This window comes from Giraffa tippelskirchi, chromosome 5, assembly GCF_054371585.1.
Source record: "Giraffa tippelskirchi isolate mGirTip1 chromosome 5, T2T-mGirTip1v1.2.pri, whole genome shotgun sequence".
NCBI classification, from domain to species: Eukaryota; Metazoa; Chordata; class Mammalia; order Artiodactyla; family Giraffidae; genus Giraffa; species Giraffa tippelskirchi.
In genome coordinates, this window is record NC_137279.1 from 12,719,524 (window position 1) to 12,791,612 (window position 72,089).

Below are 72,089 nucleotides of genomic sequence, written 5' to 3' on the forward strand. Positions count from 1 at the left end.
TTCAGCTTCAGCATCAGTCCTTCCAATGAATATTCAAGACTGATTTCCTTTAGGATTGTTTTCCTTTAGGATTGACTGGTTTGATTTCCTTGCAGTCCAAGGGACTCTCAGGAGTCTTCTCCAACACCACAGTTCAAAAACATCAATTAATTGGCTCTTAGCTTTCTTTATGGTCCAACTCTCACATCCATACATGACTACTGGAAAAACCATAGCTTTGACTAGAGACCTTTATGTCTCTGCTTTTTAATATGCTGTCTAGGTTGGCCATAGCTTTTCTTCCAAGGAGCAAGCGTCTTTTAATTTCATGGCAGCAGTCACCATCTGTAGTGATTTTGGAACCCAAGGAAATAAAGTCTGTCACTGTTTCCACTATTTCCCCATCTATCTGCCATGAAGTGATGGGACTGGATGCCATGATCTTTGTTTTTGGAACGTTGAGTTTTAACCCAGCTTTTTCATTCTCCTCTTTCACTTTCATCAAAAGACTTTTCAGTTACTCTTCACTTTCTGCCATAAGGGTGGTGTCATCTGCATGTTTGTGGTTATGGATATTTCTCCTGGCAATCTTGATTCCAGCTTGCGCTTCATCCAGCCTGGCATTTTGAGTGATGTAATCTGCACATAAGTTAAATAAGCAGGGTGACAATATACAGACTTAGTGTACTCCTTTCCCAATTTGGAACCAGTCTGTTGTTCCATGTCCAGTTCTAACTGTTGCTTCCTGACCTGCATACAGATTCCTCAGGAGGGAGGTAAAGTGGTCTGGTATTCCCATCTTTTTAAGAATTTTCCAGTTTGTTGTGATCCACACAGTCAAAGGCTTTGGCACAGTCAATGAAGCAGAAGTAGATGTTTTTCTGGAACTCTCTTGCTTTTTTGATGATCCAACATTTGTTGACAATTTGATCTCTGGTCCCTCTGCCTTTTCTAAAACCAGCTTGAACAGCTGGAAGTTCACGGTTCACGTATTGCTGAAACCTGGCTTGGAGAATTTTGAGCATTACTTTGCTAGCATGTGAGATGAGTGAAATTGTGCAGTAGTTTGAACATTCTTTGGCATTGCGTTTCTTTGGGATTGGAGTGAAAACTGACCTTTTCCAATCCTGTGGCCACTGCTGAGTTTTCCAATTTTGCTAGCATATTGAGTGCAGCACTTTCACAGCGTCATCTTTCAGGATTTGAAATAGCTCAACTGGAATTCCATCACCTCCACTCGCTTTGTTTGTAGTGATGTTTCCTAAGGCCCACTTGACTTCACATTCCAGGATATCTAGCTCTAGATGAGTGATCACACCACTGTGGTTATCTGGGTCATGAAGATCTTTTTTGTAGAGTTCTACTGTGTATTCTTGCCACTTCTTCTTAATAGCTTCTGCTTCTGTTAGGTCCATACTGGGTACCAATGAACAGTAATAGCTCAGGGTCCTCAGGAAACTGCCTCTGAGCGAGAGACTTTCAAAGGAAGCTTACCAAAATATGCTCTAAGGACAACGTCCTTAGAGTGGTTCCAAGGAAGTAGTATTGGGCAGAAGAGAGTCACTGAACTTCAGGGATCTCAGTAGTGTGGTTCACCACCTCACCTCCCAGAAGCTGAGGAAATGAGTCCCTCAGCCCTGCAGAGGGATCCAGGCAGGGCCCTACTTCCACAGAGAGCAGGAGTGTTTCCGAACAGCCTTGGCTCAGGGCAGAGATGAACAAATGCTGAAGTTATTTTCCAAATATGTAAATTTTGTTATTCCAGTCTTTTGAATGGTCTCAGGTTTGCATTTTATGCACTGCTATATCCCCCATACACACCTAGACACACACCTAAAACAATTCCTTAGATTCAACAGATGGCCAGATTATAGTATTGAATCAATGAATGAATAAACAAAGCAATGAAATTTTGATTTCCTTAAAATATAAATAATTCTTGCAACCGATTGGCTAACATCCATCAGTATTTTTAATGTATACGTCCTTTGGCTTTATGATTGCATATTTAGAATTTTTTTCTGCAGTTACAGTCACATTGATGAATAAAATGTATGTGATATAAAATTATATCTTGCACCATTATTTAAAATATTAAAACTGCCATGGCCCGTGCTTAGTTTTTTCCAACTCTTTGTGACCCTTTGGACTGTAGCCTGCCAGGCTCCTCTGTCCATGGGGTTTTCCAGGCAAGAATACTGGAGCAGGTTGCCATTTCCTTCTTCAGGGGATCTTCCCGACCCAGGAACTGAACCCACTTCTCCTGTATCTCCTCCATTACAGGCGGATTCTTTACCTACTGAGCCATCGGGGAAGCCCATTTAAAGACTGGAAACAATATAAAGTCTATAAATATGGAACTGACTGAGAATGAATGACAGATCGATACAATTGAACACCATGCTGTTTAAAAGGAGGCGATAGAATGCACTGAAAAGAAATTGCCTCCAAGGCATGTTTTGCAGTGAGAAAAGTGTGATGCTAAACTGGGTATAGGGAACTCCCTTGTGGTCCAGAGGTGAAGAATCCACCTTGCAATGCCAGGAGTGCGGGTTTGATCCTTGGTCAGGGAACTAAGACTCACGTCCCATGGGACAGCTAAGTCTGTGCTCTGCAACTGCTGAGCCCACAGTCCAGAGCCCGAGTGTCACAACTAGAGAGCCTGCCTGCAATATCTGACAAAGCCAAAAAAATAAATAGTAAACAGTGGGTATACAGTTCTTACGTTTGATAAAAATGAAAAATATCCATACATAAAAATAAAAGTCAAGGCTCTGCTAAATATAAAAAAAAGAAAATGTCTTTTTTTTTTAAGATTTGTTTCTTTATTTTTGGCTGTGCTGAGTCTTCGTTGCTGTACCTGGGCTTTCTCGAGTTGCAACAAGCAGGCACTACTCTGTTGCAGTGCGCAGGCTTCATTGCACTGGCTTGCCCTGCTGCAGAGTACAGGCTCTAGGGTGCGCTGGCCTCAGCAGTAGCAGCTGGTGGGCTTAGTAGCTGTGGCTCATGGAATCCTCCTGGACTAGGGATCAAACCAGCATTGCCTGCATTGCAAGACATATTTGTAACCACTGGGCCAGTAGAGAAGCCCTATTTGTCATGTTTTTAACATCATCTGTTAAAAGGGTTTGAGTTTGAGTAAACTCCGGGAGTTGAAGATGGACAGGGAGGCCTGGCGTGCTGCAGTCCCAGCGGTCGCAAAGAGTCAGACACGACTGAGCACTGAACTGAACTGAACTGATTAAAATGGTTTCTGACATTCCTCCTTCCAAATCCCATTTGTTTTTTAAAGATTTTTTTTTTTAATGTGGACCATTCTTTTTAAAAAAAATTTTGGCCATGCCCACTGGCATGTGGGATCTTAGTTCCTCAACCAAGGATCCAAGCCACACCCCATATATAGGAAGATGAAATCTTAACCACCAGCCCACCAAGGAAGTCCCTTTTCTTTTTTTCTTGTTTTTGAGGAGTAAAAAGGAGTAGCTTTATTGCTTTGCCAGTAGGATTTGATGAGGAATTTTATAACAATATTTCCCAAGGGTGGGATTGCTGATAAGATGAGGGTGTGTGCAGGGTGTCAGGTGGTCAGGTCTCCCAACCTTGATGACTTTCTCTGATCTCTTTAATTTTGCCTCAGGTGGATTCTGGACTGCTCCTCCATTGATTAGCAATTGTTCAAAGCTGCGCTTAAGAACTCGGGAAAGTCATTAAGGCTGGAGTCTTGCCTACAAGAAATAAGGGGGAAAAAAATCTTCTGTGCCCCAACTTGGTTTCACTTTCCCCTTTCTTGGATCCTCCTTACTATCAGAGTAGTTATATCATACTTACTTAAAGTCTACATTTGTAATAATCCTCACTGGTTTTAGGCATTCTTGAAATTTAGCTCTCTTCTAAATTCCAGCTTTCTCGGTCTAGGTCTAAGTCGTGTTTGGCTCTTTTGGAGCCCCATGGACTGTAGCCCACCAGGCTTCTCTGTCCATAGGATTTCCCAGGCAAGAATACTGGAGTGGGTGGCCATTTCCTTTTCCAGGGAATTTTCCCAGCTCAGGGATGGAACCTGAGTCTCCTGCTTGGCAGGCAGATTCTTTACCACTGAGCCACCAGTGAAACCCAATTTCAACTTTACAAATTAATAAATAGACATCTTGGGTTTCACATTACAGATAAGCTGCAGAATTTTTCTTAATTTATATATATTTTCAAATGCTATTCGAAAAATATTTTTAATTTGACTATTTACTTCTATAGAGACAGCATCATAGGCAGTTTTAAAGCTGAAATAAACTTTAGAAAGCATCTTAGGTATGAGGAAACTTGGGTCCATGGAGATTAAAAGCATCACGGAAGATTCAGCACTACTTAGTAGCAGAGACTGCAGAATACACACATCTGATGGCGGCCAAGTGTTGTCCCTTAGTAAAAACAATCTTTTATTGTTAGATTTTATCTGTCATGATTTTCAGATCATGTGAGACAGCTAAAAATAAATTGTGACTTGGTGAGAAGACAAATATAAACCATCTAGTATAAGTTTATTTTCAAAGATAGTACAACCAAAGTAATCATTTATCATGTAGTTTACACATAGGCTAACTAGGGTGATTTTTCCAGTGCGGACCTGCATCATATAAACCTCTTGAAACCAAGAAAACTTTTCTAGTAGGACTTTATTAAATAAATCCTTAGTTAAATTTCCTCAACTTCCTTTCAACTTCCTTTCTTAAAAGAATTTATATTTCTGTTTAAATAGGATGTTTGAAAAATATATCTTTAAAGACGTCTCTAAACAGATCTGCCAGGACTCAAGGTCTATTTTACAGTCAACAAGTATCACAGTTTGATCACACTGGAGAAGAGCGCACACACTGGCATCAGATTGCCCTGGTTCAAACCCCAGTTCTGCCACTTAATATTGTGTGGGACCTTGTACTGTCTCTGCACCCCAGGGCCCTCATCTATAAAGGATACATGATAACAACACGAATCTCTACGAATGGTTTTGCCTCTTGGAACTTAAATGAGTTTTACTATAAAGAAGCTTGGGCTTCCAGGTGGCAAAGTGGTAGAGAATCTGCCTGCCAGTACAGGAGACATGGGTTTGATCCCTGGGTTGGGAAAATCCCCTGGAGAAGGAAATGGCAACCCACTCCAATACTCTTGCCTGGAAAATCCCATGGACAGAGGAGCCTGGTGGGCTATAATCCATGCGGCTGAAGAAGAGTTGGACACAACTTAGTGACTAAACAACAGCAACATAAAGAAGCTTATAATAGAATCAGATTATGTGTGTGTGCTCAGTCACTCAGCAGTGTCCAACTGTTTGTGTCACTATGGACTGTAGCCTTCCAGGCTCCTCTGTCCATGGGATTTTCCAGGCAAGAATATTGAAGTGGGTTTCCATTTCCTTCTCCAGGAGATCTTCCCAGTTCAGTGAGTCTCCCGAGTCTCCTGCATCAGCAGGTGGATTACCCCTGAGCCAGCTGGGGAGCCCAATAAGTTAAATTGAAAACCTACGTAAAAGTTAACTGTTACCATGCAGAGATGTAGCCGTGCTCTTGAAATTCTGCAGTAATAGGAGACATCTCTTGTGGTCGATGTTTTTCCCCCTTCCGTTTTCCTTCTTTCTTAAATAAAGATGTATTGAGCACCTACTTGGTTCAATAAACTTACCACACTTGGAACAAATGTGTTTCTGTGTGAAGATAACTAAATTTTGTAGTCTTCCTCATCTCAACATATTTGTTTTTTTTTTTTTTAATTGGAAGATAATTGCTTTACAATGTTGTGTTAGTTTCTGCTGTACAACCTGAATCAGCTATACGTATACATATATCCCCTCCCTCTTGGACCTCTCTCCCACCACTGCCCCATCCCATCCCTCTAGGTCATCACAGAGCACCAGTCTGAGCTCCCTGTGTTACACAGCAGCTTCTCACTAGCTATCTACTTTACGCATAGAGCGACTAACACACACACACACACACACACACACGTGTATATATGTCAATGCTACTCTCTCAGTTTTCCAACATATGTGTATTCTTTACTTCTACTGAATGCCCTTAGTAGGTCATGGACTGGATTAATCTTTCTAGCACCCATGATAAAATTGCTCAGCACCATCTTGATTTCTTTTCTCACCCACCTTTGTAGCTTTATGAAATGGCATGCTTGGATTGGATGCTTAGTTCCTAAATAAGTAATTTAAAAAAAAAAGTGACCACTACATTTCTCACTCTTCAATCTTTAATCGTTTTTGAACTTATTACTCGAACTAATTTCTAAAGCACAGAAATTAAAATATTAATATTTTTAAAGAAATCAGAAAAATTCATATGCATTGTGTTTTGTTTTGTTTTCACGTGGTCTTACCCCAAAGTTGATTTACTTTGAAGATAACATTTTTAAGCTTCTGGCACCAGCTTTCTCTGAGGTCTTAGATGCCCCAGTCTTGTAGAACTTGGTTGTTGTGTACTCAAAAACCAGTTAAGATTAGTCTCTGCATGAGAAATGACATTCTTACCACTAGTTAAGAAAAGAAACTTGATATTTACCTGTATTTTATATTACCAATAGTGAGCGTTATACACACTTGGGTGTATAATACAGGGAGAGATTTCCTTTGGGAAGCTTGATGTGATCTTCAAATCAATATGATATGAATTTTCTCAAATCCCTGGGAGGCCCTAAATCAAAGTAAAGAAGCTACTTTTTAGAGCAGTTGAACCCACCACACAGTCCCATGAAGGCAGAAAGATACTGAACATTCAAGAATGTTAGAACACATGTGTAGACTGCCTCACTCAGAACTTGTATACAGAGCAACTAAAATAGATTTTATCTATAGTAAGTATTAATAACGTTAAAATACACATATATATGAAAACATCTAAGATTTACAGTGTTGGCTTTGTTGCCATTGCTGACCAGAGTTCTTGGCCTCCTTAATTAGTAAAAATTGATAAAAGGTCAGACAAGAAGTTTCCAGCCTGTCTCATTACAGCTCATGCACCACAACTAAGACCCCATGCGGCTAAATAAATATTAATATATATATATATATACACACACACATATATTGGTAACAGCTGTTGGTGAAGATTAAATTACACTCTATATTTTGCCTCACCTCAAATATTCAATAGGTGCTATAATGGAAAGAATAAAACCCCAAGCATTATGAAAGCACTGAAATCTTTTTTTTTTTCAACTTATTTTGAATTGTTGGAACACAAACATTTGATACTGAATGTTTTCAGGAATTCCCTGGTGGTACAGTGGTTTAAGACTGTGTTTCCACTGCAAGGGGCACAGGTTCAATCCCTGGTCAGGGAATTAGGATCCCACATGTCAGGCAGCAGAGCCAGAAAACAAACAAACAAACAAACAAAATTATTGGCCTAGAGAAGAGTGAGTACTCTTTGGTGGCAATGTTTAAAGTATTATAGTTTTCTCTTAAACGGTACTAAAGAATGAGTGACCATCTTAGCTTTTTTCAACTTCTTGCTACATATCTTACTGTAAAGCTCAAAAATGTTGTATTAAAACCACCACATATGGTGTGTTTCAATGGTTCACTTATTCATAACACAATTCACCAAAGAAAAAAAGGTATGTTATGTTCTGCATTAACAGACCCTCTTTGACCAACATATACTTTTCAATCACTGAACCTGTTCAACGCCTTCATGTAACTTAATTCAATTTGTGAATACACGCATTTCTTCCTTACTAGTTTATCTTCTGCCTTCCCCTCCATAATATAAGCAAGGCCCTTATTTTTGGTCATCAGTGATCACTGTTAATACCTATAATGCCAACAGATTACTGAGTGAACATGGCTCCAAGGAAGCAGAAGAATGAAAGTCAGGCACAATATGTCAGTTGCCAAATATATAGTGAATAATTACTATGAGCCAGAGATTTTTAGTTACTCTCATCGGCATGTTTACTCATTAAAGCAGGCCGTTGATTTGCTTGCTTCAAAACCATGCTCTGAATTTGATTTAATTATAAAGCTTTGTATCTCCGACCCACAGAAGGCATCTAGTATTTTGTGAAAATACATTCAGCAATAAAAAAGAACACATTTCATTTCTGTAAAATAGATGATTTATCTTAAGTTATTTAGGATTGCATGCTACGTGCTAAGTCGCTTCAGTCGTGTCTGACTCTTTGAGACCCTACGGACTGTAGCCTGCCAAGCTCTGCTGTCCATGGAATTCTCCAGGCAAGAATACTGGAATGGGTTGCCATGCCCTCCTGCAGGTCAAAGATAACATTTGGAAACAAACAAGAAATAGCCTAGTGAATAACATATCCATTAAATCACTTCAAATTTTTGTTTTGTTTTTCTAACTTCTTTTTTAATAAAAAATTGGTAAGGAAGTTGGGGGTGGATACCTTCTTTAAATAGACTTTTTTTTTCCATTTGCTTATAAAATAAATTACATGTACCACTTATAAGAGAAAGCAGCTGATTTAGTTAAATGCCAAGTGAGTAAGGTTTTACTTAAATGCCAAGTGAGTAAGATTTTACTTAAATGCCAAGTGAAGAATGTAAATTTAAAAACAGTATTTGCAACTATTCAAATAATGCCAAAATGGAATCAATTTAAACCACAAAAAGGAGATGTGTTTTGGAGTTGAATGTCATATCAGTACTGTGATCATCTTTGTGGCAGATGAACATCTTAACAGCCAGCAGTCTAAGGTTTGACCTGAGAGTAGTTCAAAGTATAAAATTAGAAAGATGAAAATGAAAATGCAAAGACATGAAATATCTCAATGGCAGAGCAAAGCAATGATCAGATTTCATTTGAAGAAATGGATTTCAGGAAGCTTGAATGTCCTAGATTTAGATGTCTTCTGCTAGTTCAAAGGAGTTTACATGTCTTATTTATCCTCATTACCAACTATGAGTAGATGAAGAAACTAACAAAGATAAGACCTGCCCAAGGTTTTAAGATCAATCTTAAATGCTCAAATGTTTAAATGCTTAAATCTCAAATTAAATGCTCCTTTCATTACACTACTTTGGAAATATTGATGGCATTTGACATAAAGAAGTTTTAAATATTTTAGACCACATAAAATTAGGCTATGTAAATGAGAAATACATAATAAACAGATATTTATTTTATTAAAATACATACATCTTATTATAAAAATAATGAGCATTTGTTTAGAAAATATAGAAATAAAGATTAGCAAGGCATTTCTTTGGTGGTCTTTCTCTGGTGGCTCAGATGGTAAAGAATCTGCCTATAATGCAGGAGACCTGGGTTCTATCCATGGGTCAGGAAGATCCCCTTGAGAAGGGAATGGCTACCCACTCCATTATTCTTACCTGGAGAATTCCATGGACAGAAGAACCTGGGAGGCTATAGGATGCGGTAGCCAAGAGTAGGATATGACAGCGACTAACACTTTCTTTACTTTCCCTGGTGGTCCAGTGGCTAAGACTCTGAGTTCGCAATACAGGGGCCCAAGTTCCATCCCAGGTCAGAGAACTAGATTCCAGCTGACTCAGCTAAGAGTTCACATGTTGTAACTAAAGATCCTGTGTGCCACAACTAAGACCTGGTGTAGCCAAATTAATCAATTAATTTTTTAAAAATTCTAGCAAAAAGATGAAAATTAAGATTACCTTTAGTCCCATAGCTAAGACATAGTCATTTTAAATATATATTATTTAGTGTCTACTAACTACCAGATCCCAAGATCTCTCAAATCTAATTTCCCAAGATCTCCTTAACTGCCTTTCTACCAGACAGAGTAGCCTCCTTGCTATTCTTTGAAATTTCTAACAGTGACTATTCCCATTCCATTATATTTATACATGCAAAGATGTAAATAGATGAACAGTTATTGGCATATAGTAATAATTCAATATGCAAACACTATTAATGGTGTTTAATTATTTTATTGCTAAATTATTGATTTTTTTGAGCAAATGATCTTTTGATTTTATTTCCAATTCTTTGCTTCTTAGGGCATAAGAATTTTTTCTTATGATTATTATGCAATTCTTTATTGAATTAATTCATCGTAGCTTTTTCCTATTTACCTATTGATATATTTCATTTTTAAAATTCATTTGCAAGTGTTATTTAGTAAACACTGTAGTTATTTGCCAAATAAATTTCCTTAATATAATTTTTCTTTTTCATTTGATTTATTGTGGGCACTTTAAAAAATGAATAAGTATTTTAAATGATTTCATCTAGTCCACATTTCTTATATAGTCCACAGTTTTTAAATAGAAGCTCTTCACCATTATAAATTCCATATTCCTATTTATTTGTTGAAGAAATATTTTGAGCACAGACCATATGTTAGGTACGTGTACTAGGTACTGTACGAGGTATTAAAGATACAGCAGTGAACAGAAGAGAAAAGAATTGTCTCACTGATGAGCATACTAGAGAGAGGAAAGGAGATAATAAGCAAGCAAGTAAGTTTTTAAAATTAGATTATAAAAAGTACAATGAAAAAAAAAAACCAAGAATATATAATCAAGAGAGTAACTGGAGGAAACAATATCTGAGCTGATTGCTAAGAATATGAAAAACCCAATCATACGGAGGAAAACCACTCTGGGTAAAGGTAACATCAAGTACAAAGGCCTTTGGGCAGCAAAAAGTTAGATGTGATTATGATACACATAGCCCTGTGTGACTGGATCATAGTGAGGAAGAAAGAGTTGCCTGAGAAAGTTGGAGAGGTGGGTAGGGCCTTGTAGGCCATTTTAAAGAGTTTAAACTTTATTTCGAAAGCAACAAGAAGCTATTAGACTTGACACATGAATCAAAACATCCCTTTTAAGAGTATTTAAGTTTATGGATCACAACAAACTGTGGAAAATTCTGAAAGAGATGTGAATACCAGACCACCTGACCTGCCTCTTGAGAAACCTGTATGCAGGTCAGGAAACAACACTTAGAACTGGACCTGGAACAACAGATTGGTCCCAAATAGGAAAAGGAGTACGTCAAGGCTGTATATTGTCACCCTGCTTATTTAACTTATATGCAGAGTACATCATGAGAAACGCTGGGCTGGAAGAAGCACAAGCTGGAATCAAGATTACCGGGAGAAATGTCAACAACCTCAGATATGCAGATGACACCACCCTTATGGCAGAAAGTGAAGAAGAACTAAAGAGCCTCTTGATGAAAGTGAAAGAGGAGAGTGAAAAAGTTGGCTTAAAGCTCAACCTTCAGAAAACTAAGATCATGGCATCCAGTCCCATCACTTCATGGCAAATAGATGGGGAAACAGTGGAAACAGTGAGAGACTTTATTTTTTGGGGCTCCAAAATCACTGCAGATGGTGACTGCAGCCATGAAATTAAAAGATACTTACTCCTTGGAAGGAAGGTTATGACCAACCTGCTGCTACAGCTAAGTCACGTCAGTCGTGTCCGACTCTGTGCGACCCCATAGGCGGCAGCCCACCAGGCTCCCCTGTCCCTGGGATTCTCCAGGCAAGAACACTGGAGTGGGTTGCCATTTCCTTCTCCAATGCATGAAAGTGAAGAGTGAAAGTGAAGTCGCTCAGTCGTGTTCAACTCCTAGAGACCCCACGGACTGCAGCCTACCAGGCTCTTCCGTCCATGGGATTTTCCGGGCAAGAGAACTGGATCGGGTTGCCATTGCCTTCTGCAATGACCAACCTAGACAGCACATTAAAAAGCAGAGACATTACTTTGTCAACAAAGGTCCATCTAGTCAAGACTATGGTTTTTCCAGTAGTCATGGATGGATGTGAGAGTTGGACTATAAAGAAAGCTGAGCACCAAAGAATTGATGCTTTTGAAGTGTGGTGTTGGAGAAGACTCTCGAGAGTCCCTTGTACTGCAAGGAGATAAAACCAGTCCATCCTAAAGGAGTTCAGTCCTGGGTGTTCATTGGAAGGACTGATGTTGAAGCTGAAACTCCAATACTTTGCCCACCTGATGCGAAGAACTGACTCATTGGAAAACACCCTGATGCTGGGAAAGATTGAAGGCAGGAGGAGAAGGGGACGACAGAGGATGAGATGGTTGGATGGCATCACCAACTCAATGGACATGGGTTTGGGTAGACTCCGGGAGTTGGTGATGGACAGGGAGGCCTGGCATGCTGCGGTTCATGGGCAAAGACTCGGACACGACTGAGCGACTGAACTGAACTGAAGTTTATAAAAAAACGGGAATATAAAAATGGATATATGTTGAGTCCAACTGTTGCCAGTGATTTTGAGGTTCCTTCTTTGTCACGAAAGAATTCAGAGATGAAGCAGAGAGGTTTAAGAAATTAAACTATGAAAAGTGTTAGTTATTCAGTCATGTCTGACTCTTTGAGACACCATGGACTATAGCCTGCCAAGCTCCTTTGTCCATGGAATTCTCCAGATAAAAATTGTGACGTGGGTTGCCATTTCCTTCTCCAGGGGATCTTATTGACCCCTGGGAATGAATCCATGTCTCCTGCATAGGCATGCAGACTTTTTACCATCCAAGCCACCAGGAAAGCCCAAGAGAGTAAAGTGAAAGTTTATTTAAGTAAGGATACCCGCTCTCAGAGGAAGAGTGGGCAGACAGGTGAGGGGCTGCATCACTAGGCCTCTTTGGCAAGCTGCTTATGAGGGATGTACAAATGAAGGGCAGAACATTCAGTGGAGAAGGAAGAGTTTGGGGGTTGACTTTTCTGATTTTCATCCCAGCTCCATTTTCCCAAGAGAAGGAGGAATTTCTGTCCCCATTTAGCCTAGATCAGAGGTGTCATGGCATCCATGCACGATGGAGAGCTTACCTGTAAGGCAAATCTTATTATAATGAGAGCACAATGAGAAAAAGGTTACATTTGGATGCCGGAGATTCCCTCCTATACCCATCTTTCTGTGCTACTCAAACCCTTATCACTCAAAATGTGTGCTTTCAGCCTGAAGGTTCTTGTTTTCCATTGTTTACCTATGGACTCCTGCAGCTTATAAGATATGTGATTTTTAGCCCGCTAGGCTCCCTGTCCACGGGGATTCTCCAGGCAAGAATACTGGAGGGAGCTGCCATGTCCTCCCCCAGGGTATCTTCCTGACCCAGGGATTGAACCTGTATCATTAATCTGTAGACTTGTACAAAGGGTCAGAGCAGTTCCTGGCAGGAGAGGCCTCCAGCAGTGTCAGCCATAACTATAGCACTAAAAAAAAAAAAAAGCTTTAAAAATGTTGATACCATTGATTTGGAAATTCAAACTTCAGGAAAGGACTATAAGATGAAATGAAGATCATCTAGTTATTAAAGCTGATTTTGAAACCAAGCAAGACCCTGTGGACTCCTAGGAATAGAAGCCTTTCTGTGTCCCCCATTTCTTGCACAAAGTAGATGCCAGCCTCCATGACCTTCTTCTCTGAGTTCCAACAGTTGTTAGTCAGGGAAGGGAGGGGATACACAGATAAGGAAAGAGCAGCCTAGAAGCAATAGTGCAGCCTTGGGGCAGGGTCAGCCTCCTGGGATACACATGACAATATCTTTGAGCTATTTACAGAACTAAAACAAATGGAAGATGTTATCATTCTTCATTCCAGAGAAGACCACCAGAGGCCAGATTAAAGGAACTAGAGAAGCTCACCAGGAGATCACCTGAGGCCAGGTTAAAGGAGTACAGGCCCTACATATAACTGATCCTTATCAGCAATCTCACCCTTGAACACTTGCTATAAAACTTCTCACCAAATCTTCCTGGCTTAAGACACACAATTTTGTGACACAGGAATCTGCTGTGTCCTCCCTTGTTAAGCAAAGCAATAAAGCTATTCTTTTCTACTTCACCCCAACTTCTGTCTCTAAGATTTGATTCAGTATCAAGTGCATAGGGGCTGAGTTTTCAGCATGAACTTCACAGGAGATGTCATTGTTGTTTAGTCACTAAGTCATGTCTGACTCTTTGCGACCCCATGGACTGTAGCCCACCAGCCTCTTTTGTCCATGAAATTCTCCAGGCAAGAATACTGGAGTGGCTTGCCATTTCCTTCTCCAGGGCATCTACCCAACCCAGTGATCGAACCCTCATCTCATGCATTGGCAGGCATGTTCTTTACCACTGTGCCACCATGGAAGCCACAGAAGACAGTTCCACTCACTTATTCAATAAATATTTATTGAAATATGTAGCTCTTGAGATACTGACAAATGCTAATAAATGATAAATCTGGTTGGATTGTGAGCCTGTTAACTCCTATGGTGAATATTAAAGGAAAATAGCTTTATGCTGATGCTGAAGTTCTAATACTTTGGCCACCTGATGCAAAGAGCCAACTCATTGGAAAAGACTCTGATGCTGGGAAAGATTGAAGGCAAAAGGAAAGGGGATGGCAGAAGATGAGATGTTAGCATCACTAACTCAATGGACATGAATTTGAGCAAACTCTGGGAGATAGTGGAGGACAGAGGAAACTGGTGTGCTGCAGTTCATGGGGTCATAAAGAATTGGACTGTTAACCGAGTCCAGGCTCTCTCTGCTCACCACATGACAGGCCAATGAACCTGAGAGACTAGGTGCTGAGGCAGGGAAAACAACTTTATTCAGGAAGTCAGCTGATTAGTCCACCATCTTGGCTCACATAGCATAATTCTGATGTGAAACTCTTGTAACTGCTTCCATAACCTTCCAGTGAATCTCCTTGATAGTGAAGTCCTCTTTATAATAGCATCACAGTACAAAGGTATCTATAAATAAAAAAAGACTTAAAAGTCATGGTTAGACATCTGATTAATTGATAAAGACACTTGGACAATACTTATTCCTTAAAGTAACCAGAGATCTCAAAAGCAAATATAAATCACTTCAAGGCAAAGAAACTCATGTAGTCTGTTATCAAAAATGCATTCCAAGAAAAGTTTTCTCTGAACAACAACAACAAAAAAAACCCAAATCCAAGTCTTAGGAAATCCTGATTGTTGGAAATGCTCTTAAATAGTGTTGCAGGAATAAAACAGTCGAAAATGGCTCGTCCAGGCAGTCTTAACTTCTGCAAAAGAGGTCGCTACAAAAGTCTTGGAGCAAGCACATCCAGTGGGAAGTCCGCTTGGTGTTTATCTTTAACACTCAGGTCCCCTCCCTTGGCTCTTCACAGGTTAAGGACTACAGAGTTACAATCTTTCACAGATGTCGCCTAAGCTTTTATTGGATGATTGGTAACTATTTTCCCTACCCTTTTAGTTCTTTGGGCTTCCCTTGTGGTTCAGCTGGTAAAGAATCCACCTGCGATGTGGGAGACCTGGGTTCGATCCCTGGATTAGGAAGATCCCCTGGAGAAGGAGAAAGCTACCCATGCCAGTATTCTGACCTGGAGAATTCCAGGGGGGTTGCAAAGAGTTGGACATAAGTGAGCGACTTTCACTTAGTTCTTTGCATATGTCCAGGATAAAACCAGCAAACCCTGGATTAGGAAGATCCCCTGGAGAAGGAGAAAGCTACCCATGCCAGTATTCTGACCTGGAGAATTCCAAGGGGGTTGCAAAGAGTTGGACATAACTGAGCGACTTTCACTTAGTTCTTTGCATATGTCCAGGATAAAACCAGCAAACTTAGCCTGCCAAAATGTTCTTATGAGGAAAGAGAATCAGAAGTGAAAAGAACAAAGGATTGGCAACTAGCCACCATGTAGTGTGAAAGCGAAGAGAAAGTCGCTCAGTCGTGTCCGATTCTTTGCGACCCCGTGGATTCCATGGAATTCTCCAGGCCAGAATACTGGAGTGGGTAGCCTTTCCCTTCTCCAGGGGATCTTTGCAACCCAGAGATCGAACCCAGGTCTCCTGCATTGCAGGCATATTCTTTACCAGCTCAGCCACAAGGGAAGCCCAAGAATACTGGAGTGGGTAGTTTATCCTTTCTCCAGGGATCTTCCTGCCCCAGGAAGCGAACCGGAGTCTCCTGCATTGCAGGTGGATTCTTTACCAACTGAGCTATCGAGGAAGCCACCATAGTAGGAATCTTATTCACAAGCCGGCTATATATCTTTCTGTTCAATTATTTTGAAAATGAATTGCTTCTCTATCTCTTATAACTTCTCCTTTGATAGAAAAGACCATATCTTTCCTACATGATCATGCATAACTCTTTTCTGTATTTTTTTTTCATTCCTCACACCGTCTATTGAAAACATATCTTAGTTTCCTTAAAGTTTTTTTCCACATTGAGGTACTTGCTGACAGATTTTAAACAGATGTAATAGTTTATTTATGTTAAACCTAGGCACAATGAAAGTTTATACTTAATATTATATTTAATATGTTGATGAGTCAAGACATGTCTATATTATTATTAGATCAACAGTCAAACATTAATATCAGTACCAATGTAATATTACATGTTTTCTAGTTCACATGAAACTGAAACTCATTTAACTTGATTTCTCTTGTATTTAGAATGTTTTTTTGTTTCAAAGTGCTTATTATGATTATTTAGGCCAATTAAATAGAGCTATTTTTACAAATCAACCAGGGCAATATTTTCCAAAAAAAGATATGCATAAACACACAAGCAGCAAGGCCCCAGTTCTTACTTCAAGATTTCAGTTCTGAGTCAGGTACAGCAATGTAAAACCCATCAGTTTACAAAAGAGGTGGATTAAAACTGGGGTTCTCAAGATGAAACAAGTCAGGCTCACTTGGCTAGATGGAAAAATATTAATATTTGCAGAAAGATCAATTTCTAATTACATAGGACATGCCAGGTTCGAATTACTTTCAGTTCAGTTCAGTCCCTCAGTCATATCCAACTCTGCCACCCCATGGACTGCAGCACGCCAGGATTCCCTGTGCTTCACCAACTCCCGGAGTTTACTCAAACTCATGTCCATTGCAGAGAAGGTAATGGCAACCCACGCCAGTACTCTCTTCCGGAAAATCCCATGGACAGAGGAGGCTGGCAGGCTGTAGTCCATGGGGTCACTAAGAGTCAGACACGACTGAGCGACTACACTTTCACTTTTCCTTTCATGCATTGGAGAAGGGAAATGGCAACCCACTCCAGTATTCTTGCCTGGAGAATCCCAGGGACGGGGGAGCCTGGTGGGCTGCCATCTATGGGGTCCCACAGAGTTGGACATGACTGAAGCAACTTAGCAGCAGCAGCAGCAGCATGTCCACTGAGTCGGTGATGCCATCCAACCATCTCATCCTCTGTCGTCCCCTTCTCCTCCTGCCTTCAGTCTTTCCCAGCATCAGAGTCTTTTCAAAAGAGTCAGCTCTTCACATCAGGTGGCCAAAGTATTGGAGTTTCAGTTTCAGCATCAGTCCTTCCAATGAATATTCAGGAGTGATTTCCTTTAGGATGGACTGGTTGGGTCTCCCTGCAGTCCAAGGGACTCTCAAGAGTCTTCTCCAACACCACAGTTCAAAAGCATCAATTATTCTGCGCTCAGCTTTCTTTATACTCCAACTCTCACATTCATCCATGACTACTGGAAAAACCATAGTTGTGACTAGATGGACCTTTGGTGACAAAGTAATGTCTCTGCTTTTTAATATGCTGTCTAGGTTGGTCATAACTTTTCTTCCAAGGAGTAAGTGTCTTTTAATTTCGTGGCTTCAGTCATCATCTGCAGTGATTTTGGAGCCCCCCAAAATAAGCCTGACACTGTTTCCACTGTTTCTCTATTTATTTGCCACAAAGTGATGGGACTGGATGCTATGATCTTTGCTTTCTAAATGTTAGGCTTTAAACCAACTTTTTCACTCTCCTCTTTCACTTTCATCAAAGCCTTTGCTTTGGGATAGTCAATAAAGCAGAAATAGATGTTTTTCTGGAACTGTCTTGCTTTTTTGATGATCCAGCGGATGTTGACAGTTTAATTTCTGGTTCCTCTGCCTTTTCTAAAACCAGCTTGAACATCTGGAAGTTCAGTTTACATGTTGCTGAAGACTGGCTGGGGGAATTTTGAGCATTACTTTACTAGCGTGTGAGATGAGTGCAATTGTCGCTTTTGACTTTAGTTCCTCATTACTTCTTTTCCTCTGACTCTACAAAAGAGTAGAGCCACAGGACTACAAAAGGTCAGTTTTCATTCCAATCCCAAAGAAAGGCAATGCCAAAGAATGCTCAAACTACCGCACAATTGCACTCATCTTACACGCTAGTAAAGTAATGCTCAAAATTCTCCAAGCCAGACTTCAACAATCCGTGAACCCTGGCTTGGAGAATTTCGAGCATTACTTCTCTAGCATGTGAGATGAGTGCAACTGTGCAGTAGTTTGAGCATTCTTTGGCATTGGTTTTAGAAAAGGCAGAGAGGAACCTGAGAATCAAATTGCCAACATCTGTTGGATCATTGAAAAAGCAAAAGAACTCCAGAAAAACATTTATTTCTGCTTTATTGAATATGACAAAGCCTTTGACTATGTGGACGACAATAAACTGTGGAAAATTCTGAAAGAGATGGGAACACTAGACCACCTGACCTGCCTCCTGAGAAATCTGTATGCAAGCAACAGTTAGAACTGGACATGGAACAACAGATTGGTCCCAAATAGGAAAAGGAGTACGTCAAGGCTGTATATTGTCACCCTGCTTATTTAACTTATATGCAGAGTACATCATGAGAAACGCTGGGCTGGAGGAAGCACAAGCTGGAATCGAGATTACCGGGAGAAACATCAATAACCTCAGATATGCAGATGACACCACCCTTATGGCAGAAGGTGAAGAACTAAAGAGCCTCTTGATGAAAGTGAAAGAAGAGAGTGAAAAAGTTGGCTTAAAGCTCAACGTTCAGAAAACTAAGGTCATGGCATCCGGTCCCATCACTTCGTGGCAAATAGATGGAGAAACAGTGGAAACAGTGGCAGACTTTATTTTTCTGGGCTCCAAAATCACTGCAGATGGTGACTGAAGCAATGAAATTAAAAGACGCTTGCTCCTTGGAAGGAAGGTTATGACCAACCTAGACAGCATATTAAAAAGCAGAGACATTACTTTGCCACCAAAGTCCATCTAGTCAAGGCTATGGGTTTTCCAGTAGTCATGTATGGATGTGAGAGTTGGACTATAAAGAAAGCTGAGTGCCCAAGAATTGATGCTTTTGAACTATGGTGTTGGAGAAGACTCTTGAGAGTCCCTTGGCCTGCAAGGAGATCCAACCAGTCCATCCTAAAGGAGATCAGCCCTGGGTGTTCATTGGAAGGACTGATGTTGAAGCTGAAACTCCAATACTTTGGCCACCTGATGTGAAGAGCTGACTCATTTGAAAAGACCTTGATGCTAGGAAAGATTGAGGGCAGGAGGAGAAGGGGACGATAGAGGATGAGATAGTTGGATGGCATCACTGACTCAATGAACATGGGTTTGGGTGAACTCCAGGAGTTGGTGATAGACAGGGAGGCCTGGCGTACTGTGGTTGATGGGGTGGCAAAGACTCTGACACGACTAAGCAACTCAGCTGAACTGAACTGAAAGTTAAAAGGCAGAACAGAGAGGGAGAGGCAGGGGGGAAGTAAAGTGAAAGGGTCTACTGTCTTGCAAAACATCTCCAAGGGAATGGCTAGCCTTTGGCCTGGGTGTATTAATCTCTTCTATTCACAGGTGGGCAAGGACAAACCATCTCTCCTTGAGCTGAACAAAAGCCCTTTAGTTTATAGTCAGGCAGAGAGGCAGGGTCCTTATAAGCAAGCCACTATGTATGATTATAATAACAAAAACAAAGAAAAGCAAGTTAAAGAAACAGTTTCCATCATGGAGTCAGAATTGACTTTTTCTCTGCAACAGGATATGACTTAGCAACTGAACAACAACAATTTTATGCCTAGATGACGCAGTGATAAAGATTCTGCCTGCCAGTGCAGGAGACATAGGAGATGCAGGTTTGATCCCTGGGTTGGGAAGATCCCTTGGAGGAGGAAATGGCAACCCACTTCAGTATTCTGTCCTGGAAAATTCCATGGACAGAGGAATTTGGCAGGCTGCACTCCACAGGGTCGCGAAGAGTTGGACATGACTGAGCACGCACAAAAGAATGAATTTTAAGTTGAGGGTGAGTTTGGCTTTTAGTATGGTCTTATGAAAAGTTCCAGGGGGCAGTTGTATAAGTATTTGAAATTTAAATTAGTTTAGAGAGTAGAGACACAGCTTTAGAGGCCAGAAACCCTGAAGCTTTTGCAGAAGCAATTGGAAAAGATGCACACTTCTTATGAGTAGTGCTTCTGAAATTGAGCAGGACCCTGTAAGGCCCTCCCAGATATGAAAACCTCACTGTCGTGACCCAAGGACAAAAGAGCAGATAAAACTAAGGAGGGTCTTGGAATGCAGGAACAGAAATACCATACCCTTATCATCCTTCCCTGCCCCACGTTATAACTATTAACTGATTTCAGGTTCTCCTGAGCAGTATAACCTGTCTCGCCTCCTACCCAATAAGGAAGAGATATTTGCATTACTCTTCCTCTCCTACAATATATGGGCCTCATCCAATAGCAAATGACCCACAAGACCCCTATCCCACTCCTGTACCCTGGGTGTAAAAGTGGACTAAGGACCCCTGTTCAGTGTTGGCTCTCCCTTGAGCTGGTCCACTGTTCTAACAGTGTCTCCCACTCTAATAAACTTTATTTCCCTCTCATTCTGTCTCATGTCTGGAAATTCTTTTCCAACCTGCACCCGGACCATGACACTCTCCATGCCCCCTATTTCTTGTTTACAGGAAAAAAGGCTTCAGCCTACTTGATCTTTCCTGACTTCTAAAGGGGGCTTCCCTGGTGGCTCAGACAGTAAAGAATCTGCCTGCAATGCAGGAGTGCTGTGTGTGTGCTAAGTCACTTCAGTCATGTCCGACTCTTTGCGACCCTTTAGACTGTAGCCCACCAGGCTCCTCTGTCCATGGGATTCTCCAGGCAAGATTACTGAAGTGGGTTGCCATGCCTTCCTGCAGGGGATCTTCCAGACCTAGAAATCGAACACACATCTCTTATGTCTCCTGCATTTGCAGGCAGGTTCTTTACCACTAGGGCCACCTGGGAAGCCTGTAATGCAGGAGACCCGGGTTCAATTCCTGGGTCGGGAAGATGCCCTGGAGAAGGAAATGGCAACCCACTCAAGTATTCTTGCCTGGAGAATCCCGTGGACAGAGGAGCCTGGCGGGCTACAGTCGATGGGGTCACAAAGAGTCAGACATGACTCAGCGACTAACAAAAAGCAGATTCAAATAGTTCCTAACTAGGGAACGATGTCAAAGCTATGGGAACGGAGGTCAAAGCTATGGGAACGGAGGTTAAAGCTATGGTTTTTCCAGCAGTCATGTATGGATGTGAGAGTTGGACCATAAAGCAGGCTGAGTGCCAAAGAATTGATATTTTTGAACTGTGTTGGAGAAGACTCTTGAGAGTCCCTTGGACTTCAAGGAGATCCAACCAGTCCATCCTAAAGGAAATCAGTCCTTAATATTCACTGGAAGGACTGGTGCTGAAGCTGAAGCTCCAATACCTTGGCCACCTGGGATGCGAAGAACTGACTGATTTGAAAAGACCCTGATTCTGGGAAAGACTGAAGGCGAGAGGAGAAGGGGATGACAGAGCATGAGATGGTTGGATGACATCACCGACTTGATGGACATGAGTTTCAGCAAGCTCCGGGAGTTGGTGATGGACAGGGAAGCCTGGTGTGCTGCAGTCCATGGGGTCGCAAAGAGCTGGACCCAACTGAGTGACTGAACTGAAGGGAAGGGAGGAAATGCAGAGACAAAGGAGGAATAGGCAAGAAACAATAGTGCAGTGATAAAGCAGGTCTCGGTTTCTGCTCAAGGGATATACATGTTTTTGAGATCTTCATCAGGGACAAAGGTCCCAACCCCAATAGAGAATGGCAACTTCAGGCTGAGCACAAGATTCCTGGGCCACCACCACGCTGTTGCCTCACCACCAACCAATCAGAAGAAAGTCACATGCCCTGCAGCTATCATCCCAAATTTTGCCTTTAAAAACTCTTACCCCAAATGATTGGAGAGTTCAAGGTTTTTGAGCATGAGCTGCCTGTTCTCCTTGCTTGGTCCCTGCAGTAAACCTTTCTCTGCTCCCAACTCCAATGTTTCCATTTGTTTAGCCTCCCTTTGCGTTGAGCACAAGCACTTGGGTACAGCATCATTTCAAAAAAAGGGAAAAGAGGACTTATATGAATACAATGTCTGGATATGAGAGAAATGAGAGAAGGAATAAATTCTTCATATTTTATTAATAACAAGGGAATAATAGGTTATTAATAACAAGGGAATTATTGTCCTTAGGGTACAGAGAATTTTTAGTTAGGAAATGAGCATCTGTCATTTTTCAAATACTGCAGCATTCAGCCTTGAAGATTTTTACCAACGATTATGAATAGTCATAAAAAAAAATGCATTTCCTTTAGCAAAATAGCCTTGTGGCTCATATGGTGGAGGTTGTTTTCATCCACCACTAAAATTAATGTGAAGCATGTGTGAGAAGAGTAGAGTTAATATGTGAACAAGTGAAAAGGAAACAGCTAAAATCAAAAGCCCTTTTATGGGCTGAGGGTCTTTTAAATTTTTTTTAAATTAATAAACAATTTTTTAGAGCAGTGTAAGGTCGTGGAAAAATTAAGCAGCAAGTACAGAGTTCCCATATACTCATGTCCCCACACATGGACAATCTGCCCCATTCAAAGAGTGGGAAAGGGACCCGAAGAGACATTTCTTCAAAGAAGACATACAGATGGTTAACAACCACACGAAAAGATGCTCAACATCACTCATTATTAGAGAAATGCAAATCCAAACTACAATGAGATACCATCTCACACCAATCAGAATGGCCATCATCAAAAAGTTTACAAACAACAAATGCTGGAGAGGGTGTGGAGAAAGGGGAACACTTTTGCATTGCTGGCGGGAATGTAAACTGATAGAGCCACTATGAAAGATGGTATGGAGATTCCCTAAAAAGCTAGGAATAAAACCACCATATGACCCAACAATCCCACTCCTAGGCATCTACCCTGAGGAAACCAAAGTTGAAAAAGACACATGTACCCCAATGTTCATTGCAGCACTATTTACAATAGCTAGGACATGGAAGCAACCTAGATGTCCATCAACAGATGAATGGATAAAGAAGCTGTGGTACATATACACAACGGAATATTACTCAGCCATAAAAAGGAACACACACGAATCCATTCTAATGAGGTGGATGAACCTAGAGCCTACTATACAGAGTGAAGTAAGTCAGAAAGAGAAATATAAATATCGTATACTGACACATATATATGGAATCTAAAAAGATGATACTGATGAATGTATTTTCAGGGCAGCAATGGAGAAACAGACATAGAGTGCAGACCTATGGACATGGGGGGAGGGAGGAAGGAGAAGGGGAGATGTATGAAGAGAGTAACATAGAAATTTGTGCGTGTGTTAGTCACCCAATCGTGTCCAACTCTTTGCGACCCTTTGGACTGTAGCCCACCAGGCTCCTCTGTCCATGGAATTCTCTAAGCAAGAATACTGGAGTGGGTTGCCATTTCCTTCTCCAACATAGAAATTTACAATACCATATGTAAAATAGAAGCAGAAGATATTAAGGAGAGGTGGCAAGAATACACAGAAGAACTGTACAAAAAAAATCTTCACTACCCAGATAATCACGATGGTGTGATCACTCACCTAGAGCCAGACATCCTGGAATGTGAAGTCAAGTGGGCCTTAGAAAGCATCACTACGAACAAAGCTAGTGGAGGTGATGGAATTCCAGTTGAGCTATTTCAAATCCTCAAAGGTGATGCTGTGAAAGTGCTGCACTTGATATGCCAGCAAATTTGGAAAACTCAGCAGTGGCCACAGGACTGGAAAAGGTCAGTTTTCGCTCCAATCCCAAAGAAAGGCAATGCCAAAGAATGCTCAAACTACTGCACAATTGCACTCATCTCACATGCTAGTAAAGTAATGCTCAAAATTCTCCAGGCCAGGCTGCAGCAATACGTGAACCGTGAACTTCCAGATGTTCAAGCTGGTTTTAGAAAAGGCAGAGGAACCAGAGATCAAATTGCCGATATCTGCTGGATCATCGAAAAAGCAAGAGCGTTCCAGAAAAACATCTATTTCTCCTTTATTGACTATGCCAAAGCCTTTGACTGTGTGGATCACAATAAACTGTGGAAAATTCTGAAAGAGATGGTAATACCAGACCATCTGACCTGTCTCTTGAGAAACCTGTATGCAGGTCAGGGAGCAACAGTTAGAACTGGACATGGAACAACAGACTGGTTCCAAATAGGAAAAGGAGTCCGTCAAGGCTGTATACTGTCCCCCTGCTTATTTAACTTATATGCAGGGTACATCATGAGAAACACTGGGCTGGAAGAAACACAAGCTGGAATCAAGATTGCCGGGAGAAATATCAATAACCTCAGATATGCGGATGACACCACCCTTATGGCAGAAAGTGAAGAAGAACTAAAGAGCCTCTTGATGAAGGTGAAAGAGGAGAGTGAAAAAGTTGGCTTACAGCTCAACATTCAGAAAACTAAGATCATGGCATCTGGTCCCATCACTCCATGGGAAATAGATGGGGAAACAGTGGAAACAGTGTCAGACTTTATTTTTTTGGGCTCCAGAATCACTGCTGATGGTGATTGCAGCCATGAAATTAAAAGACGCTTACTCCTTGGAAGGAAGGTTATGGTCAACCTAGATAGCTTATTTAAAAGCAGAGACATTACTTTGCCAACAAAGGTCCGTCTAGTCAAGGCTATGGTTTTTCCAGTGGTCATGTATGGATGTGAGAGTTGGACGGTGAAGAAAGCTGAGTGCCGAAGAATTGATGCTTTTGAACTGTGGTGTTGGAGAAGACTCTTGAGAGTCCCTTGGACTGCAAGGAGATCCAATCAATCCATCCTAAAAGAGATCAATCCTGGGTGTTCACTGGAAGGCCTGATGTTGAAGCTGAAACTCCAATACTTTGGCCACCTCATGCGAAGAGTTGACTCATTGGAAAAGACCCTAATGCTGGGTAGGATTGGGGGCGGGAGGAGAAGGGAACGACAGAGGATGAGATGGTTGGATGGCATCACCGACTCGATGGACATGGGTTTGGGTAGACTCCAGGAGTTGGTGATGGACAGGGAGGCCTGGTGTGCTGCAATTCATGGGGTCGCAAAGAGTCAGACACGACTGAGCGACTGAACTGAACTGAACTGAACTGCACTGATGTAAAATAGATAGCCAATGGGAATTCGCTGTATGATTCAGGGAACTCAAACAGGGGCTCTATGACAGGTTGAAGGGTGGGATTGGGAGGGAGATGGGAGGGATATCAGGGAGAGAGGGGACATGGGTGTACCTATGGCTGGTTCTTGTTGATGTGTGACAGAAAACCACAAAATTCTGTAAAGCAATTATCCTTCAATTAAAAATTTTTAAAAAATAAACTTTATTTTTTAGAGCAGTTTAAGGTTATGGCAAAATTAAGCAGCAGGTAGAGCATTCCCATATACCCATGTCCCCTCACATGGACAATCTGCCCCCTTGCCAGCATCCCCCACCACAGTGGCATGTTTGTTGCAGATGATGAACATAAACTGACACATCATTATCACCCAAAGTGGCTTTTCTTCTCATCCTCTTTACAGTGTCTTTCAGAAAGCAGAAGTTTTTAATTTTAGGGACATCTACATCATCAATCATTTCTGATTTCATGGATGATGAAATGCTGCTGTATCTAAAAAGTCATTGTGATAACATAGACCACATAGATTTTCTCCTACATCATCTTTTATATCTTTTTTATTTTTGCATTTCACATTTAACTATTTTGAGTCAACTTTTGTGAAGAAAACTGTGTCTAGATTTTTCATATGGATGTTCACTTGTCACAGTATCATTTGTCAAAGAGACTATATTTCTCTATTATATTGCTTTTGCTCCTTTGCTGAAGATCAATTGACTCTATTTATGGGGTCTATTCTGGGCTCTCTGTTCTATGGATCTATTCATTCTTTTGCCATACTGCACTGTCTTAGTGACTGTAGCTATATGCTAAGTCTTGAAATCATTAATATCAGTCTTCCAATCTTGCTCTTCTTCAATATTTAACTAAAGAGCTTGGGTCTTTTCCATTTCAAAATTCTTAGAATCAGTTTTCCTATATTCACAAGATAAATTTCTGAGATTTTGATTGAAAGTGCATTGAATCTATCAAGTTGGGAAGAACTGACAGCTTGACAATAATGAGTCTTTCTATCTATGAACATGGAATTTCTCCAATTATTAGTTCTTTGATTTGTTTTTGGTCATCAGAGTTTTATACTTTTCTTTATATAGATTTTGTACATATCTTATTACTTCGCATACTTTGAATAAATTCCACTTCATTATGGTGTATAATTTTTATACATTGTTGGATTTCTTGTTGTTTCTGTTGTTTAGTCACAAAGTCATGTCTGACTCCTTGCAACCCCATGGACTGCAGCATACAAGGTCTCCTTGTCCTCAGAAAGCTGAGCACTGAAGAATTGATGCTTTTGAACTGTGGTGTTGGAGAAGTCTCTTGAGAGCCCCTTGGACTGCAAGGAGATCCAACCAGTCCATCCTAAAGGAAATCAGTCCTGAACATTCATTGGAAGGACTGATGCTGAAACTGAAACTCCAATACTTGGGCCACTGATGTGAAGAACTGACTCATTTGAAAAGACCTTGATGCTGGGAAAGATTGAGGGCAGGAGGAGAAGGGACAGCAGAGGATGCAATGGTTGGATGGCATCACCGACTCAATAGACATGAGTTTGAGTATACTCTGGGAGTTGGTGATGGACAGGGAAGTCTGGAGTGCTGTGGTCCTTGGGGTCGCAGAGTCGGACATGACTGAGCGACTGAACTGAACTAAAAATTTTAAATGTCTCTTGTTATTTCTAATTTGACCCATGTGTTATTTAGAAGTGTGTTTGGTAATCTCCAAATATTTCGGAGTTTTCCGGTTATCTTTCTGGTTATTGATTTTTAGTTTAATTCTACTGTGGTCTGATACATTGTATGAGTTTTATCATTCTCAATTTGTTAAGGTCTTCTTTTTTATGGCCCAGAATGTGGTTTATTTTTGTGTATTTTCTGTGTGACCTTGAGAAGAATCTGTATTCTGGTGTTTTTGAATAAAGTAGTCTACAGATGTCAGTTATATCCAGTTGAATTCAACTATGTTCTTACTGATTTTATGCCTGTTGAATCTGTTTTTGATAGAGAAATTAGAGTGATTTCATCTATTTCTCCTTGCAGTTCTATTTCTATCAGTTTTTGCCTCATGTATTTTGAGGTTGTGTTGTTAGACACACACACTTTAAAGACTGCTATGTCCTCTTGGAGAATTAACCCGTTTGTATTATTTAATGTACCTCTTTGTCCATGGGATTCCCTTGTGGCTCACAGGGTAAAGAGTCAGCCCACAATGTGGGAGACCTGAGTTAGATCCCTGGGTCAGGAAGATTCCCTGGAGAAGAAAATGGCAACCCACTCCGGTATCCTTGCCTGGAAAATCCCATGGATGGAGGAGCCTGGCAGGCTACAGTCCATAGAGTCGCAAAGAGCTGGACAGGACTGAGCGACTTCATGTACATATATATTTGTCCAGGATAAGTTTCCTTGCTCTGAAGCCTGTTCTGTCTGAAATTCATATAGCTACTACTGCTTTTTTTAATTAGAGTTAGAATGGTATACCTTTCTCCATCCTTTTATTTTACTCTGTATGTGTCTTTATATTTAAGGGGGTTTCTTGTAGAAACCATGTAGGTGGTCTTCTTCTTTGGTTTGTTCTGATAATCTCTGTTTTTTAGTTGATATATTTGTACCATTGTTGCTTAAAGTGATGACTGATAGAGCTGGATTAATATCTATCGTATTAACTTTTTTCTACTTGTTTTCCTTGTATTCTGTTCCTATTTTTGTCTTCCATTCTTTTTCTTTCTGATAATTGGGCTTTTAATTGAGGATTTTATATGACTATTTTCTCTTTCTTCTTAACGTATCAATTATGCTTTAAAATATCATAGTGGTCATTGTATACATATGCAATTAAACCAACTCCATTTTCAAATAACACTATACCACTTCATGCTTCATAACAAAATATTCCTAATTCTTCCCTCTTCCTTTGGTGTAATTTACCTACTATACAAAAGCTGTAATTTACCTCCTATACCTAAGCTGTAATTTACCTCCTATACATAAGCTGTAATTTACCTCCTATACATAAGCTGTAATTTACCTCCTATACATAAGCTATAATCCTTAAATACACTTTTACCACTATTATGTCGAACAAACTGCTACTTGTTAGATCAATTAAAAATAAGAAAAATAAAAGTTTTTATTTTACCCTTACTTAGTCTTCACTAATGCTCTTTGTTTTTCTGTAGATCTGAGATCCTAACTTTCATCATTTTCCTTCTCTCTGAAGAACTTCTTGTGTAAGGCAGATCTACTGGTCTCAAATTCCCTCAAATTTTGTCTGAGAAAATTTGTTTTGACTTTTGAGGGTTAGTTTCCTAGTATACAGAACTCTGTGTCAGTGATTTTTGTTGTTGCTGTTTTTTCAACATTTTATTTCATTTTCTTCCTGCTTGTATGGCTTCTGAGGGGAAGTAGGATATAATTCTTATCTTTGTTCTGTATATATGGCAAGTTTATTTTTTCCTCTAGATTCTTTCAAGATTTTTTCCTTTATATTTTCTTTTCTGCAGTTCTAATATACTATACCTAGGTATGGTTGCATTGGCACATCTTTACTTGATGTTCTCTGAGCTTCCTGGATCTGTGATTAACTTAGGGAATTTCTCAGTTAATATTGCTTCAAATATTGCTTCTATTCCTTTCTCTCTTTCTTTTCCTATTCTATTCCCATTACATCTATGTGACACCTTTTGCAGTTCTCCAACAATTCTTGGCTATTCTTTACGTTTGTTTTTTTAACACTATTTTTTCTCTTTGCATATTTCTCTTTTTTGATTTTGGAAGTGTCCACTTCCATATCCTCAATCTCAGAGATTCTTTCCTCAGACGTGTCCAGCCTACTAAGAAGGTCATCAAAGTCATTCTTCATTCCTATTACAATGTTATTGACCTCTAGCATTTTTTTTTATTCTTTCTTAGAATTTCCATCTCCCTGCTTATATTATCCATCTGTTCTTGCACATTAACTACTATTCCATCAGCACTCATGACCTTATATTTCCACCATCTGTGCTATATCTCTGAGTCTGGTTTCAATGTTCACTCCGCCTCTTCAAACTGTTTTTTGTCTCTCATCGTGACTTGTCATTTTTTGTTGAAATCTGGGCAAGGTGTACTGGGTGAAAAGAGCTCAGATAAATAGGCCTTTAGCAATGTGGTGGGAGGGGTGGAGTGGGGAAGTCTTCTAGAGTCCTATGATCACATCTTGGTGTTTTACTCAGCCTATGCCTCTGAGCTGTGAGTGTCACAAATGCTCCTCCATTCCCCACTGCCACAGATTAAGTGGGACATGGCTAGAGGGTGCTAGAGTTTGAGTACATCCTTTCCCCGGGTCATTTAGGCTCTGATAAAATTCCCAGAGTTTAGGCTCTGGTAATAAAATTTCTTTTGAGCCTAATTTAAAAGACCGATGCTCTGGCATATTTCAAAATGGTTATTTTTCCCCGCTTCCCTGCCAGTCCTCCAAGGGCATTTTTTTTCTTTTCCTGATAATTCACTGTGGGAATTTGGCAGAGTTCCAGGAAGTAAAACTTATGAAAGTAAATAGACCCCCCCCCCGGAATTTTTAACCCTTAAGATTTATTCAAGATATGTGTGTGTGCGCTTTACTCTTCAGGCTTCCCTGGTGGCTCAGACGGTGAAGAATCCGCCTGCAGTGTTGGAAACCTATGCTCGATCCCTGGGTTGGGACAATCCCCTGGAGAGCGCATGGCAACCCACTCCAGTATCGTTGTCTCCATGGAGAATCCCCATGGACAGAAGAGCCTAGCAGTTTACAGTCCACGGGGGTCGCAGAGTTGGACACAATGAGCGACTAAGCACAATCCATTACTCTTTGGGTTTCCCTACATAGGCGCTGGTTTTCATGGGTGTTTGCCTGTAGGTTTCTGTTCTGGTAAATTGTGCTTCTCTGTATGGCCAGTCTCTCCAATTTTGTTGCTGTTGCTGTTTAGTTGTTAAGTCGTGTGGATGCTTTTGCAACCTCATGGACTGTAGCCCTCCAGGCTCCTCTGTCCATGGGATTTCCCAGAAAAGAATACTGGAGTGGGCTTCCATTTCCTTTTCCAGGGAATCTTCCTGACCCAGGGATTGAACCCGTGTTTCCTGCATTGCAGGCAGATTCCTTACCGCTGAGCCACCATATTCGCCCCCTCCAATTTTGAGGGCAGCTTTTTATCCTGTCACCTCACTTCTTTGGAGGATCTAAGAATAGCATTTTGAGTTTTCACTTTGTTCAGATTTTTGTTAGGACAGAGTGGCAACTTCCAAGCTCATTTAAACTGGGTTTAATCCATCAGTGTCAGTGTGGTCTCATTACGCTGGCTTCAGCACACCCTGCTCACACTCTCTGGTATTTCCTTATCCCCTTTTAGGATTCCTAGCTCTAACACAAAGACCATGTTCAATCTACTTTGACTCACCTTAATAGTTATGATATACAACCATGAAAAATGAAGAAAAAGAAAAATATATCTGGGAACTAAGCTGAGAAAAAGGAGATACTTTTTTAAAATAAAACTTAGGACTAGATATTGTTTGGTATTTCTTCATTGGTTTATTTGACAAGTATTTTTCTTTTATTTAAAAAAAATGTTTGTCCTTGTCAACTGAAAAAAAAAAAAAGCTGCACAACCTAAAAGTTGAGAATTATGTTTTCTTTGGTGTTAAGCCCAGGATACCATCTCTCAGATAACTCTGAAGGACTTTTCTGAAGAGGTAAAGAAGGAGTCAGGATATACAAGTGTTTTTGCAAAACAAAAACCCCAAAACCCAGGAAGTGGAAGATCAGAAGATTCCTACTAATCAAAGGAAAGCAGACATCTCAAGCTAGTGAATTTAGTGCTCTCCACACATGGGAAGATGCAAGAGCCTGTGATTATTGAAATTATTTCTTGGATAGGGCCATTATCCCATTTTTCTGCACCCTGAATCCCCTCAGGGCGCACAGTCACTGCAGTGGCAGCCTGTTTACATCCGTCTTGAATTCCCCTCAGGAGCCACTGTCCTGCACCATCAGGCTGGGGTGGGAGGAGGGGTCAGTGTCTGAGGGCTTTCCATCCTTTGTTTACTGAAATGAGAGGTGACATTCTTTGTCCACATGCTCTTGTTTTTCTAGCTGAAACTCCTATCTTGTGTAGTCAGGAATAGGTAAATAACCAGGATTTACTAAAAGTCTGGGTTTCCCAGGTGGCACTAGTGGTAAACAACCCGCCTGCCAGTGCAGGAGACATAAGAGATGTGGGTTCGATCCTTGGGTCAGGAAGGTCCCCTGGAGGAGGGCACGACAACCCACTCCAGTCTTCTTGCCTGGAAAATCCCATGGGCAGAGGAGCCTGGAGGGCTATAGTCCATAGGGTTGCAAAGAGTCGGATATGATTGAAGCAACTTAGCATGCACGCACGCACTAAAAGACTAAAGTAGAGGTCTTTTATGGGTGCTTTCACGGGTACATGTTTCTGCCCTTCAAGAAACAGATGTACACTGCAGCAAAACCTTGTTAAAAATGTCTCTTCAAGCAAGATGCAAGATAGTAAAGCTCTCTTTCTAGTCAGCCTGTCGTGAGTAAAAAAGACAAGGGCAATCTCCACTATCTTTGAGTGAATCAGAATAGGCTGAAGGTGAAGACGGGGAGATAGAGAAAAGTTCCATGTCTAAGATAGTAGATATGACCATCCTTTCATGTCTGAATAGTGCATGTGTGTGTGTGCAAAGTTGCTTCAGTTGTATCCTACTCTTTGCGATCCTATGGACTGTAGCCCGCCAGGCTCCTCTGTCCATAGGATTCTCCAGGCAAGAAGACTGGAGTGGGTTGCTGTGCCCTCCTCCAGGGGATCTTCCCAGCCCAGGGATTGAACCCACATCTCTTATGTCTCCTGCATTGGCAGGCGGGTTCTTTACCACTAGTGCCACCGGGGAAGCCCCTGAATGGTAGAACCCTGCTCAAAGCAGTAAGAAATATCTCCTTTGAAAATGTCAGTGCCTTTGGAATTTTGGGTATTAACAGTCTTTACTGTTCGTTTTCTTTTAGCTCATATGAATGGCTTATTACTTCAACACATATTTCATTCCTTTTTTAGTATATTCATGAAGGTTAAATCTCAAATGAACACTGCATATGCAGACTTTTAAGAATGTTGTAACATCAGACACAAAATCTACCTAGTGATCTTTACAACAATCAAGAGAGAAAAAGAAGTTGATAAAAATTGAAGCAGCAGAAGGGGGCAGTAAAACGCAGCAGAATGCTCTGGAAGATGTTTTTAATACGCTTTCTTATTTTCAGTTAACAGAGAATTCTCCAACAAATTTCAGAGACTAACACATTTTATATAACAGATACATGTATTTGTCTAAAATGAACACAGAAACACTAAACACAGACACAGGTGAGAAACATAAGTCTCACATGCTTATAATCTTATTTTTTATGCTGTGACATATCATAGCATAATAATCATAGCCCTTTTCCACATAGGACAGGATTTAGCCATTTTGATTTGGCTTGGGACATTTAATATTCCTCCATGACCAGCATCGCCAAATGCACTACCCATTCTATTTTACTGTCCCAGACTTACCAAAGTTAATAAATCATAACAGTTTTTCCTCAAGTCCATAACTGGACTTCCTTTCTAAACTGCACCCATCCTTAAAGTGTCACTTTCTCTTTGAACTATTTTCTGACTGCATAGGTACATGCAACTCTCTCTACTCTATTGTGCTATAGAAGTTACAGATTAAACCAAGTAGTCTAACTGAATAGGTGTTTTTTAATTGAATTTCCACTATGAAATGGAGTTCAATTTCTTTAAGTTCCAAGTAGTCTAAATGTGATTATTCTCAACACCCTGTTTTGTTCTCACTTTGAATTTAGTCTCCCTGCAAACAATAGAACACACTTTTATACGCAGCAGGTATACAATTAAGATCAGATGAGGACAATGATGATGATGACTTCAAAATGAATTCAGGATTACAATAGAAAACCAACAGAGTCAGAGTATGCATTCTTCCTCGGCATCTAACCAAACTCAAATTGGTAGTCCTAAATATCCACTTAAAATTTGAGTAGACACATCCTACCACTTTAAATGAAACAGAAAACTGGAATTATTAAAAGATTGTTTACATCTATGCTCTTGGTTGAAATTTCATGTAAGACAGTACAATAAATGGGAGTGTCACAAATGGAATGATTAAATATGACTAGAGGAGAAAGGCTTCCTGGGTGAGATGGAATTTTAGTCATTTGTCTCACGTAGAATCACATTAAGCAAAATGTTGAAAAAAAAGTTGGTTGTCTTTTTTATAAAGGCCTCTACAATGCTGCTACTTCTTTCTTTTCTCATGTTTTTTTGGGGGTGTGTGTGGCATTTCACCTTCACACACCCCTCCAGACCACAAGACAGAATCGAACAAAAGCAAAAGATGATGAAATTGAAAATTGTCAAAAGCACCCTTCCTTTACATCCATTCCAGCCAAATTCCTCATCAAATTACCTTCCTAAATGAGACTAGAAAACTGGCCCTAATAAACTCAGACAACTGAAAAGTAAATGTAACGTTGTACTTTAATCCTTTGTAACAACTCATTCTAGAGAAGTAGGCAGAAAACACACACACACAAAGCAAGCTTTAAAAATCCGCTTCCTTCCATTGGCATCGCCTGTGAAGAGCTGGTGACCAAAACAACGACAATCACGCGGCAGAGAAAGAAATGCCTTAAAGCAGATCTTCTGGACGGTGAGCATCCTTAAACATCCCGGTCACCTCCGCTTCCCTTGTTCATGGGAGGAGAGGAAAGCTTATAGCGGCGACCTCTCAATCTCATATAGACTATTTTCAGGATAAGTGTTCAGGGTCAGTTTTGAGGGGAGGAATTTACCTTTATTTCCTCTCTCCAAGAAGCAACGTCGGGGTGGTGGCATGAAGAACAGTATTTTTTATGCTGAAAACAACTTAGCTAGAAAAAGAACCTACAGGTACGTACACTGACTACAGCTATTACAGTTCATTCGGTCAAGTAAAAAAAATCCAAAAAAAGTAAAAAAAAACCCCCCCCCCCCCAAAAATTAAAGCTTTGTATGTGCGTACATCTACACGAGGTTAAGAGTAGTCACTGAAATCAGGACACATCTGAAATACATGATATGAGTAAAACATGTCAGCCTGTCTTGGCCCGACTCGCCCCAGTCTGTCCAGACTGTGACTTCCTCAGCCCCCAACAGCCGAGGGACCAGCCGTGGGGTGGGGGTGGGGGTGGGGGGTGAGGGGCGGGGGCGCGCGAGGGGATTCCCTGCGCTCCGGAACCTCCCACCCTCCTGATCGATTCCCGGAGAGGAAGCCCGGAGGCCGCTCTCCCCACCCCCAGCCCCACCCAGAAGATCTACCTCGGACCCCCTCTCGGAAGCCTCGGTCCAAACCGCGACAGAAGGAAAGGAGTCTGGCGCGAAGCCCGGCGCCAGCGGCGGAGAAACCGGCCGAGGGGCGCTGGAAGGTCGGAACTGGGAGGGGGCGACCCGCTTTGCACCCATCTTAGGGAAGCCAAGCGCGACTGCCCAGGTTTCCGATCTCCTAGTTTGCGTAGCTAAAAAAAAAAAAAAAATCCTACCCCTACCCGGGTCTTACGCAATTGTTTAAGTAGAAAGAGGGGGAAAAATTTTGGAAGGGGGGAAGGAAAGGCGGAAAGAAACAGTCATGCCGTCACGTGGGCTATTTCACGCATAAAAGGAAGGTCCTCTCCGTTAGCTTCCAGTTGTCAAAGGACTCGCAGCGAGCATCAGAGGACGCCCCGGGACTCCGCACAGCGCCTCCTCCGGCCCCGCAGCCCAGATCCGCGCACCTCGACGCCTCCGCTGGCCCCGCGCCCCGCCGCAGCCGAGATGCTCGCCCGGGCCCTGCTGCTCTGCGCCGCCGTGGCGCTCTGCGGTGCAGGTGAGTGAGTTCCTGGCGCCTGCGCCCGGGATTCCGCGGCTCCGTCCACCCGGGCTGAGTTTCTGCTCAGACTTCTCCCGGGAACTCCAGGTATTCTAAATACTACCAGAATTCACAGGCCGAGTCCGGACCACTCGAGTCCAAAGAAACTGGACGGATAGCCCCGCTTTGTCCTCAGCTCTGATCTTCATGGGCCAGTTACTGAACCCATCTTTTCTCATCTGCTAAATATCAGCGGGGATACAAATTTGCAGGTTGTCATTATAAGACAAGAAGATCCGATCAATATATGTGAGATGCTTTTGTGTAGCTGCTGCTGCTGCTAAGTCGCTTCAGTCCTAACTGTTACTGAATGAAAATAATTGTATTATACAACTTCCCTAGTTAGTACTTTCCTGTCCCAGGGAAGCCCAGACTGTTTTTTAAGATAAACAGAATAGCTTAAAAGCAGGCTGTTTTTGCTTTGCAAATTTCTCTATAATTTGTTTTTGTCGTTTTTTTAAAATGTAAATTAAGTCATGCCACCTTAATACTGTAAACCATTCAATGAGCTCCCCTAACGTGTGGAATAAAACCCAAATTCCCATAAAACCTGCAGGATCTGCCCTCACCTTTTCTGAACTTAGCTTCCACCTCTCCCTCTCCTGTTCTCAGACATGCCTCAGGGCCTTTGCACTTGTTTTCCTCTCAACTTAGAATGTTCTTCCTCCATATCTTTCTCCAGCTTTATGACAGAGAAGAAAAAAAAAACCCAAAGTTTTATTAAAAATACTAGTTTTATTAAAAATACTAGATCTATTCACTTTAGTTTTGAAAGTACTTTGAGCCTCTTCTAAAGGCTAATTTGAGCATCTAAAGTTACTAAGAAAAATTTAGCAACATGATTTCCTTGGTGGAATATTCTGTTACCTTTATTTAGAAAAGGAAGTTGGTATTTCTACATTATAACCATTCTGTGAGGCAAGTCAAAAAAAAAGTTTTCCCATGACTACCTGTATATTTCTTGAATTTTTATTGTAAAGTTGACTCATAGTAAGTAAAGCAATTAAATGCTTAAGTCAAGATTGACACTGAAAAATTATTTATTCACTGTCTTTACTGTTTTTGTAGCAAATCCTTGCTGTTCCCATCCATGCCAGAATCGAGGTGTATGTATGAGTGTAGGATTTGACCAGTATAAATGTGACTGTACCCGAACAGGATTCTATGGTGAAAACTGTACCACACGTAAGTTTTTTGTTGAGTGCCCTCATTTGGAATGGGGTATATACAGTTATCATTTTACAGAATTGTGTCTTATAATGTGTCCCGTTAATTTCTTTTTCCTCTCATTGCAGCTGAATTTCTGACGAGAATAAAATTACTCCTGAAGCCCACTCCCAACACAGTGCACTACATACTTACCCACTTCAAGGGAGTCTGGAACATTGTCAATAAGATCTCCTTCCTGCGAAATATGATTATGAGATATGTGTTGACGTGTAAGTACAAATCACTTTCTAGGGTTCTCAGCTGCCTCAAAGAAAAGTGTACTTTACAAATTTTAGATTTTTTAAACTTAATTCAAAAAATGTTTAAACATACCCTTTTAGTTTGCCTACTATCTTAATGGCCAAAAATACTGACATCTGAATCCCTTGAAGTTTCTTAAGTTCTGTCTCACAAGCAGAATTCTACTTAAAATACTGCATACCTCTGCTGACCTTCACTGTTCTCGACAGTTTGTGAAGGAAGCGTGGTTCAGTTGTTTATTGAATGGCCATGGGCCACAGAATTGCACCCATTAAAATAAATGAATAATTTGGATTGGGGTCGACAAGAAAATGACCTTTATTTCTAAAGTGAGTGTCAAGCCGAGACATTTTGCTCATGGGCCTCTTGAACAATAAGTGGATGGTTATTTGAAAAAGGTTAAGATGGCTAGACCAAAACATCTTCTGTAAAGAATATACACTTTATCAAAGATACCTTTTAATGCATCATTCTTTCCTCTTTTTTGAGCACTAGTGGCAGGCTTTAAAGTATGATTGCTTTAAAATAGAGTATCTTTGTATTAATTAAATTAAATTTATTCTAGTGCCACTTTGTACATTATACAATAAAAATGAGCATTGATTTGCCTTGTGGATGGGAACAAATAACATTTTTTTTCCTCCAAAATTTCAGCGAGATCACATTTGATTGAGAGTCCGCCAACTTACAATGTGCACTACAGCTATAAAAGCTGGGAAGCCTTTTCTAACCTGTCCTATTACACCAGAGCTCTTCCTCCTGTGCCTGATGACTGCCCAACACCCATGGGTGTGAAAGGTGAGTGAGAGGAGACAGAGTTGTATTAACTGTAACTGGGATTGGATTGATAGCTAGAAAATTTGGCCCCAAAGTATGATTATTTGTTAATAAAACCATTTTCCCCTTCTTATGGATATCTCTGGATATTTTTTGAAATTGTGAGTCCATGTAAACTATTCCATGGAAGCAAATAGCCATTTTGGTATGAAAAAGTGAAAATGTTAGTGGCTTAATCGTGTCTGACTCTTTGCGACCCCATGGACTGTGGCCAGCCAGGCTTCTATGTCCATGGAATTCTCCAGGCAAGAGTACTGGAGGGGGTTGCCATTCTTTTCTCCAGGGGATCTTCCTAACCTAGGCATCGAAGCCAGGTCTTCTGCATTGCAGGCAGATTCTTTACCATCTGAGTCACCAGGGAAGCCCAGACATTTTGGTATAATGTCATATGTTCTCAAATTCTTTCATTAAAACTGAATTAATACTAGTTAAAGTAGATTATTCAGTAAGAGGTTGTTCCCCTGTATCTTAGAACTTCCATTAATATTATGATCCTGTTCAAAGTTGTATTTTTCCTGTAAGTGAAGAAGATGCTGGTAAATTGACAGTTCACTGTCTGCTTCCTTAAATATATAGATGGGTTCTTATTTTGGCTTTCTCGTTTTTTATAGGGAGGAAAGAGCTTCCTGATTCAAAAGAAGTTGTGAAAAAAGTACTTCTAAGAAGAAAGTTCATTCCTGATCCCCAGGGCACAAATATGATGTTTGCATTCTTTGCCCAGCACTTCACCCATCAATTTTTCAAGACAGATTTTGAACGAGGACCAGCTTTCACTAAGGGAAAGAACCATGGGGTGAGACAGAGTTACATGAGAATTTGTAGCAAATCAAATTCTGTGTGTAAAAACCTTAATGGAGTTTCCATTTTATCTCACTGGTTGAGTAAAAAAATACACACACACATACTTACATACATATATACAGATTATTATTTGTAGTTTGACTTATATTTTTAGTTTAAAATATTGGACCTGCAAAAAAGTTGTCTTCAAAAAAATTTGTTTCCTTGATTATGCTGCCTTAAATATTATAAGGTGAGATTTTTGCAGCATTATTATCTCTTGGGTTTCAGTGACATAGCTTCAATTAATAAGTATTTTATATCAAAACATTTTCTGCTGCTTTTTAAAAGAAATATCATATAATTAGAGTGAAAGTTTCTGATACAGGCTCCATATGAGACACTGCTGCTGCTGCTGCTGCTAAGTCGCTTCAGTCGTGTCTGACTCTGTGCAACGCCATAGACGGTAGCCCACCAGGCTCCCCCATCCATGGGAGTTTCCAGGCAAGAGTACTGGAGTAGGTTGCCATTTCCTTCTCCATATGAGACACTAATAGGAGACATTTAGGTTTATAAGCTATGAGGTTATTTTTAGTGGATAAACAAGTTAATTTATTATTTTGTGGCTGTGAAAAAAAATGTGTTACTGAAAAATTTTAAAGCAAACTGAATCATCACATTATTTAATAATAAATACATCCTAGGCATTTTACATAAGAACAATAGCAAATCAAAAATTTTCCGTAATCTTCTAGGTGGACTTAAGTCACATTTATGGTGAATCTTTAGAGAGACAGCATAAGCTGCGCCTTTTCAAGGATGGAAAAATGAAATATCAGGTTTGTTCCATTTAAATATTAACAATTCATTACAACTCACCACCCACCTATGTTCCAAATCTCTAACGATGAAAATTTGTTTCTTACCTCTTCTTACTGATACTTTTTTAGATGATTAATGGAGAGATGTATCCTCCCACAGTCAAAGATACTCAGGTCGAAATGATCTACCCGCCTCATATTCCTGAACACTTGAAGTTTGCTGTGGGCCAGGAGGTCTTTGGTCTGGTGCCTGGTCTGATGATGTACGCCACCATTTGGCTGCGGGAACACAACAGAGTGTGTGATGTGCTTAAACAAGAGCATCCAGAATGGGGCGATGAGCAGTTGTTCCAGACAAGCAGGCTAATCCTGATAGGTAAGCAAGAAGAGCAAATCACTTAAAGAAAACCCTCTTCCTCAAAGGAAACTAACTTGTTTCCTTTGCTTGGGAGGAATGTGATTCTGGGGGAATGTCACGCATGTATAGTCACCTGCCCCATATTCATTCAGTCCTTCAGCTGGATTGGTCAGACACCTACCTTTTGATGGTGGAAAAGAAAATCTAGATAGGAATGCCAAATGACCAGTTGCATTTCAGTTGCTTGAACATTTGTGAGCAGAAAGAATTCATGTTTTCAATTTTTTATTTTGTGCCCATAGGAGAAACTATTAAGATTGTGATTGAAGACTACGTACAGCACTTGAGTGGCTATCACTTCAAATTGAAGTTTGACCCAGAGCTGCTTTTCAACCAACAGTTCCAGTACCAAAACCGTATCGCTGCTGAGTTTAACACACTCTACCACTGGCATCCCCTTCTGCCTGACGTCTTTCAGATTGATGGCCAGGAGTACAACTATCAGCAGTTTATCTATAACAACTCTATCTTACTGGAACATGGCATCACTCAGTTTGTTGAATCATTCACCAGGCAAATTGCTGGCAGGGTAAGCATTATTAGTGAAAAACAAAAGAAAACAAAGGACTAGTCGGTAACTAGAATGCTGCAGGAATGATTTTTCTTAAACTTACTGAAAGATTAATTATTGCTAGTAATCTTTCCTTGAAATAAGAAGGATATGTAATATATATATATTTAATATTATATGATCTTGATTATAATATAATGTTATCATTATAATCTAGATCATAGAAATAATCTATAAATATTCCAAACTTATAGTTTAGGTCTCCACTCATAGCATCAGTTTACCTACTTGGCACTCAAGGGATGTTTTTAAAATAGAAATCTTGGGAATTCCCTGGTGGTGCAGTGGTTAGAATTTCTTGCTCGCACTGCTGAGGGGCTGGGTTCAATCCCTGGTCAGGGAACTAAAATCCCACAGGCCACTTGGCATGGCCAAAAAAAGAAAAGAAAAAAAAAATCTTACATATGCCTAAAACTCAATTAATTATATTCTACAATTTAATTCATTTTCCACAGGTTGCTGGCGGTAGGAATCTTCCAGTTGCAGTAGAGAAAGTATCAAAGGCTTCAATTGACCAGAGCAGAGAGATGAAATACCAGTCTTTTAATGAGTATCGCAAACGTTTTCTGCTGAAGCCCTATAAATCGTTTGAGGAACTTACAGGTGAGAAACAGTTTCTAAACTTCTTCAAAGAGTCAAGGGGCAAATGGAAACAACAGAGAAGTTGAAAGCAAATTGAGCGAAGGGGTAAAACTCTTCATTTTGTCAAAAGTTTGACATTGGTTATATCTTTGTCCTTGTCACCCTCACAGGAGAGAAGGAAATGGCTGCAGAGTTAGAAGCACTCTATGGAGACATAGATGCCATGGAGCTGTATCCTGCCCTTCTGGTAGAGAAGCCTCGTCCAGACGCCATCTTTGGGGAGACCATGGTAGAAGCTGGAGCACCATTCTCCCTGAAAGGACTTATGGGTAATCCTATATGTTCTCCTGAGTACTGGAAGCCTAGCACTTTTGGTGGAGAAGTAGGTTTTAAAATCATCAACACTGCCTCAATTCAGTCTCTCATCTGTAATAACGTGAAAGGCTGTCCCTTTACCTCATTCAGTGTTCAAGATGCACACCTCACCAAAACAGTCACCATTAATGCAAGCTCTTCCCACTCTGGACTAGATGATATCAACCCCACAGTCCTACTAAAGGAACGTTCAACTGAACTGTAGAAGCCTAGTGATCATATTTATTTATTTATATGAACTGTTTCTTTTAACTTAATTATTTAATATTTATATGAAACTCCTTGTGTTACTTAACATCTTCTGTTAAGGAGAAAAAGGGGTCATACTTTTGAAGATTTTCATGTTGATTTTAAAGATGTAGAAGTTTCTTCAAGTTAAAGGGGAAAGCAGTTTTCATTCTTCTGTACAATCCAATGGGAAATGAGTATGACATCTTTTTACTTGAATTTCAACTTATAATAAGAACAAAAGCTAAGTTTGAACATTTAAATGCTGTTGCAAGATGACAAAATGCTGCACATTTCAACACTATCAATATTTCCAAGGTGTCTCCTATGATGCATGAGAAACAGCTGTCTACTCACTGGTCCTTTCATGGTCTTCTTTTAGCTATTTTCAGATCAGTTTACTTCATCTATATTGTTTTCCTGGTTTTAAGGTCTGAGTGTGTGTTTTTTGGACTCTGCCTGTACTTTCTTACCTGAACTTATGCAAGTTTTCAGGGAAACCTCAGCTCAGAACTACTACAAAAGGCCTTTACAAAAAGGTATACATTTATTTTAAATGAAACGCAGAGAACTTTACAAATAAACTACAACCTAATAAAGAGCCCAATACCTTAGAGCTGTAGGGGGTTCTTGACACCAAGAAAGTATTCCTATTCTAATTAATGTCTTTCCTCATTTAAAAGCAAATAATTGCTGAATAGTTCCCAGGAAGACAATGCTTCTTTTCCACATCTCATTGTCAGTTGACATTTTCTGGTACTGTATATTAATTTAATTTATTGAGGGCTATTATGTCTTCTTAGGATGACTATTATAAACTGGGTTTAAGGCTGCATGGTTTTTTTTTTTTTTTGGCATTATGTCAGAATCAATGTATCTTTTAGGATTACCTCTCCGAATTATTACTATAAGATAAATGTTGGGATTAAGATTTGTGAAAACATGTTAGGAATCCAACTCTGGTATATTGAGATGTAAAGTTGGAATTCATCTTTAAGGTTTACCTATTCACCAGCCCACAGAGAACGTTGTCTCATTACCCTGGATGTGCTATAACACTGACAGTGTATACATTTTTGAAGGACTTGTGGATGTTTCATTAATTCATTCACCCCTAATTTTCTGGAGAAACATTCTTTACTAAGCACTGTGGGTCTGTCTTAATATTTTTAAATCATGCACTGAAAATCAGTATTTATGTAAATAATTGAAAAAGTATGCCTCTTAGGCAGAGGGAGAAAATGAAATTTCATTAAAGAGAAATAACTCAGGGGAACTTTGAAGATTTTATGTTTAAATGATTTATGGTTAAGAAAGAGTCAATAGTAGAAGAGCTTGTATAAAAAACTGTTACCTTCATTGATTAAAAAAAAAACTGATTTGTTAATATCTGAATGACTGAATCTGGGAATTTGGAATATATGAGTGTTTTGGTGCCTCAGACTATGTATGATTAAATTAATTAATGTAAACTGTAAGTGTTGAAACAAATGGCTGTTTATTTTTGTATTATTTAAAAATTGAAAACCTCTTCTAAAATAAATTTTGACTGTTTCTGTATATCTTTGGCATGAGATGATTTCTCTAAAGCATTATTCTCCTATCTTTTCCAAACCAGACTGGCCATTAGTGAAATGGTTCTGCCCTCCATCATATAGAGGTCTTAAGGTCACTATTTATAATCTCTCATACATGGAAACACTGTATCAGAAAATGAGTGCTTTGTCTTATAGAAGAGAGATAGCAACAAACTTATTTTCATTGCTTAATCTTAGAAGTAGGAAAAAAAGTACACAAAAGGCAAAGAATAAGGCAAAGATGGCAACCCACTCCAGTACTCTTGCCTGGAAAATCCCATGGACAGAGAAGCCTGGTAGGCTGCAGTCCATGGGGTCGCTGAGAGTCAGATACGATTGAGCGACTTCACTTTCAATTTTCACTTTCATGCACTGGAGAAGGAAATGGCAACCCACTCCAGTGTTCTTGCCTGGAGAATCCCAGGGACGGGGGAGCCTGATGGGCTGCCGTCTATGGGGTTGCACAGAGTCGGACACGACTGAAGCGACTAAGCAGCAGCAGCAGCTAAGGAGGTACAGAATTTAAAAGGAAGTTGAAAGAAGTAGAGATTAAGTTCAGTTGGGTAAATCACTGATACCAGGTTCATTGGCTCTGTCATTCCCTACTCTTGACATCTTGGTAATTTCAATAGCCACATGGACTGCATATTTAACATCCTGCCTGGGGTCTCGTGTCTTCTATTCCAGTGTTGCCTTCTTCCATATTTCCTATAATCATACAGACCTTGATCTCATCATTAATTACTGTGCCATTTCCAATTTCTTCATTTCAATCATCTTTTACTGCAAACAGCTGCAGCTCACATATTTTAGTACTCAGGCTCTAACATCTAACTTCAGCTTCACTGAATCTATTGATTCACCAAACTATCTTTCACCTCTGATCTCCTCATTTCCTTCCTTGTGCATCTAACTCAGATTCCATTGTCCATCTTTAGACTCATTCCCTCATTTCTTGGTCTACTCTCCATTGTATGTAACTGACAGAACTTAATATCAGCCATAAACAGATTATTTAACTTCTCAGTAGCATTCAGCATTCAACACAAATGTCTATAGCGTCTTTACTGAAAGATTTTCTTATTGGCTTCATGGTTTGATACTCTCCTCATCTTTCTCCCCCTCCATAAAGAGCTGCTATTGGGTTGTTTATTTTTAAAGCTCTTCATACATTGTGTGTGGTGTGTGTGTGTGCTCAGTCACTCAGTTGTGTCTGATACTTTGCAACCCCATGAACTGTAGCCCTCCAGGCTCCTCTGTCCATGGGATTTCCCAGGCAACAATATTGGAGTGGGTGGCCATTTTCTCCTCCAAGGGATCTTCCTGACCAGGGGTTGAACCTGCATCTCCTGCATTGGCTGGTGGATTCTTTACCTCTGAGCCACCTGGGAAACCCTCATCATAACTATAAATTAAAGTGTCCTGATTCCTTTTTCTCTTCTTTATCTATACTCTTCCAGGTTAATCCTGTCCAAGTTTAAACTGAACCACTAATTAATCACTCTCAGATTTGTTTCTAGAACCAACCTCTGTCAATTAACAACTCAAATTCATATATTTAGTGGCTTATTTTATATTTATGCCCTTTCAGCACCACATACTCCAAATAATAATCATTCAATATTAAAGACACCACTATTGCCTAGTTTTTAAGCAAAAGCATCTGTTTCCTTCACACTCATAGCCAGTCCAGCAGCAATTCTGTTGACTATATTCCCACACACAAATCTTAAATCTGTCACTTTCCATCGAACTCCATGGCAATCAACCTAATCAATGTAGTAATCTCTTAATTGGTGGTCTCTATTCTTGCCTCATTCCAAAAATCACTGTCATAGCAACAAGAGTGACCATTTTCAGACATAAATCATATTGTGCCCCTTCCCTTGTTTGAAATCTCAATTCGGTTCAGTTCAGTCCCTCAGTCGTGTCCAACTCTTTGTGACCCCATGGACTGCAGCACTCCAGGCTTCCCTGTCCATCACCAACTCCCGGAGTTTACTCAAACCCATGTCCATTGAGTCGGTGATGCTATCCAACCATCTCATCCTCTGTCGTCCCCTTCTCCTCCCGCCTTCAATCTTTCCCAGCATCAGGGTCTTTTCTAGTGAGTCAGTTCTTCGCATCAGGTGGCCAAAGTATTGGAGCTTCAGCTTCAGCATCAGCATCTGTCCTTCCAATGAATATTCAGGACTGATTTCCTTTAGGATGGACTGGTTGGATCTCCTTGCAGTCCAAGGGACTCTCAAGAGTCTTCTCCAACACCACAGTTCAAAAGCATCAATTCTTTGGTGCTCAGCTTTCTTTATAGTCCAACTCTCACATCCATACATGACTACTAAAAAACTATAGCTTTGACTAGATGAACCTTTGTTGGCAAAGTAATATCTCTGCTTTTTAATATTCTGTCTAGGTTGATCATAGCTTTTCTTCAAAGGAAATCTTCTGGTGATTTCCTGTTCCATGATGGATAAATCTAAACTCCTTATCCTGTCCTATGAGACTTAGTGATCTATCCCTGCCTATATTGGTCATGTCTACTACAATTCCCCACCCTCATTCACTTTGGAAAATAGTTTGGGAGTTCCTTCTAAAACAAAAAATTCATTTACAATATGTATTAGCTTTATATTTAAGCTGTTAACAAATTATCACAAACTTACTAGCTGAAAACAACAGAAATTCATTACCTACAGTTCCAGAGGTCAGAAGTAAGAATAGATCTTATGAGTTAAAATTAAACTGTGAGCAGCACTGTGTTTCTTCTGGAAGCTATAGGGAAGAATCTATTCCTCACCTTTTCCAGCTTCTAGAAGCCACTTGCAATTCCTTGGCTCATGTCTCTTCATCTTCAAAGCCAGCAGGGTAGCATCTTCAAATATCTGTGACTCTGACCTTTTTGCCTCTTTCTCATTAAGGCCCTTTTGATTGTTTTGAGCCCATGAAGATAATCAAGGAAATTGTCCCCTCCTCAAGATCCTCAATATGTATGCACATAACAAAGTCCCTTTCACCACATAAGGCAACATATTCACAGATTCTAAAGATTGGGCCTAGACATCTTTGGAGGGCCATTGTTTTTCCTACCGCATCATATAATCTAGCCAATGATCTCTTGGGTATTTACATTAGAAAAATAAAACCTATATTCGTGCAAAAATCTGTTCAACACAAAAATAGCCAAAAGCTGGAAATTATCCAAGTGTCCTTTAACAGTTAATGGTTAAATAAAATGTGGCAAACTGTGGTGTATCTATACCATGGAGTATTACACAAAACAAACAAATGAAACTATTGACACACATAATAAATTGGACGGAACTCAAGGGAATTACACTGGGTGTAAAAAGAACCAATCTTTAAAAGTTACCTATGGCATGAGTCTATTTATATAATATTTTTTAACTAACAAAAGTATAGGGATGGAGAGTTGATTAGTTGTTACCAGATTAGGGATGGGGGGATGGGTAGCTATAGCTATAAAGGGGTAGCATGAAAGCTTTGTTCTGGGATAAAGGAAACTTGCATAAATTACTGATGACAGTGTAAAAGATTATAGCCATTTTGGAAGCCACTCTGGCAGTTTATATAAAGTTAAACATACCCTATGATCCAGCAATTCTACTTCCAGCTACTTACCTAAGAAAAATGAATATATGTATACACAGAAGACTTAAGACTGTCCATGGCCACTCTGCCAAAAAATTGCAGAGGGTGGAAAGATCCCAAACTCATTTTACAAGGCCATCATCATCCTGATACCAAAATAAGACAAAGATACTACACACAAAAAAATTACAGACCAATATCACTCTTGAACATATATGTAAAAATCCTCAGCAAAATGCTAGCAAACAGAATCCAACAACACATTGAAAGAGTCATACACTAGGATCAAGTGGAGTTTATCCCAGGGATGCAAGAATTCTTCAATACATGCAAATCAATCAATGTGATACACCTAATTAACAAACTGAAAGATAAAAACCACATGATCATCTCCATACATGTAGAGAAAGCTTTTGACAAAATTCAACACCCATTTATGATAAAAAAAAAAACTCTCCAGAAAATGGGCATATAAGGAACCTACCTCAACATATTAAAGCCCATATACAACAAACTCACAGTAAACATTATTCTCAAATGTTGAAAATCTGAAAGCATTTACTCTAAGATCAGGAACAAGACAAGGGTGCCCACTCTCACCACTATTACTCAATACAGTTTTGGAAGTCCTAGCCATGACAATCAGAGAAGAAAAATAAAAGGAATCCAGATTGGAAAAGAAGTAAAACTCTAACTATTTGTAGATGACACGATACTATACATAAAAAACCCTTAAGATGCCACCAGAAAATTACTAGAACTAATCAATGAATTAGTAAAGTTTCAGGACACAAAATTAACACACAGAAATCCCTTGCATTCCTATACACGACCAATGAAAAATCAGAAAGAGAAATTAAGGAAACAATTCCATTCAACATTGTAACAAAAAGAATAAAGTACCTAGGCATAAATCCACCTAAAGAGACAAAAGACCTGTATGCAGAAAACTATGCATGCATGCATGTTAAGTCACTTCAGTTGTGTGTGACTTTTTGCGACCCTCTAGACGATAGCCTGCCAGGCTCCTCTGTCCATGGGATTCTCCAGACAAGAATACTGGAATGGGTTCCCATTTCCTTCTCCAGGGGATCTTCCTGACCCAGGAATCAAACCCTGGTCTCCTGCATTGCAGACATATTCTTTACTGACTGAGCTATGAGGGAAGCCCTAAAGATAGTATGGTGCTGGCACAAAAACAGAAATATAGACCAATAGAACAAGATAGAAAGCCTGAGATAAACCCACACACCTATGGGCACCTTATCTTGGACAAAGCAGGCAATAATATACAACCTTTTCAATAAGTGGTGGTGGGAAAACTGGACAGGTACATACAGAAGAATGAAATCAGAATACTTCCTAACATCATATACAAAAATAAACTCAAAATGGATTAAAGACAAATGTAAGGCCAGAAACTAAAAAGACTCAAAGAAAAGAGGCAGCAAGATTCTCTTTGACCCACTTCCTAGAGTAATGAAAACAAAAACAAAAATAAACAAATGGGACCTAATTAAAAGTAAAGCTTTTTCACAGCAAAGGAAACTATAAACAAGATGAAACAATCACCCTTAGAATGGGAGAAAATAATTACAAATGAAGTAATGATAAAGGATTAATCTCCAACATATATAAGCAGCTCATACAGCTCAATATCAGAAAAACAAACAACCCAATCAAACAATGGGCAGAAGACCAGAACAGACATTTCTCCAAAGAAGACATACAGATGGCCAATATACACATGAAAAGATGCTCAACATCTCTCATTATTAGAGAAATGTAAATCAAAGCTATGATGAGGTATCACCTCATACCAGTCACAATGTCCATCATCATAAAATCTACAAGCAATAAATTCTGGAGAGGATGTGGAGAAAAGGGAACACTCTTGTACTGTTGGTGGAAATGTAAGTTGATACAGCCACTATGGAAAACAGTATGGAGATTCTTTAAAAAAACAACTAGGAATAAATCTACCAGATGACCCAACAATCCTACTACACCCTGAGGAAACCACAATTCAAAAATACACCTGTACCCCAATATTTGTTGCAGCACCATTTACAATAGCCAGTACATGGAAGCAACCTAAATGTCCATCAACAGATGAATGTATAAAGAAGTTGTGGTACATATATACGAATGAGTATTACTCAGCCATGAAAAGGAGCAAACGCTCATGAGTTGAACTGAGGTGGATGAACCTGAAGCCTGTTATACAGAGTGACAGAAGTCAAAAGAGATAAACAAATATTGTATATTAATTCATATATATATAGAACCTTGAAAAATGGTACTGATTAATCTATTTATAGGGAAGGGATGGAGATGCAGACGTAGAGAAGGGACTTGTGGACACAGTGGGCAAAGGAGAGGGTGGGATGAGTTGAGAAAGTAGCGTTAACATACATACACTGCCATGAGTGAAATAGATAGCTAGTGGGAAGCTGCTATATAACACAGGGAACCCAGCCAGGTGCTCTGTGACAAACTAGAGGAGTGGGATGGGGAGTGGGGGTGGGAGGAAGGCTCAAGAGGGAGGGGAGATATATATATACACACACATACATAGTTATGACTGATTGGTGTTGTTGTACAGCAGAAACCAACACAACATTGTAAAGCAATTATCATCCAGTTAAACAAATTTTAAATAAAGAAATAGAACAGATAACATAAATAAGTACTTAAGATATAATTTACAGCATGATGGCCATAGTTGCCATGCTGTATGATATATATGAAAGTTGTTAAGAAATAAATCCTAAGAATTCTCTTCAGGAAGCACCAGAGTCTGCTCTTCTGCACTGCAGTGGCAAAGAGTAAGTTTCAGATGGAAGCTTGGCCATGGTTTTGATTTTGACAGGAAAATTAAAATGAAGAGAGCAGGTCTTTCACTGATTTCTGACCCTGCCTGGACTACATACCTGCCTGCAAACACACCAATTGTTACCAGAAAGTCAAGAGGCACTTTAGACAAGAGAGCAAGTGGGTACTGGATTTTCTTGAGCCCTTAGAGGCCTGGCGAGCCCCCTGGGGTCCAGGAAATCTGGAGACTTTCATCCAGAAAATCCAGATGAAACAAATAGCTTTGTAAATGTTAAAGAAAAATCAGAGCTTCATTTTTGCATGCAAACTGATAATATCAGTTTGGGATTATAATTGGGAGCCCCCAAAGTGAAATTTGAAGTCTCATCCATGGGGTGAATGCACAGCCTGGGACCTCTTCCCAATTGGGACTCCAGATTGCTATTAACAAGGGACTTCTCACTGCTGTTCAAGTCTGGATGTTGCTCAGTCAAATTTGGTGATGCATGTGCCAGTACTTTTCTTTCTTCTTTCTATTTCTCTTCTTTTAATGACTGTATATTGAAATTAAGTCAATCAATCCTTTATTAAATATTGAAATTGTTCAAAACAAAACAAAAAACTTTGTCAATCAAGAGACTTAGCAGTGCTCAAATGCTGCCTTTTATTTTTCTTTCAGAGATATGAAGAAATAGCTAACAAGGAATGTCAATGAAATGCAAATCTCATATATTTGAATGCAGTTACTATCATATCTTTCAGTTTTCTTCTTATCAGGAGAATACTGATACCTTTCTCTCCCTCTCTTTTTTTTTTTAGGTTCCATTATTTAAATGTAACTGTGTTGGATCCATTTGACTTCTCTCACACAACTTAACAAAAGAACAAATTAAAACACACATGCACACATGATTAAGTCCTCAGAATCTGCCTTCTTCTGTAAGGCTCAGCTCCATCACTCAAGGTAGGATGCTACCTAATTTTTCTATTCCTCCTACTAAAAACATGTGGACTAATCTTTATATTCTTAGATGTACAACACACTGTGATTATGTGATTTTGTTGAATTTGTTGATTTTCCACTTATGTAGACTATTTTTCTATGTGAATGAGAACTCCTATCCACTCTATTTGGATACAGAGTTTACCATGTAAGAGCTTAAGTAAAGATTCGGAATGGACCTTTTTATTCCTTATAAATGGAAATGTTCCTGGCATATCATAACCAATTACTGCATATAGAATTAAATACATATCACTTTCATGAAAGTAGCTTATTTAATAATCACAGTAAAGCACATCAATGAGAAACGAAAATAATTGTAATAAACTTCATGTGCTATAAAGCTAGCATACTTTAGTCACAAGGGAGCATTTGAAGATCTCAGTGAAAGGCAAACTTTTTTTCTTTAACTTTTTTCTTTTTTCTTTTCTTGACTGCACTACACAGCTTGTGCGGAGAAGGCAATGGCACCCCACTCCAGTACTCTTGCCTGGAAAATCCCATGGATGGAGGAGCCTGGTAGGCTACAGTCCATGGGGTCACACAGAGTCAGACACAACTGAAGCGACTTAGCAGCAGCAGCAGCAGCAGCAGCAGCACAGCCTGTGGGATTTTAGTTCCCTGACCAGGGATCAAACCTGGGCCCTCAACAGTGAGAGCAAAGAGTCCTAACCACTGGATCACCAGGGAATTCCTGAAAGGCAGTTTCTTCTTGATTAGGGCACTTGCTGATAACCGGGTAATTAGAAAGATGAAAAAAATAGAAAAGTAAATAAACACACATTTCAAAATTGAAATCTAAGCGAAATGTGGTTGTTACATATTTTACGTTATGTGAATGATCACTTTGGTAATCAAGAAACTGCTACTTATCATTTTAAAAATGGGTCCCTTTTTGTTCCTTTACTTTCCTTCATTCCATAGATATGGATATAGATAGGGAATTCCCTGGCAATGCTGTGGTTAGGACTCCAAGCTCTCACTGCTGAGGGCCCAGGTCTGATCCCTGGTCAGAGAAATAAGATCTCACAAGCTGTGTGGTGTGACCAAAAAAAGATAGATGGATAGATAGATAGATAGCCTTGACAAATGTTATAACTTGCCTAATAATTGTATTTTAACAACTTAATATCACAGACTTAGGATATTCAGAGCTGCTTTTTTCCATAGTTGAAGTTTAAAAAATGATTTAAATATTGCAATTGTCCCCCAACTTGACCTCCAATTTCAATATATTACTGCTGCTGCTGCTAAGTCGCTGCAGTTGTGTCCAACTCTGTGCGACCCCATAGATGGCAGCCCACCAGGCTCCCCCGTCCCTGGGGTTCTCCAGGCAAGAACACTGGAGTGGGTTGCCATTTCCTTCTCCAATGCATGAAAGTGAAAAGTGAAAGTGAAGTCGTTCAGTCCTGTCTGACTCTTAGCGACCCCATGGACCGCAGCCTACCAGGCTCCTCCGTCCATGGGATTTTCCAGGCAAGAGTATTGGAGTGGGGTGCCAGTGCCTTCTCCGAATGTATTACTAAGGACTCAAGCTTTTGTAGAGCTTAGCCACAGTCTGGGTTTGAAGTAGAGGGAAGTAGTTTAAGATGAATAGTAAACAGTTTGGAAAATCATTCTGTTTTTAAATTTTTAATCCAGACGAAAAGCACTACTTCTGCGGATCCTCACTAAATATAATTGGCATTCAAAAGTAATCAGATTACTCTCACTATAATAATTAATTTAAAGGCCTTAGATTAAGTAGAATGTATCAGTATTTCAGTTTTCTATGTTATGTTACTCAGAAAAATAAATGGCCAAATTGCCTGTAAGATTGACCCATGAAGGAACTTCAGAAAATAGATTGCTTTTTGAGAAAATAACACAAGAGGTTATCTTCAGTTTACTTCCCAACTTCCTTCCTAAATGACTCATAACTGAAACCAAACAGAAGTTTGAGATTTGAGTTGGTCATGTGTCTCAGCCTCTAGTGTTTTAACTTCTCTAGCCTCTGTGTCTTCGTTCAAGTGGACTCTGTCCAGATAGCACACACTTGCCATTTCGTGTTCCTGATTGTTCCTAATAGATGATGTGAAGCATCATGGTGTGACTTCCCCTGGTTATTACTCAATATCTGTTTAAGATGGCAACATTCACAAAACGCACGGTGGGGTATGTTTTACATGCTCTTGAAAGAGTGGAAAACATCATAATCTGAAAGAAGCGAGGAAGAATGGCCAATGGATAAACAATCTTTCCTCAAACAAAACAATAGTTAGAAATGATGCAAATGAAAAATGTTCCTTTCAAACACATCCTGAAACCTACCATGTATGTTTTCTGTAACATTATCATGGTGTATATATATGTGTGTGTGTGTGTGTGTATATGTATATATATATATTAGACTCAACATCGCTATTGAGAAATATTTTAAATATTGAGTTATCTGAAATGCTCTTTAAAGTCAGGAGATGCCTCCTTCAGAGAGGAAAAGAGAGAACAAAAGCATTTGAATGTTAGAAACAATGTCATTGTATTAAAAGCTCCAACTTTGAAGAGGCTGACACCAAATAGATTGATGTGCACTCCCTTTTCTCATATTAATTCTCTTTATTCATCTAAAAAATGATATATATTATAAATATTCTTAATAAGGTGAAGTCATATAAACAGGTTCATTTAGAATATGACTTCTACTCTATATTTAGAAATCTATAGCATCACTTGAAATAAAGTTATGTCCTTGAAAATTATAAAACAATTGTGAATTTCTAAACTAAACTACTTAATTTAGGTGTTACAAGTCAAGAACAGGACTTTTCACATTCTTGAGGATATTAGCATGGTGGTGGACTGGCTAGATGCTTGCAGACAGGATGGGCTTGGGAGTTGGGCAAATATGGGTTCTGTTCCTTTCTAGCAGTATGGTTAATAAGATCCCCATATTCCTCATCATTCAAAGGTAAAATGGGAATAGTAATATCTACTGCATTCCTGGGGCTTCCCTGGTGACTCAGACAGTAAAGAGTCTGCCTGCTATGCAAGAGACCTGGGTTCCATTGACCTGGGTTGGGAAGATCCCCTGGAGAAGGAAATGGCAACCCACTCCAGTATTCTTGCCTGGAGAATTCCACAGACAGGGGAGCCTAGAGGACTACAGTCCATAGGGTTGCAAAGGGTCAGACACGACTGAGTGACTAACACACAAACTGTATTCCTAGCTCAGGACTGATATACAATTCAAGGAAGCAAGTTTTATTTTTCTATTTCAAACTATAACTCAAGGCAAATGACTTTGCAGGTTTTCATTTCTCTGAGTGAGTGGGTGAGTGAAAGTCGCTCAGTCGTGTCCGACTCTTTGCCACCCCATGGACTATACAGTCCGTGGAATTCTCTAGGTCAGGATACTGAAGTGGGTAGCCTTTCCCTTCTCCAGGGGATCTTCCCAACTGAGGGATCGAACCCAGGTCTCCCGCATTGCACGCAGATTCTTTACCAGTTGAGCTACCAGGGAAGCCCAAGAATACTGGAGTGGGTAGCCTACCCCTTCTCCAGCGGATCTTCCCGACTCAGGAATCAAACTGGGGTCTCCTGTATTGCAGGTGGATTCTTTACCAACTGAGCTATCAGGGAATCATATAATAAATATGTTGATAATAATACTGCATTGAAAAAAATAACAGAGAAAGTGGAAATAACTTGATGTTCTAAAATTGGCTTTCTGTGACATCAAGAACTAGGAATCTCTCTGGACTTAACTTGCTTCAGTTATACTGTAAGAAGTTTTAGAGAGGGCTACATAATTCCTCTTCTTATATATGACTACTAAATGAACTTAATATCCACACTGCTGCTGCTAAGTTGCTTCAGTCGTGTCCGACACTGTGCAACCCCATAGATGGCAGCCCACCAGGCTCCTGCATCCCTGGGATTCTCCAGGCAAGAACACTGGAATGGGTTGCCATTGGCTTCTCCATAATATCCACACATCCTGTGGTAACTCAATATAGTTCTTTGCTTCTCAATTGGCTTACAGCTCAGCAAAGGTCTACTCTGTTATGCCATGATACAAAGCATTAATTAGGGCATTAAAAAAAAAACAAAACTTTAGCTGTGTGAGGAAGAATCATGTCCCCCTACCCAAAGCTGTCCAGGTTCTAACTCCTGGAATTTGTCATGTATTATATAACAACATGGAATAAAAGCTGCAGAGAAAATTATTTTGCTAATCATCTGACCTTAAAATAAAGAGTTTATCCTGGATTACCCAATGTAATCATATGCGAAACTCAAAAGGGTTCCTAAACATGAAAGAGGAAGACAGAAGGCTCATTGACAGGGCGATGCAATGTGAGCAAGACTTGACTGCTATTAGTAGTTTTGAAGATGGAAGCGGCCAGGGAAGCAAGAATGTGAGCAGCCTCTAGGAGGTGGAAAAGGGCAAGAAAATGTGTTCTCCCCTAGAGCTTCCACAAAGGAATGCACACCTGGATTTTAGCCAATGTGGCCAGTTTAGGACTTCTGAACTACAGAACTAAAAGATAAAGAATTTGTATTGTTAAGTTTAGGTAAGCTGTTACAGTAGCAATAAGAGACTAATACAGTAGCTAATGTGAGCAAGAGAAGAACACATTGGGAGTGATGAGACCAACCTCCTATAATGGCAAGTATGTGTAAATCACTCAACACAGATACATGCAACAAATCACATAGTGTCTTTTGAGCTCTGTCTCCTTCTACTGCATGATAATGTTACAGTCCTTCTCAGACCTGCTTACAGCACCCCACTAGACTGGAAGATGTATGCTTTTTGCTTCAATGCCCTTACGACTTGGGTTTCCCTGGTGGCTCAGATGGGAAAGAATCTGCCTGCAATGTGGGAGACCTAAGTTTGATTTCTGGGTTGGGAAGATCCCCTGGAGAAGAGAATGGCTTCCCACTCCAGTGTTCTTACCAGGAGAATTAATTCCATGGGCAGAGGAGCCTGGTGGGCTACAGTCATGGGGGTCACAGAGAGTTGGACATAACTGTGCAACTAACATTTTCACTTTTTTCCCTTGTGACTTATTTCTCTTGCTGCTGCTGCTAAGTCGCTTCAGTCGTGTCCGACGCTGTGCGACCCCATAGACGGCAGCCCACCAGGCTCCACCATCCCTGGGATTCTCCAGGCAAGAACACTGGAGTGGGTTGCCATTCCCTTCTCCAATGCATGAGAGGGAAAAGTGAAAGTGAAGTCGCTCAGTCGTGTCCGACTCTTAGCGACCCCGTGGACTGCAGCCTACCAGGCTCCTCTGTCCACGGGATTTTCCAGGCAAGAGTACCAGAGTGGGGTGCCATTGCCTTCTCCTTATTTCTCTTAGGTCTTGTCCTATGAATTTACCTTAAGTGTAGTCTTTTAAGCTTTAAAGTCATCACAGTATTTCTTCAGAGATTTTCCTTTTTTTAATTTTCTCTGCAAATACTACCTATAGAGTGATTCATTATCCTTCTTACCCGTGTGCTCATACTCTGTACAATCTCTGTTGGGCCCACTCTAGTCTATATTGTGTGTGGATTAGGGGGAGATTTAAAAGGAGAATGTGTAATTTTCTTCCTGGAATTAAAACTGAAAATGAAAACCTCCACTTGCAAAATAAGTGGGACATCACCAGAATTCTTTCTTTACCCAACACAATGTCAGTTCAGAATAAACAAAAAACACTGGTCAGCTACTTCATGCCCAATATCCTACAGCTTTAATAAGATCTAGAAGGAGGAGACAAGTCAAATTGGGAGTTATCATGGTATGATGAAAAAAAAAAGATAACTAGTTTTGGAGTCAGCAAAACTTGTTCCTCTTCAGTTCTTCCTTATCATTTTTTCTCTTTTAGTAAGTCTTTATTACAGAATTGTGACATTCATTTTTTCATTCTTAGCATGAAGCTTACTTCTGGGAAATACCCTTATTGGTTTTTGGTTGAATGGATATACCTAATTTAGCACAGAAAGGAACTTTTGAGTGAGAAAACTTGTCACTCTGATAGGATACAGAAAACTACTGCTTAGTAGGTGGATACTTTTGCTATCATAGATTATTTTGAGAATCTTATAAAAGCTAAACACCTAAAACAAAAAATAACACAATAACACAATAATTATCATAAAACTTCAGATAGCTCTTAAGCTTTTGAACATGATCCAAATTAAAAACCTACGGCAGTGGATTCTCCTGCAGTAAAATAAAAGGGAATTAGTAACAACTTGGAAAAGATTGAAGAGAACTACATAACAAAAGAGGGCAGTAATGTCATAGAAAGAACTTTCAATTGAGAATCAAGTGACTAAGAGAGCAAGTTTTACCAAGAATTTATTTAATCAAGTTATTTAAAACATTTTGATAGAAAACATCAAAGAGGACTTCCCTGGCATTCCAGCAGTTAAGACTCTGCTTCCAATGCGGGGGGGTGTGGGTTCAATGTCTGATTAGGGAACTAAGATCCTATATGCCACATGGCCAAAAATTTAAAAGTTAAATTAAATTTTTAAAAATCACTAGAAGTGTTAACCGTAACACTCTTTAGGTTTCTTTTCATCTTGTTTCTAACATTCTCTTGATCTGTTTCTACTTTATAAAATTAGGATGTTAGTGATATGGGGTAAATGTTTGTGTCCCTCCAAATTTCACAAGTTGAACTTATAACCACGTATGGATGAATTTACTTCTCAGGAAGTAATTAAGTTTAAGTGAGATTATTAAGTGAGGGTCCTGGATAACAATAAGGTCCTACTGTATAGATCAGGGAACAATATTCAATATCCTATGATAAACCACCAAGGAAAAGAATGTTAAAAAGAGAATATAAATATATGTATAACTGAATCACTTTGTTGTACAGCAGAAATTAACACAGCTTCATAAATCAACTACACTTCAACAAAAAAAGAAGTCAGGGCCCTGATCTAATAATATAACTGTACTTGTAAGAAAAGACCCGACATCTGGTATAGTCAGACAATAAAACATTATTCAGCACTAAAAAGAAATGAGCTATCAAGTATGAAAAGACATGGAATAACCTTAAATGCATACTACTAAGCAAAAAGGAATCTTCTATAAGCCACAAAGAGAACTTTCATCGGAAACCAAATTTTCCAGAACCTTGATCTTGGATTTCTCAACCTTCAGAACTGTAAGAAATAAATTTATGTTGCTTAAACCACCTAGACGGTGGAATTTTCTTATTAGTACTTTTTGGCTGCATCAGATCTTAGTCGTGGTGTGCAGATCTTCCTTGGGTCACACAGGATCTTTCCATGCAGCTCACAAGCTTAGTTGCTTCCACCTCCCCACCAGCCCCCAGCTGGCAGGATCTTAGTCCCAAGACCAGCAGCTGAACCTCATCCTTGCATTGCAAGGCAGATTCTTAACCACTGGACTACCAGGGAAATCCCTGTGGAATTTTGTTATGGCAGCCCAAGCAGAATTGCACAACTGAATAATCACCAAGGTTCTAGTATCATTTCTATTTCCATAATGTCATAAATCTCTAATTAGTCCAACTTTGGAGGCCAATATAAGAAACAACTATAGATGACATTTTATTTGTATTATGAGATAACACATATAAAATCAAAAGTTTTTTTTAAACACAGTCTTGAACTATACCAACAATTTTTTGTTACAAAATGGCTTCAACTATTACTGTTTTCAACTCCCTTCATTTTTTTTTTAATTTTAGGTATAGAACTTTTATTAAAAATTCCGTTCCAAAGACAAAAATTGTCCAACTTCCACAATAAATCAATAAGCCTACAGGATATCTATATGCCTTAGACATTCACTGTATCACTCAAAATAAAACATTATTGTTCCATTGTCCCAATGAAAATGAGAAAAAATATAGCTTCACACACAAAATTATAAAATCACTAATTACAAATCATATTCATAAGAATAAATATAAATATAAAAATCATGTCCAATGTTCCTGACTCAAGTGTTATAACCATGTTCAAAAGTAATTAAAGAAAAAGTGAGGGACTTCCATGTGATCCAGTTGCTAAGATTCTGTGCTCCCAATGCAGGGAACTCAGCTTTGATCCCTGGTCAGGGAACTAGAATTTGGGACAGTCAAATAAATAAATAAATATTTTTTAAAAATACTTTTCTAAAAAAGTAAAAGTAGAAAATACTTTATTAAAAGTGAAAAAGGACATATAGTTTTGAGAAACTTTAAGTCTGTCAGAGGAAACAACTGTTAACTGTGTCCACACATACAATTTTATTCATAAATATTCATATAATTTAATTTACATATTCTCAAAGATAATTTGTTATTGACTGTAATAATTAGGAATAATGAAATTTTTCCCAAAATAATTAACAAGTGAAAACTAAATAAAGCAAGTCTAAAGAAGAAACCAAGGAAAGAAAAACAGGGGCCTTTGCTGGTAGTCCAGTGGCTAAGACTTCATGCTGTCGATGCAGGGGACCCAGGTTTGATCCCTGGTCAGGGAATCAGATCCCACATGCCATAATGAAGACGGAAGATCCCATGTGGCCCAACTAAGACCCAGTGTAGCCAAATAAACAATTTTTTTTAAAAAGGAAAGACAAAAGAAAATAAAACAAAAGTTGAGTTAACTCTACCCTTTGGTTAAGATCATGGCATCTGGTACCATCACTTCATGGCAAATAGAAGTGGAAACAGTGACAGATTTTATGAAAATCTATTCACATTGTGACTGAAGCCATGAAATTAAAAGATACTCACTCCTTGGAAGGAAAGTTATGACAAACATAGCACATTAAAAAGCAGAAACGTCACTTGCCAACAAAGGTCCATCTAGGCAAAGCTGTGGTTTTTCCAGTAGTCATGTATGGATGTGAGAGTTGGACCATGAAAAATGGCTGAGCACCAAAGAATTGATGCTTTCAAACTGTGGTGGTGGAGAAGACCCTTGAGAGTCCCTTGGACTGCAAGGAGATCAAACAAGTCCATCTAAAGGAAATCATCCTTGACTATTCATTCATGACCTAGATAACCATGATAGTGTGATCACTCACCTAGAGCCAGACATCCAGGAATGCGAAGTCAAGTGGGCCTTAGGAAGCATCACTACGAACAAAGCTAGTGGAGGTGATGGAATTCCAGTTGAGCTATTTCAAATCCTAAAAGATGATGCTGTGAAAATGCTTCACTCAATATGTCAGCAAATTTGGAAAACTCAGCAGCGGCCACAGGACTGGAAAAGGTCAGTCTTCATTCCAATCCCAAAGAAAGGCAATGCCAAAGAATGTTCAAACTACTGAACAATTGCTCAAAATTCTCCAAGCCAGGCTTCAACAGAATGTGAACTGTGAACTTCCAGATGTTCAAGCTGGATTTAGAAAAGGCAGAGGAACCACAGATCAAGTTGCCAACTGGATCATCAAAAAGGCAAGAGAGTTCCAGAAAAACATCTGCTCTATTGAATATGCTAAAGCCTTTGACTGTGTGGAGCACAGCAAACTGTGGAAAATTCTTCAAGAGATGAGAATACCAGACCACCTGACCTGACTCTTGAGAAATCTGTGTGCAGGTCAAAAAGCAACAATCAGAACTGGACATGGAACAACAGACTGGTTCCAGATCAGGAAAGGAGTACGTCAAGGCTGTATATTGTCACCTTGCTTGTTTAACTTATATGCAGAGTACATCATGCAAAATGCCAGGCTGGATGAAGCACAAGCTGGAATCAAGATTGCTGGGAGAAATATCAGTAACCTCAGATATGCAGATGACACCACCCTTATGGCAGAATGCGAAGAACTAAAGAACCTCTTGATGAAAGTGAAAGAGGAGAGTGAAAAAGTTGGCTTAAAACTCAACATTCAGAAAACTAATATCATGGCATCTGTTCCCATCACTTCACGGCAATTAGATGGGGAAACAGTGGGAACAGTGACAGACTTTATTTTGGGGGCTCCAAAATCACTACAGATAGTGACTGAAGCCATGAAATTAAAAGATACTTGCTCCTTGGAAGGAAAGTTATGACCAACCTAGACAGCATATTAAAAAGCAGAGACGTTACTTTGCCAACAAACGTCCATCTAGTCAAAGCTATGGTTTTTCCAGTAGTCATGTATGGATGTGAGAATTGGACCATAAAGAAAGCTGAATGCCAAAGAATTGATGCTTTTGAATGTGGTGTTGAAGAAGACTCTTGGAGTCCCTTGGACTGCAAGGAGATTCAACCAGTCCATCCTAAAGGAAATGAGTCCTGGATATTCAGTAGAAGGACTGATGCTGAAGCTGAAACTCCAATACTTTGGCCACCTGATGTGAAGAATGACTCACTGAAAAAGACCCTGATGCTGGGAAAGATTGAAGGCAGGAGGAGGAGGTGACAGAGGCTAAGACAATTGGATGGCATCATCGACTCTGTGGACATGAGTTTGAGCAAATTCCAAGAGACAGCAATAGACAGGGAAGGTTGGTGTGCTGCTATCCATGAGGTCACAAAGAGTGTTGGACGTGACTTAGCAACTAAACAACAATAACCATTCTGTGACAGGATTCTTCCAGGGTGCTTTATATTAAGTGGTTTGAGGATTTGGGTGTCAATGTTGGATTTTTAATTTGTTATATATGTATATTTATATGCTTTATTGAATTATAATTGATTTACTATTTATTTCATTTTATTTATTTTTGGCTGCACTGGGTCTTTGTTCCTGCAACTGGGTGCTCTCTAGTTGAGGCTAGTGGGAGCTACTCTCCATTGGGGTGGTGAGGCTTCTCGTTGTGGTGGCTTCTCTTGCTGTGGGGCACAGGCTCTAAGGCGCTGGCTCAGTAGTGTGGTGCATAGGCTTAGTTGCTCTGTGGATTCTGGGATCTTCCCAGACCAGGGGTCAAACCCATGTTCCCTGCTTTAGGAGGTGGGTACTTAATCACTGGACCATCTGGGAAGCCCCAGTTGATTTGCTATTAAGTGACTTTGAGCAACCTAATTTGTGACGGCCCAGAGAATCATTGACAAAGGCAAAGAGACTGCCCAAAGATGATGGTTGCCTAGAAGTTCTGAGTGAAAATTATCCACATAATATAAAACGTATTTCTGTTAAAGCAATTCTCTCCAGACTAGAGTTGTATGGCTCAGGCAAGTAGACAGATCTTCAAGAATAAACACTTCTAAATTAGGAGCAGGTTAATGTCTTTCTCAATTAAATGGGAAAGGACTCAAACCAGAATGGGATTCTGAATTGTAATGGACTTTCTGTAACATACAAATCTTTAAGAAATAAATATGCCTATGATGTTTGGAACAAGATACCAATGCTTTACTCTTACAAAGCAGCAAGTAACATAACAACAACAAAGTAATACAGAGTTTTGTGAGTCAAATTTGTATTTTCTCTGTGTTAGGCATCTTCAGAGAGATAGAACTAGTGGGAGATTTATCTTTATCTCCTAAAATGCCAGTTAATTTTAAGATGCTATCAATCATAAAACACTGATTTCTGGTATATAAAGTACAAACATGAAATACGTGTCTAAGAATCTATGTTAAGGGAGGTCCTATGATGGCACTCTGTACCCGAAATCTAAACAATCTAAACATTAAACAGAACAGCTTCCTCAAATATCTGGGAACTTCAGAACGACTGACACTTCTGAAGCTGTTCCAAATTTTGAAGAGATGTTTGCCAGTAGATTCACAGAAGATGACAAAGAGTACCAAGAATAACTGAAACGTCCTCCTGAGTCCCCTCCAATAGTCGAGCAATGGAATAGCAGAGCTGGTAGGAACCAAAAAATAGAGGCAATCGGTTGCAAGGTAATAGACAGTTCAGAGGTAGGAATAGCAGAGAGGGGTGGCCAAGTGACAATTGATCCAATCAGTGGCATGAATGATCCTGGGGTACCAACTGCCTGCAGCACAGACCAGAACATTACTACCCCATCAATATGGACATTATGGTTACAACCAACAGCCTCCCTATGGCTACTCCTGATAGAAGTGTCAGCGGCTTGTAGTAAAACCATCTACTTTGTTAACACGAGAAAAGTTTATATTGTACCTTCTGTTGGTCACAGTTTCACATTCTGATTGTAGCGAGTGAATTATTAATTTGTTTTGGAACCTGAGAGTTCTTAAAAATTAGATCTTACTGGAGGGATGTAATGGTTGCTGGAAATAAATACTCTCCTAAAAAGGTTTTTAAAAAAATCTATGAAACACTGTTATGAAATTCATGCTTATTGTTTGACATTCACTACCTGCAGAAATTAGTTCAGGAAGAAGACAATGAGGGCCTAGAAATCTCGTAAGATATGACAAAGGGTGAAAGAAACTTGTTACCTAATTGATGCCTCTAAATTACTGAAGAGAATGTGTTAACCAAAATGGTGCTCTCTGTTTGTAGTTTAGGAAGAGGTGACCCAATAAACAAAATTGTGCCTGCAGCACTGTTGACACAGTTTTATAATAAAACAGAACTCTGTTCCATGGGGTAGTTATATTCCCATAGCACCAGATTAGTATAAGTAAATCTCCTGAATCTGTGAATCTATTAAGAAACTCAAGTTCACATCATATCATGGAGAAAAATACAGTTACAATATGGAGGTAATACCAGCAGACTATCCAGTCTGTAACTTATAGAAGCTAAACATTATTTTTTAAGATATATGTGTACATTATATAGAAAAACCAGCCTGCATTTGCATGATAGAGACTAGAAATAAGGGGAATTGAAAGACTGCGTGTATCAGGTGGTCTCCCCACGATGTTTCTTTAAAGCAGTTAATTCAATCTACTTAAACCACATGGGATTTCTACATATTCATTAAATAAATTGATAAGTTTAAAAAATAGGTAAATTATGGATATAGTAAAAAAAAAAAACAAAAAAACCCTCAAGAAACATTTAAAAGTGTATATGATGAGGGAATTCCCTGAAAGTCCAGTGATTAGGACTCCTTGCTTCCACTGTCCCAAAGCACAGGTTCAATCCCTGGTTGGGGAACTGAAATCCCACATGCCATATGGTGTGGCCAAACAAACAATCAAAAATGTATGCAATGAAAATTAAATCTCTTTCTAATCACTGATTCTCAGTTTCCTTTCTCAGAAATAGCCACTTTTAACATTTTTCATGTATCCTGTAGAGATTACCTGTATAATCATATAGTTTTTAAAAATTTATTTAAACTGTCTCCTATTCGATGGACATTCGGTTGTTTCCAACCCTTGCTATTGCAATCAATGCTGCAATAGATACCCCTGTACAATGTCATTTTGCCAATGTGTGAGTATAACAAGATAAATTCTCTGAAATAAAACTGCTGTATCAACTACTTCAAATTTGGATAGACATTGCTAAACTGATCTCTGTGCTGGTAGCACCAATGTACACTCATATCAGAAATGTAAGAGTGCATGTTCTCTTGCACCTGCATCAAAAATAATGTTATCCAACTTTTGGGTGCTTGATAATTTAGTAGGTGAAAATTGTATCTCTTTGTAAGTGTGCATCTCTTTAATTAAGAGTAAACTTCAGTAATCTTGAGATTCTAAAACCAATTTCCTTTTTTTGTTGTTAACTCTATCCATATTCTTTGCCTATTTTTCCATTGTTTTTCCCCCCCTTTTTGAGTTGTAGTAGCTCTTGATCAAGAAAACTAGATCTGTTTTATGAACTGCCTATAATTATCCAGCTTGTCTTTTGACTTTGGTTACAGTGTTTTTCCCGTGCAGACCTCTCAAATTTTTATGCATTCAAGTTTGTCAATATTTTCTTTATGGCCTCTAGATTTTATGCCGTTTAGAAAAAGTCTTTTCTTCACTTTGGGATAATTAAAAAAAAACTTCCCACTTTTTTTGTCATTAAAAAAATGTTTAAATCTTTGATCCATTTAGAATTATTTTGAGGTAAGCAGCAACTGGTCCCATCATTTCATGGCAAATAGATGGGGGAAAAAATGGAAACAGTGATAAATTTTATTTTCTTGGGCTCCAGAATCACTGCAGACAGTGACTGCAGTCATGAAATTAAAAGATGCTTGCTCCTTGTAAAGAAAGCTATGACAAACCTAGACAATGTATTAAAAAGCAGAGACATCACTTTACCAATAAAAGTCTGTATGGTCAAAGCTATGGTTTTTCCAGTAGTCATGTATGGATGTGAGAGTTGGACCATAAAGAACGCTGAGCACCGAAGAATTGATGCTTTTGAACTGTTGTGTTGCAGAAGACTCGTGAGAGTCCCTTGGACTTCAGGGAGATTAAACAAGTCAATCCTAAAGGAAATCAATCCTGAACATTCATTGGAAGGATTAATGCTGAAGCTTTCTTAAAAACTAATTCTCTCTGCAATACCATAATGTTAAGCAAATATATACTTATCCCTAGTTTATTAAGAATATTTTAAATCAGCAGGGGATGTTGAATTTTGTCAAAAGCCTTTTTGCTATGTGTGAAAAATGATCATATTTTTTTTCTCCCTTGATCTGTTAACATAGTGAATTATGTTGATGGATTTCCTAACATTAAAAAAGTTTCCCCCCCAGAAAAAAAAAAAAAAAAACACATGGGTTCCCAGATTCTCTTTTGGAGAATTCTAGTGAATACTGAGTGAATATTAAAGGACTATGGAGACAGAAGAAGAAACAAACTTCAAGATTGAATGGAGGGAGGTGTATATGTCATCAAAAGCTCAGCTTCTCTATATACCAGTGCCAGATTCAGAGACAGAGCTTTGGCTGAAGTAGAAAAGGATAGCTTTATAACTTTGCCAGGCAAAGGAGGATACAGCAGGCTAATGCTCTCAAAACTGTGTATCCCATCTTTGAGAGAATAATGAGAAATTTTATGGTTCAAAGAGGGCCTGATCAGCTTGTGGATACACTTCTGATTGGTTGGTGGTAAGGTAAAAGGAGTCAGCGTTATCAACCTTCAGTTTCCAACCAGTCTGAGATCTATATGCTCGTGGGCAGCATACCCAGGGATTGAATCCCACCTGGAGGGGGTTTCCGTATCTGCAAAATAGCTCAAAGATATTGTTGTGTGTATTGATGAGGAATCAGGACCCTGCCCCAAGACTGCACTACTGTTTCTCTTGACTGTTTATTTCTTTCTTGTCTTGCTTCCTTCTCTTTCCTAACTAATAGCTGCTTGAATCTGCCCGTTGAAACTCAGGGAATGTCATGGAGGCTGAATGAAGGCTATTTCCTATAATCAAGGAAAAGGAGGACACAGAAAGTCTTTGTGCCCAGGAGGCCCACAGGGCCTTGCTCAGTGTCATAGATTAGCAAGATTACTTTTACTGTACGTTTCAAGAGGAGAAAAACAGTCTTAAAATCTGCACCAATTATGGGTATTGATTACAAACACTGGAATACCCATGGAGAACTAGAATACAAATCTGCTTCGTTATTACTTTGGTGAGGCTTTTTAGGGGGTTGGAGGGAGCAGAGGAGGTGAGGGTGGGTGGTTTTTGTAATGGGTAGGAGTGGAAATGTTTATAAACAGCAACATAAGTAAAATGAGGCTCTTTTTGGCTATGCTGTGTGGAGCAGCTCCCTGACCAGGGAGTGGCCTATGGCAGTGAAAGTGCTGAGTCCTATCCATGGAACAGCCAGGGAACTCCCATGAGATCTTAAGCAATTTCCTCCAAATGAATCTGATTAATCTTGCCAGTGTTTTCTTGACATTCAAGTAATCTTTATCAAAATCAGGAAGTGGGTCAGGAAAACCTAGGGTAGACAAGACAATCAGTTGGTACGTGAGCAGTTGAAAGATTTCTTCTGTAAATCAGTAGGGGGCTTGTAAGATTTCTTAGACTTAAAAGGTTGCTTGTCATATGGCAGAGCCTCTTGTCACTTTCTCATCTTCCTTTACCCTAAATTTACTGATATAATTAGGCATGCACACAAATTAAGAGTTTGAAATATTAAAGAACAGTCAGTATAGTAAGTAGGGAAGTGAAGACTTTAACATTACATAAAATGTCTACAACACGCATGCTATGCATGCTAAGTCGCTTCAGCCGTGTTTGACTCTGTGCGACCCTATGGACTGTAGCCCGCCAGGCTCCTCTGTCCATGGGATTCTCCAGGCAAGAATACCAGAATGGGTTGCCATACCCTCCTCCAGGGGATCTTCCTGACCCAAGGATCGAATCTTCATCTCTTATTGTAAATCAGTTTCCTATACTTCAATTTTAAAAGTTCATGTACTACAGCTTGCTCTATATTCCAACTGCAAATTACTTTCCACTCATCAAGCAAGGACTTTGGAATCTGAGAAAGTAGTCTCTTAAACACATGTAGCAGATAAGCAGAATACAGAAGCTTAAGATTTTATGACTGTAAAGAATTTTAGTAATTAGATAGTCTAATCCTTTCATTTTAAAATATAAACATGAAGTCATAATCCAGAAAGAGAATGAGAGGGTTTTTTCAAAATATATAAACTTTTCTTGTCCTACTAATTCCTCCAGGCCAAGAATTGTTCATATCTTTTCTGTAGACTTGTGGTTTCCAGATGTCTACAACATAGATGAAGCAGAGGAGAGATATAGTTGGATTAAATACAACATGATGATCCATTGTTAAAAATATGACTCCTCCTAGGTTGATTCTAAGAGCTGCCATTTATGCATAATCAGTTCTAGATTCAGGTAGGGGCAGGATGGGATATTTCTTTGAATAAAGTAGCAAATTTTAGGGGTGTAATCTACCAGTTCCCTAGTCCATAATATCCTTGTACAATCCTTGATCAGACATTGCAGGTTTTGATAATGGCTCAGTCTTGCACTTCCCCACAACTCTTGCCTACCTTTTAAATGATAGGGATCGTGTAGCTAATCTATTCAACAGCGTATATCTTCAGTACTTATCCATTTCAGACACCATCCACCTCTTTCCAAGGCAACCTTTATCACCTTTGAGATGGTACCTGTGCTCATGCTCGTCACTGAGTTGTGTCCAACTCTTTGCAACCCCATGAACTGTAGCCCTCCAGGCTCCTCTGTCCGTGGGATTTTCCAGGCAACAATACTGGAATGGGTTGCCATTTCCTCCTCCAGGTGATCTTCTTGACCCAGTGATCGAACCTGAGTCTCCTGCTTCTCTTTCTTTGGTGGGTAGATTCTTTACCACTGAGCTACCCTGGGAAGCTCATAATATTTAACTTCTTTCCACTCACTTCTGTACCAACAGGTATCTCCCATCTTAACTCATACCTTTTGTGGACCTAATTCCTTATTCCTCTATTTTGTCAATCACTGTTCTTTGGAGCTTTCTTTCTTCCCTATGATATACTTTTACCATCCAGAGACAACTATTCCTAATATTTTGGTATATAAGAACATTACAGTATTATCTTCCTATTTATTTATCTGGCTGTCCCAGGTCTTAGTTGCAGCATGTGGGATCTTCCATCTTCATTCATTGAGCCCTGTGGGATCTTTAGTTGTGACATGCAACCTCGTAGCTGCAGCCCGTGGGATCTAGTTCCTTGACCAGGGATTGAACCCAGGCTCCCTGCACTGGGAGAGAGGAGTCTTAGCCCCTGGACCACCAGGGGTGTCCCAATATTAACTTAACTTACAGAAATTATGCTTTTTATTGGAGTCAAAACTATGAACTCCTTGTTGCCTGTGATTTTAAATCTTGTTGAAAGCTTCTTCACACTAAGACCTACAGTCTTTTCTACTAATTGTATAGCTTTGTGTTTCACAATTAGGTCTTCAATGTGTGAGAAGCTCACATGTGGGACGTTCTGAGAGAATAGCATTGAAACATATATATTATCATATGTGAAACAGAACACCATTCCAGGTTCGATGTATGAGACAAATGCCCAGGGCTGAGGCAATGGGATGACCCAGAGGGATGGGATGGGGAGGGAGGAGGGAAGAGGGGTTCAGGGTGGGGAACACATGTAAACCCATGGCTGATTCATGTCAATGTATGGCAAAAACCATTACAATATTGTAAAGTAATTAGCCTCCAACTAAAATAAATAAATTTATTAAAAAAAAAAAAGAAGTGAGGACTCCTTGAGGGGTTGGTAACAGAGGCAGCAGAGAAGACAGGAGGCACAGATTAGGTAGCTTTGCTGTCACTCACCGACCCTCACCGACCCACTATAGGGAAGCTCTACTCACTCATCTCCTGCTTAGCAAAACCCGTATCTTAATTAATATGTTCAGAGGAGAAACTTTGACATTCTTAAAGCAAAAGACATGCTATGAAAATGAACCAGTCATCAAAAAAAGAAGGAGTTACACATAACTAAACATATGATGCTCTCAGTAAAGAATTAAATATGTGTAGAAACCTAGAAACAATCTTCTGGAAAGTAGAATAAAAGGTATGTGGAGGAAATGGGAAAGAAAAGATAAAAGGATTAGAGAAACCCAGGAGGGGCAACTTCAGATAAACAGGAGGTTTTGAAGCGTAGAACAATAAAAATATAGGGAATTCTGTTTAAATTATAAATAAAATGTCCTATGGTGGAGAGAGGTTAGTAAGTCCCAGCCTAGAAAATGAAAACAGATCTGAACCATAATGTTATGAAATTTTGGAACACTTAATGATGAAGGAGAGAACTAAAAGGATGAAAAGAAGCTACGATTTTAAAAAGTGTTAGTTGCTCATTCATGTCTGAGTTTTTGTGACCACATGGACCGCAGCCCATCAGGCTCCTCTGTCCATGGGATTTCCCTGGCAAGAATACTAGAGTGGGTTGCCATTTCCTTCTCCAGGGGATCTTCCCAACCCAGGGATTGAACTCAGGTCTCCAGCATTGGCGGGTTGGTTCTTTACCACTGAGCCACCAGGGAAGCCCCTAGTTTCATTAAAAACTCTCAAATGAAAGCCTCTGGTTGGCCTGGCTGGGATCACATGTTCATCCTTGGCTTAATCACTACAGCCGGAGGAATGAATGAGTCACTCTGACAGGCCAGGTAAAGATCAGGTGCCCATTCTGGCCCTGTGAAGAAGGTACCATAATGGGAGGCCTGAGCAGGAAAGGGAGAGGAAACCAGACAGATAAATATAGAAACATCTACTCTATATATCAAGGGCTTCCCTGGTGGCTCAGACAATAAAGAATCTGCTTGCCAAAGCAGGAGACATGGGTTTGATCCTTGGTCTGGGACGATCCCCTGGAGAAGGAAATGGCAATCCACTCCACTATTCTTGCCCGGAAAATCCCACGGACAAAGGAGCCTGGTGGGCTCCTACTGTCCATGGGGTCACAAAAGAGTTGGACACAACTTAGCGACTAAACGACAATTCTATATGTCCTACAAAATCTTTGACAGTCTGAAGACTGCCTACTTGGACAGCCTTATTTCCTTCCACTATTTAAGTCAGATTATGCTCCAGAAGAATAGCAGAGCAGTTCAGAGAGTGAGCTTTGAGATGAGCAGAACTACATTTGCAAAAGAAATTTGCAATTTACAAATTATTTATTTTGGGTAATTTTTGCAACCTCTCTAAGCCTTAGTCTCTTCATTTGTTAAATATGGTAAATAATGAAACCAAAGGACAAGATACCAGAAAAACACTTGGCATAGGTCTCCCAGGGAACAGGTGTGAAATTTTCGGGGGTGAGTAAAAAGGACTCATTAGAGATTTCCTGTCTCATACAGGGCAAAAGCCTGCTTCTCAGATCTTCAAACTATACCACTGGCTTTCCTGGTTCTTCAGCTTCTAGATGGCATGTCATGGGGCTTCTTAGTCTCTATAATTGCTTGAACCGGTATCTTAGAACAAGCTATAATTCTGTTATATTTCTTTAGAGAATCCTGGCTAATACAGCTGTTAATTAGAGTCCATGCCTTATTCAGTTTTCGCTGGATTTTTATACCCTCATTTACATGTGTGTGTGTGTGTGTATACTTCCATACAATTTTAATACCATACACAAATTAATATAACCACCATCAAAATATATATACAGAGCTACTCATACAACTCCATAGCAAAAAAGCAAACAATTTGATTAAAAACTGACAAACAATTTGAACAGACATATTCTCAAAGAAGAAATACAGACGGTCAGTATATATACAAGGACATGAAAAGGGGCTCAACATCATTAATTATGAAGGAAATGTAAATGGAATAACAAACATTGGCAAGGATGTAGAGAAAAAGGAAAGCTTATATTCAATACATTGTTGGTGGGAATGTTAATCTGTGTATATATCTGTATAAATTTCCATAGCTACTATGGAAAACAGTATGGACATTCCTCAAAAAACTGAAAATAGAATACTGTATATCCAGAAACATATATATCATACAAATATTGTATAGTCCAGAAATTCCACTGCTGGGTATTTATCAGAAAAAAATTAAAACACTAACTCAAAAAGATATCTGCACCTCCATGTTCATTAAGCATTATTTCAATAGCCAAGACATGCAAATTACCTAAGGATAAATCAGTGAATGAATGAATAAAGAAAAGACATATAATAAATATATGTATGCATGCTATTCAATCATTTAAAAAGGAAATCCCACCACTTGTAACAATGTGGATGAACCTTGAAAGCATGCTAAGTGAATAAGTTAAAGACAAACATTATATACGAGCTCACCTATAAGTAAAATCTAATAAAAACCACTGACCTCATACATAGAAAGAACAGACTGATCATTGCCAGAGGCAGGGGGTGGTGTATGACATGGGTAAAAGTGGTCAAAAGGTACAAACTTCCAGTTATAAAATAAGTAAGTCCTGAGGATGTAATGTGTAGCATTGTGACTATAGTTAATAACACTGTATTGTAAATTTAAAGTTGCTAAAGAAATAGAGGAAAACAACAGAATGGGAAAGACTAGAAATCTCTTCAAGAAAATCAGAGATACCAAGGGAACATTTCATGCAAACATGGGCTCGATAAAGGACAGAAATGGTATGGACCTAACAGAAGCAGAAGATATTAAGAAGAGGTGGCAAGAATACACAGAAGAACTGTACAAAAAAGATCTTCACAACCAAGATAATCACGATGATGTGATCACTCACCTAGAGCCAGACATCCTGGAATGTGAAGTCCAAGTGGGCCTTAGAAAGCATCACTACGAACAAAGCTAGTGGAGGTGATGGAATTCCAGTTGAGCTATTTCAAATCCTGAAAGATGATGCCGTGAAAGTGCTGCACTCGATATGCCAGCAAATCTGGAAAACTCAGCAGTGGTCACAGCACTGGAAAAGGTCAGTTTTCATTCCAATCCCAAAGAAAGGAAATGCCAAAGAATGCTCAAACTACCACACAATTGCAGTCATCTCACACGCTAGTAAAGCAATGCTCAAAATTCTCCAAGCCAAGCTTCAGCAATATGTCAACCATGAACTTCCAGATGTTAAAGCTGGTTTTAGAAAAGGCAGAGGAACTAGAGATCAAATTGACAACATTCGCTGGATCATCGAAAAAGCAAGAGAGTTCCAGAAAAACATCTATTTCTCCTTTATTGACTATGCCAAAGCCTTTGACTGTGTGGATTACAATAAACTGTGGAAAATTCTGAAAGAGATGGGAATACCAGACCATCTGACCTGTCTCTTGAGAAACCTGTATGCAGGTCAGGAAGCAACAGTTAGAACTGGACATGGAACAACAGACTGGTTCCAAATAGGAAAAGGAGTACGTCAAGGCTGTATATTGTCACCCTGCTTATTTAACTGATATGCAGAGTACATCATGAGAAACGCTGGGCTGGAGGAAGCACAGGCTGGAATCAAGATTGCCAGGAGAAATATCAATAATCTCAGATATGCAGATGACACCACCCTTATGGCAGAAAGAGAAGAAGCACTAAAGAGCCTCTTGATGAAAGTGAAAGAGGATAATGAAAAAGTTGGCTTAAAG

The 72,089-nt window shown here is 39.6% G+C and overlaps 1 protein-coding gene and 1 pseudogene across 1 annotated transcript; both read left to right on the plus strand.

Annotated features, from left to right (window-relative positions):
* Positions 1–32,430: 32,430 nt before the first annotated feature.
* PTGS2 (prostaglandin-endoperoxide synthase 2) lies at positions 32,431–42,799 on the plus strand. The gene is made up of 10 exons (XM_081489173.1): positions 32,431–35,115; positions 36,226–36,342; positions 36,453–36,596; positions 37,282–37,425; positions 38,076–38,257; positions 39,000–39,083; positions 39,195–39,441; positions 39,726–40,012; positions 40,510–40,657; positions 40,807–42,799. The coding sequence occupies exons 1-10, from the start codon at positions 35,064–35,066 to the stop codon at positions 41,214–41,216; spliced, it is 1,815 nt and encodes a 604-aa protein (XP_081345299.1). The 5' UTR covers positions 32,431–35,063; the 3' UTR covers positions 41,217–42,799.
* Positions 42,800–51,049: 8,250 nt separating this feature from the next.
* Positions 51,050–62,207, plus strand: LOC145505152 (RNA guanine-N7 methyltransferase-activating subunit-like protein pseudogene; annotated as a pseudogene).
* Positions 62,208–72,089: the final 9,882 nt, after the last annotated feature.

Excerpts from the sequence above, each read along its gene's own strand:
- PTGS2 (XM_081489173.1), top strand. The coding sequence starts at position 35,064 with ATGCTCGCCCGGGCCCTGCTGCTCTGCGCCGCCGTGGCGCTCTGCGGT. Across the intron at positions 37,426-38,075 it reads AACACCCATGGGTGTGAAAG|GGAGGAAAGAGCTTCCTGAT; the intron begins GTGAGTGAGAGG and ends CGTTTTTTATAG. Across the intron at positions 39,084-39,194 it reads ATGGAAAAATGAAATATCAG|ATGATTAATGGAGAGATGTA; the intron begins GTTTGTTCCATT and ends ATACTTTTTTAG.